This window comes from Stenella coeruleoalba (assembly GCF_951394435.1).
Source record: "Stenella coeruleoalba genome assembly, chromosome: 16".
Taxonomy (NCBI): domain Eukaryota; kingdom Metazoa; phylum Chordata; class Mammalia; order Artiodactyla; family Delphinidae; genus Stenella; species Stenella coeruleoalba.
In genome coordinates, this window is record NC_137162.1 from 2,276,561 (window position 1) to 2,348,321 (window position 71,761).

Sequence of the window (71,761 nt, forward strand, 5' to 3'; positions counted from 1 at the left end):
ACTCCTATCAATGAAGCAAGACCTGGGATTTCCTAAGGGAGGAAACAAAAATGTAGGCACAACCTGATGGACCCCAGACCTGAGAGTCACCGCGGGAGGGTGGTGGCCCTGGCTGTCTCTGGAGGAGACGTGGGTTCCTTGGACCTTGGGCCCAACGGTGAACCAATGCTCTTTGACCTCAGAGTGACATGGAGGGATTACAAATAAGGCACATTTTCCGCAGAACTGCAGCTCCTGCCTTCCGCACTTGTACCTGTGAAATTAGCCCAACATCCTTTTCTGAATAGGCAGGGGCTTGTTTTTGCAAATCTCTCTTCCCTGCCAATGCCCCCCGGAGCCAGAGATATAAACAGGAGTCAAAGTCAGGATGAACAGAACTGCTGAGGCTGGCAGCTCAGCAAAACTCCATCCATCCACAGAATTAGAATAAAATAGTTGGATGCTTGAGAACCAAAACGTGAATTTAGAAACCAACTCCGGGATTGCATTTCTGTGTGTAATTGTCGTGTTCAGATCGTGGCACAGGAAACAGGACAAGACTTGTGCGTCGTGAGAGATTCAGTGGTTTGTTGGAATCTTAGGAAGATCACGGCATATTCTCGCAGAGGAGAATCTGTACGCCAGAGAATAGGAACACAGCGAAACCCCTGCTCTCTCTGAACCCGGAATGAATTGAGACACCGCCGGGCATGTGCCTCAGCTAATCTAGATGAAACTGATTTCATTATTTCTCATTCTGCAAACTGAGACGAAGGCTGGGCAGAAAATACACAGCCTTTTGCTTTTCAGTTCAGCCTTTTCGCTCTTTAAAGAACTCCAGGCTCACCTGTCCTTTCCTCCTGTCCCCTGATAATTAATAAGAAATGATCCTTTCTTCGGAGGCTGACAGAGAAGGCTTTGAAATCTAATGGGAAAAGTCGAGGAACATTTGTAAACTGGGTTTTGGAGAATGAATGGCTTCTCGTGCATTTGTTAGGGGCGGAATGAGGCCGAGGAACCAAGAGCCTTTGGAGGGAGGGATGAGCACGGGTGAGCCACAGGTGGCTGCCCGCCTCCTCCTGGCTCCAGCGGTGCAGTCGCTTTGATGGTGGCCCCGCCGGGATTGTCCAGGGAGACTTTGCTGCCTGACTGGCGTCCCCTCCTGTACCCACATCCCTCCCGAAGGCAGGCTTCAGGCAGGGATCAAATCCCCAGGAAGAGAGGCATCTTCTTGGGCCAAGGAATGTCCTTTTTTTTTTTTTTTTAACATCTTTATTGGAGTATTATTGCTTTACAATGGTGTGTTAGTTTCTGCTTTATAACAAAGTGAATCAGCTATACGTATACATATATCCCCATATCTCTTCCCTCTTGTGTCTCCCTCCCTCCCACCCTCCCTATCCCACCCCTCTAGGTGGTCACAAAGCACCGAGCTGATCTCCCTGTGCTATGCGGCTGCTTCCCACTAGCTATCTATTTTACGTTTGGTAGTGTATATATGTCAGTGCCACTCTCTCACTTCGTCCCAGCTTACCCTTCCCCCTCCCCGTATCCTCAAGTCCATTCTCTAGTAGGTCTGCATCTTTATTCCCGTCTTGCCCCTAGGTTCTTCTGACCACTTTTTTTTCTTTCTTTTTTTTTTTTTTTGATTCCATATGTATGTGTTAGCATACGGTATTTGTTTTTCTCTTTCTGACTTACTTCACTCTGTATGACAGTCTCTAGGTCCATCCACCTCACTACAAATAACTCAGTTTCGTTCCTTTTTGTGGCTGAGTAATATTCCACTGTATGTATGTGCCACATCTTCTTTATCCATTCATCTGTTGATGGACACTTAGGTTGCTTCCATGTCCTGGCTATTGTAAATAGAGCTGCAGTGAACATTGTGGTACGTGACTCTTTTTGAGTTATGGTTTTCCCAGGGTATATGCTCCAAAACATACAAGCAGCTCATGCAGCTCAGTATCAAAAAAACAAACAACCCAAATCCAAACATGTGCAGAAGACCTAAATAGACGTTTCTCCAAAGAAGACATACAGACTGCCAACAAACACACGAAAAGATGCTCAACATCACTAATCTTTAGAGAAATGCAAATCAAAACTACAATGAGGTATCACCTCACACCGGTCAGAATGGCCATCATCAGAAAATCTACAAACAACAAATGCTGGAGAGGGTGTGGAGAAAAGGGAACCCTCTTGCACTGTTGGTGGGAATGTAAATTGATACAGCCACTATGGAGAACAATATGGAGGGTCCTTAAAAAACTACAAATAGAACTACCATACGACCCAGCAATCCCACTAAAGGAATGTCCTTTTATCCCCACTCAGACCTGCAAACATTTGAAGGCAGGAGAGCGAGATCAAGACGGCCAAGGAGGGAGCAGTTAGCAGAAACTAGGTGAGCTGCGGCTGCAGGAGGGGCTGGTGGAGGATGGAGCCTGGGCGGGGGATGGTGGCCAGGCTCCTGGGGAGGGAGGCGAGGGGGAGGGAAGCTGCTGTCCTGCTGCTTCTGCCGTGACTAGTGATCTTTCATCGTGAGTCACTGCTCTGCTTGGATCAAAGTTCTCCAGCAGACGTGTCTGTCCCCACTCTCTCCTCCCCGGCTTCAGTGCCGAGGTCCCTGTTGCCCTAGGCACCGGGGATCGGGGATACGTGCCCCTGCCCGCAGGGGGCCACGGGGAGGAGGGGATGGTGTCCTAGCCAGTCCACGACAGGAGAGGTCCTCTAACTGCAGGGAAGGGCTGAGCGGGAAGGGAGTGGGCACACTGGACAGGAAGTGACCAGCCCGTGTCAGAGGGGCTGTCCCGTGGTAAGCGAGGTGGGCAGGGGGGCGCAGGGGTTGGGGGGCTTCCCTCCACCTTCAGGGCAGTGGAAGCCACTGCAGGACTCCAAGCTGGTGGCAGGTGGCCCAACGAGCAAGTCCACGGGAGTCGCGGGGCAGCATGGAGGATGGGCGGGCGGGGGGGTCAGGTAGGAGGAGGCAGCAGGTGTTCAGACCACAGAGGATGGTCGGGTCTGGGGCTGGGTGTGAACACCAGGCGGCAAGTGGGCGGGGCTCGGGAGGAACTAGGGGTCTCTGGGGAAGGCGTCTCACGTGGGCAGGACCCACCCAGAGTGCCCTGCACCACCTTTCTGCTCACCTGGTCACTGATCAGGCTCTTGGGCCATGGTGGTCTTTCTTCTCTGTCCCACCCCACCCCACGTCAAAAGTAGCATAGAATGCACCCTCATCTCCAGTCACCCCACCACCATGCATTGGTTCAGGTCCACGTGGGCCCAGGGCCCCTGGTCTTTTCCTTACGGGCAGAGACAGGCTGCCGAGAGCTCCCTCCCCCGGGAGCCTCATGCAGGCGGGCAGTGGGCAGTCTCCGTCCTTGCTGCCCTGAGGACACGTCAGGCTGGACCGCAGCGTCAGCCCCTGTCTCCTTTGCAATGTTCCTTAGGGTGAACGTTGCAAACCCCGTGGTACTTGAGGACACGTCGGGCTGGACCGCAGCGTCAGTTAGCCCCTGTCTCCTTTGCAACGTTCCTTAGGGTGAACGTTGCAGACCCCGTGGTGCTCATCTTTATACACAAGAGCCTATTTAGGGATTGCTGTGATACTCCCATTCCACTGATGAGAAAACCTTTTTCGGAAAGAGTGGCCCAGGCCAGGTCACCAGGCCTGAAACAAAGAAGCAAGGACTCGGCATAGTTAACACCAGGCCACCCTTGCGATAAGCAGCTTTACGTGTCTGTAACTATGGTGCCTGATTATGTCACCAAACACGAATCTAAGGGATTCGTGCAGGGATTTTGTAGGCGGTTAACACTGATAACCATTCGACTTTAAGGAAAGGTGATGACCCCTGAGAACGTAGGTGGGCTTCACCGCATCCATGCAGCCTTAACAACAAAAACTGAGGTTTCCTGAAGAAGAAAAAATCTGCCTCAAAAGCGCAGCATCACAGCCTGCCCGAGTCTCCAGCCTGCCCTGCAGGTTTCAGACGCGCCTACCCCCAACATCACACGAGCCATTCCTTTAAAACACCTCCTACTCTGTATATGCCACTGGTTCTGTTTCTCTGGAGAGCGCTGACAAGTCCAGCCTTCTCTGACAAATACACATTCTCCCTGTGTTCTGTACTCAAGGGGGCAAACAGAACTAAAGGAAATGTGGGCGGGTGCTTGCAAAAAGGGTCCCATCAATGTTAAATCTCCCACGACGGTGACCTTTGCCTGTGTATATTTCTAGGATGGACGGTGCCCAGGGCGATGGCATCTCATAACAACTGTATCCCTGGATTCGACAATAGATGCTCACACCCTCTTCCCAGGGGTTCTGAGGCCCACCTGAGGCCAAAAAGGAACCATTCCTGGCCTGGTGTTCTCACACCCAAGGCCAGAATCACACTTAATAACCAGACATTTAACAGTTCACTAGCTTGATCCTATCTCAGGGTCCAGGCTCTGAGCCCAAACCATTGCACTGGGTTGAATTATGTCCCCCCAAAAGATGTGTTTGAGTCCTAATCTCCTGTGCCTGTGAATGTGCCCTTATTTGGAAACAGGGTCTCTGCAGATGTGTTAAGTGAGGTCCCAAGGTGCGGTCACGTGGGCTTCGGGTGGTCCCAGTAGAATGACTGGCCTCCCGTACGAAGAGGAAACTCTGGACACAGACGGAGGCCACGCGATGATGGAGGTGGCGACCGGAGGGCTGTATCTACCGGCCAGCGGTCATCAAGGATTACCGGAAGCCACCAGAAGCTGGGCGAGAAGCCTGGAACAGTCTCCCTCTGAGCCCCAGGAGGAACTAGCCTGCGACACCTTGAGTTTTGAACTTCTGGCCTCTGGAGCTGTGAAAGAACTAATCCAGGTTGTGGTACTTTGTCATGGTGGCCTGAGAAAACTGGTACACCATCCTCGATACACTGTCCTTGACTGCAGACTCGGGGGAAAGAGCTATCTAGATACGTCCACCAAAGATAACATCTTACAGACACCCACCATCCTTCTGTTGGACACTGAAAAGATGCAAGACTTGGTTCAGGGTTGGAAATATCAATACCTTCTTTCTATGAAGAAAACCACAGCTGTGCAGAGACTCTGATTACAAGCGACACCCACCTCCACAGGTGCTGGGATTCCCAAGGACCTCAGAAGTCCTCAGTCCGGTCTGCATCTCTAATGTGAAGTTCGGGATACGGACAGTGAATACGAGAAGAGCCATCAACCCCTCGCCAGGGTGCTCACTCACGGACGTCCCCACACCCGGTCCAGCTGCCCACCCGTCACCAGATCGGTGTAGGACGTTCCAGGCTAAAGAAGGTGGGTTCCTTGCATGTCCCGATTCCTCAGTAAGCTCAGCTCGAGCCCCCCGTGGAGGATAAACACATCAGGCTGCTGCGTCTTATATTCCTGCTGGGCAAAGCCACTTTGAATGCTTGAAGCCTAGAGTCACTGGGCAGAGATTTTCAGTTTGCAAGAGGACCTGGAACTGCATCCGGCAGCACCTGGGGACAGAGGTTGGTGGCCCTCACCCCCTCGCTCTCTTTCTTGCTGTCTCTCTACCTCCAGGCAAGAGAAAGCTGACAGGTGAGTCTTTTTTCTACTGATGGCTGGAATTTGGCATTAACAGTACCAGCGATCTGCAATCAGCCTACAATTGTGTAGCGATATGAAATGGGATGAAGCCGAGGCCAGAACACTGCTGTGTCCAAAGTGAGCTGGGCTGCACTTGAAGATATCTCATCATAGAAGTTTAATGTGCAACTTATTGTCTGGGAAAAAAAAAAACCCTCTGTAGGCCCACTAATGGATGGCCCGAGGTCCCCGAGCCCTGCTTCTGTGGCTTTGAAAGGAATCGACGCCTCCTGGGATGAAGATACTGAATCTCAAAAAGAACAGGTTTGAGTAGGAGAAATAGACATTTCTGAGTCTATTCTAGAAAGATCATCTGGACGGGTTTTTACACACTCAGAGAATGACAGGGTCTTCTAAAAGAGTGGCACAAACAAGATGGTGAAACTAAATACTCGTGAGGTTTGCTTTCCTTTACCCACTCAATCCACTCTGCCCTGTGCCCTGCAGATGCCCTCTGACCCCCAGCTGGATTCCGCCAAAGGGGCGAGGGCATCAGGGGGTGTGAGACGGGGATGAGAGGGGTTCAGGGTGCTGCCACCCCGCTTCCTCCTCCAGCTGGCCGCATCACCCCCCCACCGCGACATCTCACGCTCCCCTCCAGCTCCCAGCCCAGCTCGGGCGGTGCAGCCACGCTGTCCAAGCGCCAGAATCCCACCCTTTCTCTAGCCTCCCTTTTCACAGTATCTCTTCGCTACCCTTCCTCGAGTCCCCTCAGCTAATCGGGGGACCCTCTGCTTCCCTCACGCCTGGCCCCAGTGCCTCTCAGGCATCCCTGGTGACCTTTCTTTTAATGTCGGTGATGTCATGACCTTGTAGACCCTTGAAGAAATCTAGTTGCTGGGAAAGCACCTGCCAGCCGCTACGGTACGTGACACGCTGGTCTTTGTGTCCGCCCTCTGGGGGAGTGGGTTTCTGTTTCTGCTCTAGAATCCACACACCCCGCCAACAAGCACCGCTTTGCTCGCACGGGGCCATGTCTGACATTGTCAAGTTATGGAGACTTCGGAGGAGAAGGAGTGAGGGTCCAAGTTCCCAGCGATGGCCGGAGCCTGGGGCGGGGGGACTAACGACACCACGTGGAACACGCCGTCGGGGAAGGGCTGCCTTGGGAGGGAGTTATGCGGCCAATGGTTTATCTGTCAAAGGTTTCAAAGCAGAATCAACCCTCCTCCCAAAATGAAAAGTATAAATGCGGCGCGTTCCTAAGGACTCACTCACACCTTCAGCAAATGTTCGCTGAATCCTACCCGCACGACGGGCGCGGCTCCGGGTGCTGGATCACGCTGGGCCAAACCGCCTCAGCCCACGGGAAGCCCACCACCCACCACAGCATCGGTAGCAGCCGTGCCGCAGAGAGCTGCTCTGCAGCAGGACCCACCAGAGATGCGCCCTGAGCGCAAGAGCCGGCGTGACTACCAGCCCCGCCCCGCGCCCGTCGCCAGGGGCTCTCAGAGGCCCTTCGAGACGTTTGGGGCCGGGCAGGCCTGGGGATCTGCATTGCACTCTCCAGTGAGTCTGCTGCCATTGTCTGTAAAGTTCGCTTAGAAAGAAGCTGCGTTTCTGTGTCTGCCTGTGCACCAGCCCCAGGAATGGAGGCCCCAGGAGGAGGCTGGCCTGTCCTCACGCTTGCCCACTTCCCTGCGAAGCTTGGCGCAGCGGCCCAGGATGTAGGGGCCTCCTGGACGGTCTTCCTGGACGGTCACACTGAGGGCCTGCTCCAGGCAGAGACCCTGCCACGCAGATCCTGCCACCCTGGGGGTGACACCAGTCTCACCCTGGCTGCTGGACCTCCCTCTGAGGATCCGCTGTTGCTCTCAGAGTTCCCCTTCCTCCGGCCGGTCTGATGGCTTAGCAAGGCCAACTGCCTCCCTTACGGCTCCATTGTGGCAGGTTCTGTGGCCGGGATACTGTCCAGAAGGGAGACACCCCGATGTGTTCCTGTCATCCCCACTCTGGAGCAATTTCTCCCGAGAAGGAACCAAGTCCCCGCCCGGTGCTGGCTCTGAGCCCCGGGGCGTGTCAGCTTCCTGCTCACATATGTTGTGTCCGGGACGCGCCCCACAGAGGCAGCACAGGGAGACCTGCTGGCCGTCGGGACCGCTCACAGCCCATCCCTGCCCCTCTCCCCATGCCCCCCGGGGCCCTCCTTCCTCCCCCGGTGGACCCTTCACTAGCCCTGGGCATCACCCCACATTCCACTGGGGCTCTGACCTGACATTTCCAGGGCTGACCCCGAGTCTGGGTCCAGCTCTGCTTCTGCTCTGTCCAGACAGCGAGTGTGGGGTGGTTCCTAGGAAAACACAACCCTGAGCCCCACGGGCCTGGCCCCAAGTCAGCTGGCACAGAGCCGCCCTTATCGCCCTTTGCAGTGTCATGCAGGCTGGGGACACCTGTCGCCCTCAAGGCTGATGTCTTAGAGAGACCCCCCCACCAACTGCGCGGCAAGAGCGACCTCACAGAACAGGATTTAGGGTCAACCGTTTCTTCGGGCAACCAGCTTCCACAGCTCCTGACTCAAGATCAATTTGCTCTGAGTTGACGGAGCCGAGCATGAGATGTTACCACTCAGGGAAAATGTTCAGAAAAAGAAGATGCCAGTCAGTGCAAATCAGTCCTGCCAAAGCTGCTGCATTCCTGGTTCCTTCCCTGAATTCCGGGTACAGATTCTGCTCCCTGACCGTGGCCAGCTGATGCTGAGACGCAGCTCTGATGTGACAGGCAAGCAGAACAATTGTCCAGCAGACACACACTGGAGGGAGCCCTCAGGGCCCCCATAAAAGCGGGGCTGCGACTTCTGAGTTGGATGGAAAAGTACCAGAGTCCCCCTTTCCTACAGTGAGTCGTGTAGCAGGACAGGTCGTGCTTGGACGTGGTTCCCACTGAGTTAGAAATCCTGTGACAGCTGCTTTACTGTTGGAGCAGAATGTGCCCTATCTGCTTCCAGCCATGCACGCCATTAATCCAGAGGCTGATGAGAACTTGGGAGACGGCCACCAGTGTGGGAACATCAGTACAAAGCCATGTATGTAGCCTCCTGTAGGCGAGTGGAGGTCAAAGCCAGTTACCAGTAAACCCTCTGGCCTTGCTCTTGTCTCTGTCGACTTAAAAAAAAATGTACAACGTGAGAGTTGCGAGTAACTTTTATCTGGGGCAAAATGAGGACTCTAGCCCGGGAGACAGCATTTCAGAGAGCTCTGAGGAACTGCTCCCAAGAGGTTGGGGGGAGGTCAGTAGAGATGTGATTTTGGTGAAGGGGAAGTGCACGCAATCAGGCACATACTTTTTGCAGAGGTTTCCGCTCGTCCCGAGGAGCAGACGTCACCAGGAAGGATTTTAGTGCCTCTCTAGATACAAGGAGATGCAAGAATTGGGCTCACAAAATCTGCTCCTGAAAATAGCTGAGCCATCTGACGGCCTGTGCTGCAAGTTTCTCCCAGAGCACAAAGCACCTCATTCCTGATCTCCGCCCTGAGCTCCTTTCAGGGAGTGCTGAAGGTCAGCAGGTGCAGCGGCTCACGATTTGATCCTTGTAGAGGCAGATGGCAAGTGAAAATTTGTAGATGACATCACCCAGTGTACTGAGATGACTAGTGTCCCCCATTTCACGTCCACCGAACCCCCAGATGGTGACATTTGGAAATAGAGCCTTTGCAGATGTAATTAGTTAAGATGGGGTCGTACTGGATTAGCCTGGCCCCTTAAGCCAATGGCTGGTGTGCTTGTAAGAAAAGAAGAGACACACACACAGGGAAAGGCCATGGCACAGATGCAGGAATAGGAGGGGTGCAGCTGTGAGATAAGGAGTGTCCAGGATTCTGGCCATCACAGGAGCTGGAAGAGGCAGGAAGGACCCTCCCCTAGAGCCTCAGAGGGAGAACAGCCCTGCAGACATTGATTTAGGACTCCCGGCCTCCGAAACTATGAGACAGTAACCTTCTGTTGCTTTCAGCCCCTCGGTTTGCAATGCTCTGTTAAGCAGACATGGGAAGCTAGGGCTTCCAGACGCCGCCCATGCGGTGGGGTGCAGCCACGTTAATTACAGGGACATCTGGGGAGGGGGGAGCCTCCCAGGTCACAGCCAGGAAGGAAAATCCCACGATGAGCAGGTGCTTCTGGGCAGAGCCTGGGTGTCCACTCATGCCCTTGGGATGGTAGCTACTGGGGCATCCAGGGGCCAGGGGCCAGATCCCGCCCTGGCTCTGGGCTCTCTCACCAGAGCCGCTCATCTCCTGCCCTGGAGACCTGGGCGGGCTTTGACGTTCCAAGATACATGTCAAGAGCAGGTGCCTTGTGTCTGGGCACTCACTGATAAACTCGCTCTCCGACTGGTGGCCAGATGGCCTTAGGTGGCCACGATGTCAGCGGTTTCCCTTAGGAAGTGCAGAGAACTGCAGATGTGCAAATCCACACTTGCGGTAAGTTTAGGGTCAGATGATTACTTTGCGAAGTGCCCAGCTCTGGGAGTATTCACAGTCCTCGGCCCCTGCCCCACATGCAATTTAAAGACGCACTAAACTCTAAGATGGGGGCTCTGATCTTGCCCCCAGAGAAGGTTTGGATCCATTTTTTCCCAAAAAATCAAACAACCAATTATTCCACAGTGTTTTCCCAGTCTTTCTGGAGCCCCTGCTTTGAGCATCCCTCAGCCACCGTGAGTCAGCCCTTTGAGAGACCAGGCACTGGACACGGGAAGAGAAGGCCCCAGACTGACAGAAAGGACTGTGCAGGTGCCGCTGCTCAGGGCAGGGACTGTTCTGGAAGGCCTGGAGGCTGGTGGCACGCCTGGAAGAGCCCTAAGTTCTCAGTGGGTCCCAGGTAGAAGCAGGTCTCGCCTCTGTCTGCAGTGCCAGGGGCCAGCAGGCTGGGGAACACGAGGGGCATCACAGAGAGCTCTGGAGAGTGGAGGCTGGCAGTGCCCCATGGCCCCTCTGCGGCAAGCCTACCAGGCAGTCCTCAGCCAGAGTGGCTGGGTTTGGCCTGTTGGTGGTGGCCCCAGGATGGAGGGGTCATCAGCGAGAGCTTGTGCAGGGCTGAACAGGGCTGGGGCCGCGAGGGTGTCAGGCCGAGTCCTGGGCAGGGGTCTGACCAGCAGAGACGTGTCCCTATCTGAGCACAGAGCAGCCCAGGCCCATCCCCCTCATGGTGGGGGAGGGGTGTCAGGCCACCGGGCGAGCTGTTGGAGGGCCATGCCCCTAACTTAGGGAGGTTTTGCCCTTGAATAAGGCTTATTTTCATTCACACCAACTCACGCTGAGCCTCGAGCAGAGAACAAGCCGCCCAGAGGCTCCAGTTAGGGGATGTAGGGCCCTCGTCCATCCCCAGCGTCCTTTCCTCCCCCAACGTGGGCTCCCAAAGCCTCAGTGAGCCAGCCCCCCACTGAGGTTTACAATCACTCTGATGGATCCCAAGCTGGAAAGCGTTTGCTCTCCTCCTTTCAGGATTGCGGACGCTGTAATATCAGCCAAAATAGAAAAAAAGAAGGACGGCGTTGCCCGTGTTCCCTCTGCTGCAGTTTCTACCATCACCAAGGAAGGAGCTAGCGCCATTGCAAGAATTATTAAGATGCTAAGAAAATAAGCTGCTAAGAAAATGCATTTAGGTGTAAGAAAATGAAAGGGCCTTGGTTTTCTTTGCCAAAGCAATTATGCAGAGGGAATAAAACGTGATGTTATGACTATAACCTTCCCGCTAAACATTTCTTGCCCAGCCACGGCATAAGGATGGTTCGAATGGAGCAGGAAAGCAAGCCGAGTACAGAGACCAGGCGGCAGCCTGGAATACTTTAAAGGACCACGGGTGTGTGCCTGTCCATTCCTGTATCTTTTCAAGGATGCTCGAGATCACCAGGGAAGAGCTGACGGTCACGACAAAGCCATTTGCTGCAAGGGCAGAACTGCTAGAAAACATGGTTCCACGAAGGCCGAATCACTAAGCTTTGCGGGACCTTATGTCTATTGGCTTCTGGGGAACCGGGTAAAAGCCATGAGCTCACTCGGTGTGTGCTACTTTTTCATTACCCTTTGGAAGCAACACGTGCCCTGCGTGTGGCAGTGGAAGGGCCTCATGTCACAGGAGGCGACTGAATAAGGGAGCAGGCCGCCAGGCAGGAGCCTCTGCCTCCTCTCTTCTCAGCACTTGCTCATTTTGGCAGGAGTCCCTGTTTCTACGATAGGCCTGGGCCAGTGGCCGTGGCTGAATGCGGGCAGGTCTGCGTGGAGCGCACGGGCCAGGCCTCCGGCTCTGGAGCGGAGCCCTCAGAGGTCAGAGCGCCGACCCGCACGTAAAGCAGTTTCCATCCTACACGCTTTATCAATCAGCTCCACAAAACCCATAAGAACAGTTTTTAAATGTATGACTTGACCCCTTGAGCTGTAAATAAACATGAAAACATTTCGCTTCTTACCTACTTAGCACCGGCTCAAGTGATGCTGTGGTTTTTCAGAGATGTCTTCCCACAATTCACCAGCTTTGTTTTTCTTTTTGTCCACGATACGTCTGGAGAGGTAAACGGATCTGAATTCATTCTGCAGTTTCAGCATGGACTCTTTTTATTTCTCCCTTTAAAAAAAACAAAAACCAATGAACTGTGCACCATAAATAAGGAGAAATGAAATACTGTTTTTCGTGATGATAGTGCTTAAACCTATTCCCCCGATGAAACTCTTATGGTAATACACGAGCTCCGTTATAAATACATTTCTTATATTTTATGCAACTGGTTCTAAAGTTACAATATTTACAATGCACAAATACAAATTCCATCATTAATTCACGGGTTAGCTCAGTTACCCAAGAAATGGCGCAAACACAAACAGAAGTAATGGAAAGGCGGAGCCAGATGCCGGCCCCCCGGGGCCCACTGGCGAAGGGAGCGGAGGCCGCGGCGCCGAGTGATGCCTCCATGTAGGTGTGGAGGGGCTGCGCTCTCGGCCTGGCCTGCCCCCCCCCCACACTGGGACTCTGCAGTCAGCACAGAAGGCACCCACCTCCTCGTGCTGCCGCTGTCCCACTGGGAGAAGGGCAGTGAGGCCCCAGCAGCCAGGCCCCTGGGCACAGAGGTGGAGAGAAGGAGGGGGACCGAAAGGGCAAAGGAAGGCGCCGTTAAGTCCCCCGCGAACCCCTAGGTTCTCAGCCCGAGCCATCCTTCTGTAACTGGCAGAAGCTTCCTTATCAGGGTCGTGTGGTCCAGCAGCACCCAGGGCATCACCGGCCTGACTGTCCACATCCACTCCAGGGGCTGAACGTGGAGGCCACGGCCAGACTCTCTGCCAGGCTTGGGAGGTGCCCACAGGGCCACTCCGAGCATTCCTTCTACTCAGAGACCCTCCAACCAGGATAGACCCTGGCCCCTAGCCCCGGAGACTGCAGATGCATCCAGGGGACCAGGGTCCGCAGAACCTCCCACAGACCCGTGGGCTTCGGTGCCAGTGCTTTGCCGAGTGCACTCCTGCCCCCTCTGTGCCGTGGTTCCCTGTGGAAGGCTCCAGGCCTCCACTAGCCACGTGTGGAAAGGAGGGGGGAGTGAGGCAGGAGGGAAGGCCCGGGAGGCAGGAGTGACGATAAAGTGCTTCTAACGGTGCCTGTTAGAACAACAAGGTCGCTGCCGCCCCTCTTGGCAGTCTGGCCCTGCTCCTCTGCTGGGGGCTGGGATAATCTCAGATGGCTTTTCTATTTTTGACTAAGGAAAATGAGTCTCTGAAGACTGGCTTGCCGTTCTGAGATCCTGTTTTGAAGCCTGGGAACCCCCTTTTCTCGGTCTCAGCTTCTCCCGGCGGCCGGGCGTCTGTCACCACCCAGCCCGGCTTCGTGATGCAAATGTGGCCGTTTCTGTGCTGCGTCCCCAGAGTCAGTCGCCTGGGGAGGAGAATACCTGCCTGGTGCTCAGGATGCAGGCCCTTAATTAGACTTAACACTGTCAGCTCCGAAGCCGGGTGAATTCCTGGGACACGTGGGACCCTCTGCACACACACAGTGCACGTGCGCACTGGCGTGTCCGCCTGCTGTAACTGTGGCCAGTGCTTCTCGGGGAGGAATGAGTGAAGTAGAGGAGGATCCCAAAGGCCACCGCCAGGTTCCACACGTGTATGAGGGCCTCGCTCTGCGCCGGACGCTCTGACAGACCCCGTGCGGTGAGGACCCAAGTTCACGGTCACCAGCCTGCAGGCCTCCCTGATTCTGGGGGGAGGTAAAGGGTCAGGACAATAATTAGCTCAAGGACGGCCACGGAGCAGTTCTGCCAGGACAGACAGAGGCCACAAGGCATATTCTAAGTATTTATTTGCAAGTTAAAAATCAACCTATCAAATTATACTGTAATACATCCATCTTCCTACCTTGACAAGTGTACCGCATATGACAGAGCTGAAAAATACGTGTATATCTGTGGTTTGCATATTACTGAAAGGTGGCGAAATAGCAAAGGTGACTGAATTGGTTCCCGTTACGTGTGGCTGACAGCTCTGTTGGTTGCCTGGTGAGGTCGAGTGAATAATAAAACAGGGACATACTAATCCCATAAACAAAATCCATAAAACAGTATTGCTTGCTTTCATTCCTGCAAACTTTCTAGTTATTACGTTACTTCAAGAGTTTTTAGAACTGTGTACTTTTGACAGGAATAGTATAGAACTAAAAATAAAATTCGATGATATTCAGAATGTAAGAAAATCAATTTTATCAAAAATTAAATATGAATTTTCAAAAAAGTAAAACGATTGTACATATTTTAACAATTTTCTCAAAACAGTAAGATATCCAAAATACAAATTGTGATTTGTATTACTGAATAGCAACTATTAAGAAAAAATTATTTAAAACATCTGGATTTTTAAACTTTTCACTTTGACATTTTAGGTCAATCTTGTCAAACAACCTTTATAAACAATAAACTCACCACAAGCCTGGCATTCAGCCTCCAGAGTAGCGTGCCTCAGTTTCCAGGAAGAAGCCTAGGTTCTCACGCCCACAGGCCCCTCCCCACTCTGACAGCCCCCTCGGTTGCCAGCCCACCTCAGAGCAGGGGACAGACACCCGGATGTCCTTCCCATGGGCTCCCGGGGTCCATCCCTCTTACAGGTGGGAGCATCCCTATAGAGAGTGGATGAACTGGGATGACGCTGGGACAGCTCAGAGGGGACGTGTCACCCCCCGTGCACGCAGCACACCTGCCGAGGAGGAACTGAGGGGGCGGGTTGCCAACAGCTGGAGAGTCACGACCTGGGAACAAAGGGAATCAGCGCCCCACGTGCTTCCTCCCTGACCCGACCCTGTGACCTCCGACCCCACCCTGAGATGGGAAGCTTCTGCTTAGGGGGAGGACGGCACGGCAGGTGTTCCCCTCTTCCGGGGGAGTTTCCACAGGCAGCAAGTGGGGTGCTTAAGCTTTAAGCCACTCCATTTCATTTTCCTTCTGGCTGAGTTCCCATTTTCAAAGCAGCAGAAAGCCTTTCGGAGGGTTTACCAGAAATGGCTGGGTTTCCCTCCAGGGGCTGCGCAGGCAGCTTCCCACCAGCGGGTGAGCGGGGAGCAGAGGGCCCTCCAGCCAGGGCAGCTCCACAGGCCTGGTCCCCCCTCCAGTGACCAGGGGCAGGGAGCTCACGTCCCCATTCCCCAGGTTGTCCTGCCAAGGAGGCACCCTGGGGACCAGTGGGAGGGAAAGAAGGTCCCCAGCAGTCCCCAAGTTTGGGGTCCGAGCCTCTTCCCTCAAACTGGCCTGCAGCTGCTCTCTCAAAGGGCGTGAGAGCCTGGCCTCAGCCCTCCGGGCGCCCCTTCTGAGCTCCCGGCTCATTTCAGGCTGTCCCACGTCCCTGCCTGTCTCCAGCCTGGAAGGCCACGGCAGCCCCGAGTTCTCTGCCCCAGCGCCGTCCCCACCTCAGTCCTGAACATGTAAACAGACCCCCTACGGCCGGGCTGGTATCCCCCGACCAGCGCCCCTGGCACTGACACCCCAGCTCCTCTCTACGGCCTGCAAGCTCCCACAGGCTGTGCCCCAAGACCCGGGGGCCCTGCAGCCCAGCCGGGCCCCCCTCCCAGCCTGTTGGGGACTGGCTTGCATGCAAGCTTCCTGGGAACACGCACAGAGGCCGAATGGCTCCGCGGTGTCCGTGGTCCCCCCGCCGGCTCCCGGCAGAGCTGTCCCAGCTCCCTGCTCAGGGAGACTCCCACACACATTTTGAACCAGATCTCCAGGGAGGCCGGAGCCCAGACCCAGCACGCACGTGGCCTTGAACGAGGGCTACCCAGTTCTGGGTTCCTGAGCCCTGTGGGGCAAGTGTACAGGCAGGGTGGGGTGCCGGGGGACCCCCCAGGGGTGACGCTCCGGGACCACACGCCCATTGGTCCCCATGCCCCACAGACTAGACCAGTCGTGCATGTCCGCAGCCCCAGGAATGTGTGTGTCGGGTGCGGTCCACAGCCTGAACCACTCTGGAGGGCGAATCCTACGAGGACACCCGTAAGGCAGTGCCCACGACCCCACGCAGGCCTGGACGGGAGCTCCAGCGCGAAGGAGGCTGGAGAGGCTCAGCCCTGAGTCCTCATCTGTCTGTGCAGCTGTCACGAGCAGAGGGAAGAAGCTTCCAGACCCTGACAGATGAGGCCGAGGTCAGGGCTGAGTCCCCGCAGAGAGGGTGTTCACGGCACAGGAGACAGAGCGGGCCCTACGTCAGCGGCGATGCGGCTGTGAATCGCCCGCTGGGCCTCAGCGTCGTCCGTGAGGATGCAGCACTTCTCTCCCCGTGCTTCCTCCTGAGGCCGACTGCCCGCCCCGGTCAAAGTCCTCACTGTGGGGTGCTGTGAGCCTCTCTGGCAGCACCTCCAGAATCAGTGAGAAGGTCCTTCCCCATGGGCGTCAAGGAGACGATGTGGGCTCCTGCAGTCCTGGCTGGGAAGATTCCTCCGCCAAACGAGCGCATCCGGCTGCACTCGCGGGACCCAGCGGCCTCAAAAGCCCCCCTCGCCTGCAGGAACGGGGTGACTTCTCCTTGCAGCCCCAGGTCCTTCCAGGGAAGCTGCACGTCCTCAGCTGTGGACCGGGGTGGATCCCGCGGGGCAGCCCTGCAGCATTTATGTTGCTACTGTTTCTCCGGAGCATCCTGCACAGGCAGCCCTGCAGCCTCGGCGGGAACCAGCTCCACGAGGGCGGGGCCAGAGCAGACCCAGCTGGCGGGAGAGTAGGAAAGACCCCTGCTTCCGCCTGGGGACCCTGTGCTCTCACCCACCCAGGGGCCCCTCAGCATGAAACCCGCTGAACTTGGCTAGAGCACAGCCCCTTCCACACCCGCCCACGCACGTGGAAGACCCACCCGACACAGCGGTGGGCACTGGTGCATCTGAGAGAGCAGAGACCACTCCCCGGGGGACAGCCCTGGGGAGCAGAGGCTCGACAGTGGGGGCCCCTCGCTCACCACCCAGAGCAGGGCCTTTCCCCTCCCAGCCCAGGGCCCGGCCCCTTTCTCCTGCAGGACCCCACCTGCCCCTTGGGTCCCCATCTCAACTTTGTCCCCCAGGCCCCCGAACACCCTTCCCAGGCGCCCTTTCCGGCCCCTCCAGCCATGTCCCCACCACGCCCCGCCTTATCCTCAGCCCAGCAAAGCGGCCCCTCCATTTACACCCCTTGCAAACCCAGATGAAGACACGAGATGTTCTTTGTTCTCAGCACTCAGAGCCAGGATTTCCACCGCTGTGTCTACGGAATCCCAGCCCCTAAGCAGTGCCCTGGAGGAGCCGCAGGGACGGCAAAGGGAAAAGTCATCTGAAACCACCTCCAGGTCCTGGAACGCCTGTCTCGGGGCTGCACGCACCCCGAGGTGGACGTCAGCTCCATGTCCCTCAGTCACCACATCTCAGAGTCCAGCCCGTGCTCCCTCCAAATCCAATACACCTCGTTCTCCCAGCCCCAGTGCTGCCTCGGACTACAGGCCTCTCCAGGTGGGCAGGAGGGACCAGAGGGGCCTGCAGACAGCTGGGCCACGCAGCCACGAGCAGACCCCCTGTGCATGGCTTCTGCAGAAGGGATGGGGAAGGCAGGCGGTGACACACTTCCCCATCCCCACGCCCCAGGACACGGAACGGGGGCCCGGGTCTCGGCGATGGGCAGCAAGGCAAGCGAGCTGCCCTTCCTGGCTCTGCCTGCCCACCCAGCCCCACAGGCTCCTCTTGGCCGGGCCGGGCCGGCTCTTCCATCAGCCTTCTGCTGTTGTAAGGGATCCGGGGCTGACACACTATCAAGGCCTGCTCATCGCAGTGTAGACACACACTTCACGTCTCCCCCCGCCGCATTTCCAGTGAGTTCACAGGCGAGGAGAAGAAGCCACGGGCGTGGGCCCAGACCACCTGGTGTGAGTCCCAGCGCAGCCACGTGAACAAGCCAGGTGCCTTCTCTGAGCCTCACTGTCCTCATCTGTAAAATGGGGAGATGCTTTCACCTTTCCCGGGCTGTGAAGATGCAGGTACGTGAGGCCATGCCGGGCACACGGTGAGAACTCTGTGCACGCTTGCGAGAAATAAAAAGAAACCCAAACCCACCCACCCACAGCGGCCACGCCCTGAGGGAGCAGATACTTCGGGTGGCAGGCCCTGAGCCAGTGGCGCCGGAGGTCCAGGGCAGCCTTAACTGGCAAGGCCAGCATGGTCAGCAGAACGACGCCCCCAAAGCGTCCCAGAACCTGTGACTATATTGCCTTTACCTGGCAAAGGGAAAGGAAGGAGGCTCTGGAGACAGGTTGCGAATCAGCTGGCCTCACGATGGGAAGATTGTCCGGGACTATCTGGCTTGGGCCAACATAATCACATGGGTCCTCATGGGGAAGAGGAGGCAGAAGAGGGAGAACCAGAGACACGGCAGCACGAGAGGACTCGACCCACCGCTGCCGGCTCTGAATAGGAAGGGAGGGGCCACGCGCGCGGGCTGCAGGCAGCTTCCCCGAGCTGAAACAGCAAGGAGCTGGATTCCCTTCTAGAGCCTCCAGAAGGAAGCCTGCTGATGCTGATTTCAGCCCAGCGCGTCCACTGTGAGCTCCTGACTCCAGAACGGTAAGGTAACGCATGTGTGTGCCGGGAAGCCACAAGCCTGTGGACTGGTGCTTTGTGAAGCTGCCCCAGGGAACTCACACAGCGAGAGCCAGTCCAGCTTCTGCTCACCTCATCCTTGCCATCCCTGCTGAGGAGCCCGCACTCGGCGTCCAGGGCTCGTTTTCTGAATCCCAAACACACAAGTGCTGGTGAGTGGTCTCAGCCCTGATGTTAATTACGAATTTTCCAAGCTTGAAAGAATGCACAAGTCTGCTAAGCTCGCTATAGCTTCTTTCTAAATGACAGCTGTTTTATATAAACGTACCTTTTATGCCTATAAATCTTTCCAAGAGGCTGCATTTCTAGGCGGAGTAATATCTGTTTGTCGAAAATTTAAGACAGCTAAGGGATTACCTTAGTTGTAATCTAAGGGCTGCTTTTTCTTCCTTGCCCGATGGTTTTTCTGTAGAAAGTCAGGGCCACAGTCTCCCTGGTCGCTGCCTCTGTGCAGCACAGATGTCGGCTGTTCCCACGTGCTAAGTAACACTTACCTGCATGACAGTTGCAGGCAATGGTGACCGGCCTCAGGAGCTGTGGCTGAGACTTTGAACCGAGGGTGGACTTCAAATGACCTCGAAAGGCAGCAAGAGTGTACAACCCAAGAATCCGGGTGCACATGCTTCCCGTGTTTGAGGTGAATGTGGTTTGATACTAACATGTAATCTCGGGATTTCCCTGGTGGCGCAATGGTTAAGAATCCGCCTGCCAATGCAGGGGACACGGGTTCGAGCCCTCGTCCGGGAAGATCCCACATGCCGCGGAGCAGCTAAGCCCGTGCACCATGACTGCTGAGCCTGTGCTGTAGAGCCCACGAGCCACAACTACTGAGCCCACACACCACAACAACTGAAGTCCGCGCACCTAGAGCCCGTGCTCCACAATAAGAGAAGACACCGCAGTGAGTAGCCCCCGCTCACTGCAAATAGAGAAAGTCCGTGTGTAGCAACGAAGACCCAACACAACCAAAAATAAATAAATAAATAAAATAACTATCAAAAAATTTAAAAAGATGTAATCTCTCCCCATTTTCTTTAACAAATCTTTTATATTTTGAAGCAGAAAGTTGCAGAGGTAGTAGTAAGAGGTCCCATGAACTGTTTACCCAGTTTCCCCAGTGGTTGCATATTCCGTAATTGCAGCACAATATCAAACCCAGGAATTGGGCATGGACACCAAGGGTGAGGTTCTAAGTCATTGCATCACATGTGTGGACTCACGTAACCTCCACCGCCATCAAGGTCATAAATATCCCACCAACACACGGATCTCCTCACGCTCCCCGCCCATCGTGCCCACATCCCTCCGCACCACTAATCCTTTCTCCTCCTTGTACTTTTGTCACTTGGAGAATGTAACATACATGGAATCACACAGCATGTGACCTTTTGGGGCCGCCTACTTGGGATGTGCCCTTGAGATCCACCAAGTTGATGTGTCCACCGTAGTTCATTCATGTTTATGGTCAAGCGGTATACGGTTTAATCATTTTCCTATTGAGGGGCATTCGACTGTCCCCAGTTTTCTGCTTATCACAAATCAAACTGCTACAAACTATTGAGCACAGGATTTTGTGTGGACATGTTTCTTTATTTTCCTGAGAGAAATGTTTAAGAGTGTGGCTGGGTCGTATGTAAGCATGTGTTTAGCTTTTCAAGAAGGTGCCAAAGTAATTGCCAGGACAGGAGAGGCCCAGTGTCTCCACAACCTCACCAGCATTTGGCCTCATAGCTTTGTCTTAGAAGGCCACCCCTTTCCCGGTCTCAAAAGCAAGCTCTGGTTGGGTCTTCTTTTGGTCTGTACTTATTGGCATTTGGGGGTTTCTGGTTTCTCCCATGTCCAGTCTGGGGTACATGAAGCCAAAAGAAAACCCAGGGAACTCATCTTCATGTCATTCCTTGGGTCTTGAGGGTCTCTAACTTGTCTGTCTTCTTCTGTGTGTTCTGTATGTGATGTTCAAGGATTTTTGCTGCACTCGGTGAGAAGAATCGTAGACACTCAGTCTGTCCAGAAACATGAGTCCCCGTATCCACTCAGAACAGAGAAAACGGCTTCCTAGACAAGCTACGCGTGCAGTGGGCAGCCTGTTGTCATTGATGACCAGGTTAGAAGAAACCCTTTAAGGTCAGTCTGTGTGTCCCTGTCAAGCTGAACACTAATTAGTAATGCAGCCTGATCTGTCATTGCGTCAACCAGCACATAGATGTTTCTCTAAGTTCAATCAGCAAGGTTATGATCGCTATTATACTCAGAGAAAGAATTTCTTGAAAATCAACAGATATTGGAAATGGTAACTGTAGGTATTGATTAGCGAGTATTAACACGTTACACTTAGCAAACTGCACACTTATGCAAGAACTCCAGACTATCTACCTCCTCTCCTGTGGTCGAGCCTTTTTAAAAAAATTTTTTTAATTGAAGTGTAGTTGATTTATAATGTTTTGTTAATTTCAGATGTACAACAAAGCAGTTCAGTTTTACATATATATATATATATATTCTTATTCTTTTCCATCATAGGTTATTACAAGATATTGAATATAGTTCCCTGTGCTACAAAATAGGTCTTTGTTGTTTATTTTATATACAGTATGTGTATCTGCTAATCCCAAACTCCTAATTTATCCCTCCCCAACTTCCCCTTTGGTAACCATGTTTGTTTTCTATGTCCGTGAGTCCATTTCTGTTCTGCAGATAAGTTCATTTATACCATTTCTTTAGATTCCAGGGCCCCTAATGTATGCACTCTCATCAAATTCATTGGTGGATCCATTCACTCATTTAATCACATTTTGTAACATAAGTTTTTCTCATGGAATAATTTTTGATTTTCCAAGATAGTTCAGAGAGCTCCTGCCTACTCCCCACTTAGTTTCCCTTTATGTTAACGTCTCACGTTTAAAGGTTCACTTTTTAACTAAGAAATTCACATGGGTACAGCACAGGTAACAGAACTAAAGGCTCTGTTTGGATTCACCAGTTTTCCTGCCAGCTCCCTTTTTCTGTCCCAGGACCCTCACTGTACTCAGTTGTCACATGACCTCAGCCTCCTCCAGTCTAGGACCAGCTCTCAGTCATTCCCTGTCTTTTAGCTCCAACAGAGACTCTTTGCAGAGACTCTCCTGACGTTTGCCCCTCACCTCGGGTTTGTCTGATGTTCTATCTGATGACGGCGCTGAGGTCGCTGGTTTGGGGGGAGGGTCCTGGAGGTGAGGAGACCTCTGGGCACAGTATAGCAGGGGGTGTGTGACTCACACACCTGGTTTATCCAGGTGACATGAGCCCTGATCTCGAGGGTAAGCTGGGGTCTGAGGGGGTCTCCACCAGGAAGGTACCATTTTCCCTGATTACTTTCTGTTCTTTGGGAACGAAGTCACTAAGTGCAGTCGATGCTCCAGGGGCAGAGAATTCACCCGCCCCCTCCTGGGGGAAGAGGGAGCACGTCCATACATTATCTGAAATTCTTCTGTATGGCAAGTTCGTCCCCTGCATTTATTTACTCATTTATGTCTGTCAGTAGGATGTAAATGAGCACAGGCTCGTGTGTATCCATTTTACTCTGTGCGCCATCATCCAACAGCCCGCGTCCCCACGTCCCACGGGGTCTCCACAGACGCTGCCTGGCCGGGCAAAAGCCCAGCTCCCTGTCTGGCCTCCTCTGACACTGACCTTCTCCTCCTTGATTTACTGTCGGCACAACAGCTGGCTCTCCTTTGGGGGGCTTCTCGAAGTTTCTGCTGCTGAGACACGGGCCTGAGCAGTGGCGAGTCCCTCCGTGGGCTCTGAGACTGACTCAGAACTGCTTCTGGCCAACCCTGTCCCCCGGCCTGGCCCTTCCTCCCTCCCGGCCCGCAGTGCAACTGCAGGAGCTGCTGCCGGAGGGGAAAGGGGGCCGGGCGGCCCACCAGGCCGTGGCTGTGTAGGACGGAGGTCGCCCCGGCTTCCTCGTCTCTGACGTCTGGAATCGGGGGGAGGGCTTGCCCGACATTGTCCTGGTTTGGAGATAGGACAGTGTGTTTTATAAACAATTAAAAACCTGCACCCTGCGGGCAGAATGCAGCCTTTTCATAGTCAAATTGGACGGATGTTAAGATTTCCTCTAACTGTAGATCGAGGGCCTACGTGGGGCTGTTCGGAGAACGCTTGGCTGGAAGGGACTTGACCTTGGAGCTGCCAGTGAGGACGCCCCCTCAGCCCTTGGGTAATGGCTTCGTCAGCAAATAGTTAAAACGGCTGCAGAGACTCACAGCCTAGGATCAGAGCAGGTGAACGAAGACCTGAATGTCTCTTAGGTTGAAGCATTTTGTGTTGGTGTGTGTGTAACATGTATACAAACACTGCTTTTCAAATATGAAGGTGACAAGTCCCAACTGTTAAAGCATTTTAAACTTCAAACACATCAGATGTTGTTTATCTGCTACTCAATGTTTCACTGAGGAGGAAATCTTTCTCCCCCACGAACAAATCAAGGCCAGAAGGACAATCCTGCACAGGTTATATCAGATTAATATAATACAAGGTCAGATTAGATCACTTGGGTTGACTGGACCTTTCTTCAAAGTCGCATTGTCAAAGTGACACTTCAAGGGCAGCAGAGGCACAGGAGGCAGCTGAGAGCCGGTGGGGCTGAGGCTGACTCACGGGGCCACGGCTGCAGACCCTCCTGGGGACCCAGTCAGCACCTCCACCATCTTGCTCTAGGCAAGTGATGGGGCCGGCAGTGCCCTCGGGGTGTCCGGGTGAGGACATGGCTGCCTGTGAGGTCTACAGCCTGCCAGCTTGGCCTGCTCGCGGCTCCTGTTTCCAGCAACCCCACGGAAAATGCAAAAGGTCCCCGCAGAGCCCTGTGGTGTGTGGGAAGCTGGGTAGGCCTGAGGGGCGGGTGTGGTCCGGGCCCCACTGGGGAGGCTGCCAGGGCTCGGGCTGCAGCCCAGAGGCTGGAAAGGGGGTCACTCTCCATGGCCACTGACTTCCGGCTCTTTCTTAATTCCATGGGAGGCTGAGGTCTCAAGGCCTCTTCAACTTGAAAATGTAAATTGGGAAAACGTGTTCACAAAACCCTGCTCTTTTCCTGTTCAAATAGTCTTCTGTTCAAACCCTAAGAGAGTTTTCTAATATAAAGTAAGAAGTACAAGAGAATGAGAAGAAATAGAAATCAAAGCTGCTCTTCCCTGGAGAAACCGAAAACAAGATGACAGGGTGTGTATATTACTGGAAATTAAAGTGGTTCAGAGCGGCCTTTCCCACTCGCCAAGTGCGTGAAGTTCAGGGACGCCACGTTGGTCTAGACGCTCGATGGGCCTCCCTGAGCCTTCCTGCCTCCTTGGGCTGCGGTGATGGAGGCTGTGACAGTGATGAAGCATTACTGCGGAAGTTTTGTAGATCTGAGTCAAAACGGGCCTGACTTCTGCAAGATGATGTGACAGGACGCAAATGAACATTATGCTCACCTTGTTTTACGAGATTCAGGCTTGCCTGTTCCAAGGCTTTCCCGTTCTTTAAGCACAATTCAATTAAGCTACTGCCGTTGAGCTGCTTTCAGAGAGCACAGTAGCACCTAAGCACTCTTGAATACACGAGGTGGCCACACAGCCAGCTCTACGGGGGTCACTGGTGTGGCTGCCAGGCCGGATGTGGTACCGCTGTGCCTCTAATCACTGGCAACGAGAAATAAACCGGGGGTCACTGGTGTGGCTGCCAGGCCGGCTGTGGTGCCGCTGTGCCTCTGGCAATGAGAAACCCGAGCGAGGGAGAGGCTGTCTTCGAGAGGATTATTACAATGGGGTGGGGTGGGCTACCGCCACGGGGAGAGTCTCAGACCTTGAGATCTGCAGGAGTCTCCGAGGTCAGAAAGAAAGAGATTTTCTTCTATAGGGAGGCGTAATCGCGGCTAGAAAGAACTGGGTGTAAGGGGGTGGTGTGATGGAACATTTAATCAGGGAATGTTCCGGGGAGCAAGCATTCCATGTTCCCATACCCAAGTGCTGGTCAAAGTTCAGGGCCTCAAGGAAAGAGAGAAGCCTGTGCTGGGGAGAAAAAATGTTTTCCTCCTCTACCTTCTTAGGTTCTGTACCTGAGGCATGTGAATTAAACCAACAAAAGGTAGATTAACAGGAGAAAAATTACACATGCAATGTGGGAATATTCAGCGAGTAATCCACTAGGGTGGGTAGAACTTGGGGCTCATACACCTAAGTTAGCAGGTTAAAGGGATGGGGGAGAAAAAGCTTTGGGGGGAAGAATAAAAAGATTTCTTTAGGAAAGACAAAGGGGTTTTTAGGAGAATAAATGAGAAGTAAGGACGTTTGTGATAATGTTTGTTTATGCAGGTTCAAGTGGTCCTTCTTCAAGGCCACCACTCTCCCCAGAGAGGGGAACTGTGGTAGGTCTACTCTTGACCTCTCCCCCGGAAGCAGACCCACCCCAAAGAGGGAATTGATGGTAGCCTCTTTTCCCAGAAGTCACTGTCTTTAAGCAAAAAAGGGAAGCTCCGAGCAGGCTTCTTTCTACAACTATTATTCTCAAATGTTTCCAGCTTAAACTAACACGGCTAGCACGGAGGTTCAGGAAGATAAGGGGACACATCAGCAGAAGCAGACTTTGCCCAGGAATTTGGTGGTACCTCATCTACAATGAAATCAGACGCACCTCAGAGCTGGCATGGAGGCTGCCAGCCCGTCTCCCGACAGATCGGCACCCAGCCCGGCTCCGTCTGGGCGGAGGGTGGGAGAGAGGATGCGGAAGGATGCAGACCCTCGCCACCTTTGTTGGACGTGTTTACAGTGGGATTTGCGGGGTGACCCTGTTCTCGGGACGGTTCCAGCATATGCCCCACAAATGCCAGACGTCTGCAGTGCCGCCTCGTGCAGTTGCTGGCTCCTCCGATGGGCGCCTTTTAAGCATACGGGTGATTGTTGGTTTAAGTTCCCAAATATTTGCTGACAACTTCTTAAGGAAAAATAATGAAGGCGTCGAGTTGGAGCCCATCACCCTGGGATCTGGGCACAGTGACTGCGACTTCGTTTTTAACCGAGAAGAGTTCCATCATTCCAGAGGGTCGTCACGGCAACAGTAAACGCCGGTTTATTATTCTGTCAAGTCGCATATGGATCTGGGATTAGGGGTCCCCAGCAGCCCTCCTTCACCTGGCCCAGCAAGGGGCTTCATCTCCTTATGATTTGCCAATGTTTGGCCTTTGATTGTACTTTTTAGCCTAGATATCGGCGGGGGGAGGGGGGAAACATAGAAAAAGATTGGATTATGGGAAAGAACGCAAACAACTTTGTATCCCCACTGAGCACTAAATGTTGATCTGGGAGGTTTCATGGTGGGTCTCAGGAGGGATGACGCTGCCGTGAGGGGTTCTCGTTTTCTCGCCCCAAACTTCAGGAGGCGGGAGGTGGGGCAGCCAAGCCAGGTGGTTCACGGACCCACGAAGTTCTGGATTTTTCACCTCCTGGCCGGTCTCAGTCCCCCTCGTGAGGGGCCCTGGCTTTGGGGACCTTCCTACAGGAAGAGTGAGGAAAGGATGAGTGGCCACGAGGTATCAGGAAGGCAGCAGTGGATGGAAGCCAGGAAGACAGAGGAAGTGAGGCCTCCATCTGGGGTGGGGGACAGAGAGGTGAGGCTGGAACCGGTGCCAGGGCCCCAGCGCCCGCAGCCCCCCTGGACCCCAGGACAGAGAAAGTGGAGACGGAGGGTGGAGTCCAGTCCTGCCGGGGCCCTGTGCAGGGGGCGGCAGGGGAGGTCCCCTAAAGCCCAGAGACGCCAGCCACTCTGCCCAGGGTCAGGAAAACAGCCTCCAAGGACAGCTTTTCGATTAGGGGAGTGCCGGGAAGGCCGGGGAGGCTAGAGGTGACCACTGCCCGTGAGGGCTTCCCCGAGACCCTGGGCTAAGTCCTCCTGGGCTCCCTCTCGGCCTTTCAGAGCCCTCCGTTTTCCAGGTCCGAATCTCTACATCATCAGGTGCCTCGTAGGTCCCCTCTTAGTGATGGGAGGGTCTGTTATTCCCAAAAGGCATCACAGTTTGAAAGACATAGTTATGTGTTTCTCCTTCGTATTCTGAGAGTTCTCTGATGGTGCTCTGCCACGTGGGAACTTGTCTTTCTTGTCTGTCTGCCTGTCCACTCCGGCACTCCCCGCTGACCTGGCCATCTAGCGGAAGGCTGAGAGGACCTGGCCACACTCAGGTGCCAGGATATGGCCACAGTTTCCGCAAGCCTCTTTCTAAAGTCTCCCACATCCTCCTTGTTTTGATGTATTTTTGGATTCATGTCCAATCCCTTTGATCGTTTGGTGTCTGAAGAACAAGAAATTTTAGGACACATTTATGCCTAAATGTAACTATGTGTGGTGACTTAGAAAAGTTTTCCAGAAATTATTAGAGAAACTACCTTTCTTCGATAATTAATTAATAATTTGTGTTCTTCCCTAATTCTGTGCAGACGAGAATACCCAGTAAGGCCCCATTTCTCTCAGTTCCAGAGCAAGAGATACCAGGCTGCATCTTCACTCCCGATGGCCAGTTCTGAGGGTCCTAGAAAGAGCATCACAGGAGCTTTCCTGTGCTGGGCCGATGACCCCCTGCCGCTGTGCTCAGGACACAGCATCAGGCTGCCGCCGGGGAGGCTGGGCTTCCAGCGTCTGAGGAGCCCAGCCCCAAGCTCCCATCCAGTCCCCTTTCCAGGTGGCCATGGCTCGGCCACATCCCTACATCCTGGAGATGACACTGTTCTGGGGAAGGAGCTGTCCCGGGGACCAGCCTGGACCCCTGGCTCTCCTCTCCCTCTCTCTGACCCCTGCCCACCCCTGCCCCTCCCAAATGCTGACACGCACCCCAGGGGCTCCAGTTTGCCATCGACCACTAGATGGCTGGTGGTGAAACATTCGCTGTCTTGCTTTCACCCAGGCAATTTTATGACTTCAAGTTGATTAGGAAGAAGAGAAAAGCTGCCATATGTTTTAGCACCAGAATTTAAGACCGTGGAGAGATCGCACTGGAAGAAGGAAATGGCCTGTCCCATCACCTGCCAGATGTGGGAGGAGTCTCTGAGGAGGGTGACCTGGGCCTCACAGCTGGCCTGGGCTCTCACGCAGCATCTCTCTCACCTGTCCGCCTGGTGGTACCCAGGTGAGGATCGGAAGGCAGGTGTTGGCAGATTAACTAGTAAAATGAGATAATGTGATTTAGACAGGGGTGCTTGGCCCACTGAACACTCTGTGGCTTCTGGTCTGTCTGTCTGCGGGTTTTCAAAACTTCCATGAGGAGCAACTGGGCGCTCATAAGCTATCTGCCGTCAGAGCTCAAATTGCTACGGCGTCAAATGTGACTTGGTGCTTCCCCTCTTTGGGGTGGCAGCAAGTGGCCCTGCGGTCCTCGGTGGGCTGCCGCTGCACGGCGGCCTCTCTGAATGCGGCCCCAGAAGGTGCGGCTCGGGGAAGCAGAGGCGGGCAGAGCTGTGCTGGGGCCCAGGAGGGCTCTGTGGGGTCCCGGCTGCAGCCCACCCTCCTCGGTAAGGGCGCTAGGGCAGGGATCCCATCCACAGACGGGGTGCTCAGGGACCCCGCCCGAAAGACCCTGGGCTCACGATTGTTTTCTTAAGGGTGGGACTCCTTTATGCGGACGTTTTGGACGTTAATGAAATGCCATCCCAAGTGCTCGTCAAGGTCCCGAGTGACTTTCCACACCGCCAAGCTCAGGGCCACCTGTCAGCCCTCCCTTCTCATCAGCCTGCCGCCCTCACATCCAGCCTGTGGTCCCTTGGCCCTCCCTTCTCCCTTCTGCTCTCGGCTCCCAGGTCCTGATCTCTCTCGGACCGTCTCCTGCGTTGCAGCCCCTCATTCCTGTGCCCCGGACCCTCTCCATCCGGCTGGCACTTGGGCTCCGCCCTGGAGCCTCTTGCCTTCTCTTCCCACGTGCACGCACCAGGTGGTCCCACATGTAAGGCGCCACGGCTCTGCAGACCATCTCTGTACTAAGGGCTCGTGCGTGTAGAACAACAGCGCTGCCCTCTCTCACCCCACACCCATGAACCCAGGGCCCCTCAAGCTTTCCACCTGTGTGTCCAACAGACAACTTGAAGTAAACATGCCCAAACAAATATTTAATTTGTCCTCATAGCTCTCCTGCAAAATTCCCGTCTCCGGAAACAGGAGCTCCATTCTCCCGTTCACTCGGGTCAAAAGTCTCCGAGGCCCCTCTCTTCTCCTTATGTCAATCATGCCGTCCAATCTACTAGCATGTTGTAATGGCCCTGCTTTCAAAATGCATCAAGAATCCAACCACTTCATACTGTCTGTCTTATGATGACCTAGCTGAAACCACTTTGATTTCTTGCCTGGACTACGGCACAAACCTTCACGAAGTGAGGGGTATTGTGTGCTTTTATGTTGGTGTTTTGTTCGCTGCTATGCCACCAGGTACCAGAACGATGTCTGCCAATTAGTAGGTACGCAATAAGTACCTTTCTAAAGGTTTCAAATGTTTTACTGAATATCCTTTTTTATATATATTTATTTTTTTATTGGGGTACAGTTGCTTTACGATGTTGTGCGAGGTCCTGCTGCGGAGCGAAGTGACCCAGCCATGTGTACACACGTATCCCCTCCCTTTTGGATTTCCCTACCATCCAGCTCACACAGACGTAGAGAACAAACGTGTGGACACCAGGGGGGAGAGCGGGGGCGGGATGAACCGGGAGATTGGGATTGACACATATACGGCGCTGGGTATGAAACAGATAACTAGTGAGGACCTGCTGCAGAGCACGGGGAACTCTACTCAATAAATGTTTATCAAATAAATGTATAGGTTTCTAGCTGGGTCTTGCTTCTCTCCAAACCGCTCTTCCCAGACCTGTCAACATGATCATTTTCAAAGCCATATTATGTCCCTCTTCCGGCGCGTCCCCATCTCGCTCAGGCTAAAGCAGGTGCGCTGAGCACAGCCACGCGCCTTGCGTGACCGGGTCCCGTGGGCCCCCCATCTTCATCTCTCCTGCTCTCCTCGTGCACACTGCCTCAGCCCCTCTGGCCTCCTGGCTCTTCCTGTGCACGCCAAGCGCGCTCCTGCCTGGGGCCTTTGCACGATGCTGCCCCACGCCCAGGTGCTTCTTCGCAAGACGTCCACGTGGCTCAGCCTGTTTCACTCAGCTGCTGCCCAAGTGTGACCTCATCAGAATAGCCTTCTTTGACCACCTGTGCTGGTCGCCCTGAATCTGCCCCTCTGTATCGCCTTCTCCACCCTTCTCAACCCACGAGGCACAGACTCCGTCCCCCAGGCCCCCTTGCCTTCCAGCTTCTGGTGGGATTCAGCAACGGGAGGACCCACGTGAGTGGGGGAGGAGGGAGGAGAGCGAATACCGGACTCTGTAACCCTGGCCTGTTACCGCTCTCTGGCTCTGGCAGTGAGCGTGTGGCCGCAGCTCCCATTACTCAGACCTTCGTCCGTGGCTACAGCCCTTGGCAGGTTCTGGAAACACAGCTCTTTTCTCTCGCCTACCTCAGGCTTAAAGATGTAAACGGCTTGACGCTGTTCCCACGCCTGGGCCTCCACCATTGCTCTGGCTTTCCTTAATGCCTCACATAGCCCTGTAAGTAATTCCTTCGCTAGGTCTCTCGAGGCTGCCCTCTCTGACCTGCTGGGGCCCTGACTGTTACAGCACCCTACCTGAAATAGCACTCCATCTATATCTGCCTGTTCCTGCTTCATCTTCCCTTTAAACCGTTTGCAGTGCCTATCGTGTTTTTATTACCTTACCCGTGTATGTCTGTCTCCACTAAAACTGTAAGCCACGGGGGAGCAGAGGCTGGTCTCTTATCTTCGTCCATATTTTTAGCACATAGAATGGAGATTCAATATAATTAACAGTCAGTACACATTTCCTGGGATAGTGAGTGTACGAACGAACAAATAGCCCCGTTCCTGTGGGTACCTGTAATCGTAACAGTCAGATTTTAGGTGCTGCTGTAGTTCTCAGGTCATGATTTGCTGGACATGAATGTGCTACAGTGCCTCTAACCCATTCACTCCTTCATCCGTCCGTCCTACAAGGGTTAATCCTGAGTTCCCAGATCCCTTAGAGAAGCATGGAATGGGGCCGTGAGAAGAGTGAAAGCGTGTGGTTACTGAAACACCTTTCCCCATTAGATCAGGGACGTGTCTTTTAGAAGCTGATCCCTGTGCTTCCTGATGCTGTGCTTACAGGAAGTATTATGATTCTGCTTCCACTTCCTATCTGCTAGGTTTTGAACTTAAGTTTATCCAACTCAAAAACTGGGGCCTTTCCCATAAGGCACTGCTGCCTCCTTAGGGAAAATCAGGCTCTCAGCTCCTCGAGACCATAATTCTGGATATTGAAGGGGGTGCCCATCCACAGCCCCCACCTCCCATGTTCTCCTGTCGTGACTGTTCAGTGCAGCCAAGTACAACCACTGAATGGCCACGTTGCTTCACTGTTACACCAGCCTCCAAAGAGTCTCTCCCTCTCCTTCTAGAAACCCTCATTCTGCAAACCTCGCTGGAACTCGGAGGTAACTTGATGAGTGCTTGCTTTTCCAGCTCCCATCCACATTAGAACTGTAGTGCTAATGAAGTCAACTGCCCAGATGGGTCTGCAAACTGCCCAAGCCTCCACAGAAAGGAATCGCGTGTCATTTCGTTGGAGCAATGACTTTTTATGAATAAAATAATTAGAAAAAGATATGTAAGGGGAGTATAATAATCCATTAGCGAAAATTATACCCTTGTATTTTTTTCACTCTAAGTGGGAAATACTGGACGTCACGATGCTGCCCACAGAAATCCCGAATCATCGCGGAAAAGTCGTAGAAAAATGCCGCTGCGGCATCACGATTCATTCTTATCATCAGTTAAGTAACTGGATGCTCAGTTTCCCACCTGTCAAGGAGGGGTCAAGGTTTAGGGTGCAGACTTGGGAGAGTAAAGTTTTAGTCTAAAGTCAGGCACTAAATGGCCACGTGGTCCAAGTTAAGCCACCAGAGGCCTCTCTGAGCTTCAGCAACCTCAACGCTGAAATGGGGTGTTAAGGAGAGAAAGGGCTGTGGGTTACGGACAGTGGTATGTATTCCAGGGATAATGTGCTCAGTGCTGTTTGAGAGTGCACTGCGATGCGCTGTGATTAGGAGACAAGTAAGCTCTGATGTGCGGCTTTGTGTCCCGGGAGATAAAAGGCCATTGGAGGGCTGGTGGTGGCAAGCAGCAGGAAGCATTAGCTACAGATGGGCAGGAGCTGATACCAAGGCAAGGACCAGAGGGCACGTCCTCAGACAACCCTGGGATCTGATGCCCTAAACTCCCTGGGGCCTCTTGGCATGGCAGTAACTTCATTCAAAGGAAGAGAACTGTACTGGGCTGGCTGTGTTCACAGAGGGATGGGCAGGCACGTGTTAAGACCAGGGAAAATCATCCAGGACTGCTGGATGTAAAGAGCGGGGATGGATGCGGGAAGAATGCATCGTTTAAATAGCAACCCCAGGGCCACGCTGGCTTTCCTTTATCAGTGCGCATGCACCCAGTTCCGCACCGCAAGGGGCCCTGGGCTCTGTGATGATCCCACCGGTGGGGACTGACGTCATATCTTTTTCAGTATTCCCATCTGGATCCTGAACTTCCCGTGTCTGCATGGATCTCTTCTCCAGGTCTTGTCCTCCGCGCTGTCTGCCTTCACCCTCGCTCTTAGGGTCCCGTCCTAGAGCTTGGCATTACGGATCAGTACAATACCTCCTAACTTCTAGTTCAAGCATATCTGGCTAGTGCCTTCAGCCCACTGTCGGCGTTACCCGGGTTCCAAGGGTCCCACGTGCCACAGCGTCTTCATCTGTCACCCTCACAGCCACACTCTCCCCCTCACTGGGACTAGACTTCCTGGTTAATTTTACTGTTACTCCGTGCATACTCCCAGCTCTCTCCCGTCTCTCCCTGTCTCTGCTGCACTATTTGGCTAAATTCTAACCCAGGTTAAATTCAGTTCTCTGCCTACTTCAGGACGACTGCCGGTGTGACTGGAGAAAACACACGTCTGTGCTAACTGGATCTGCAAACGCAAGCTGGCTGGCATCGGGGCACCCTGACGCTGCCCAGGGAGCCTCAGTATTCATTCACGGTGCACTACCCTTCTCTGCTCCTATATGCCGCCTTCAAAACCCCTCCTGCCTCTTAAAATATCCAACACCTTCTCTGTCACGTGCACACCCAGCTAACCCTGCTTCCTATTTCACCAAGAAAGTAGAAACAATCAGAACAGAATTTCACCATCTCCCATCACAACCACCCATCCACCTGAGCTTGTGACCCTGGACTTTACCTTCCCTCCAGGTACAAAGCTCAACCCCTTCTCTCTTGTGTGAGGCCCCGCCCCTCTCTCCCCCTCGAGGACCTTGCTAAAGCAATTCTCCCTGCTGCCTCCAGCCCCATCAAATTTCTCCTCCTCACTGGACCTTCCCAATCAGCACGTCAACCTGCCATGACTCCTCCCGTTGCAGGCAAAGAGCAAAACACCTGCTCTCCGTCCCTGTTTCTCCTGCAGCTCCCATTCCAAATCTCTCCTCCCCTTCACAGCACAGCTCCAGAAACGTTTTTTTTTTTTTCCAGGGAGTTTAGGGTATCAGATCCTAGGGGTGTCTGAGGACATGCCCTCTGGTCCTTGCCTTGGTATCAGCTCCTGTTCTCAATGCCTCTGCTTTCTTTTGAACTCAATCCAAGGTTTGGCTGTCATCTCTCTGCGGATGCTACGTACATCCTGATGACGAGGAAGGAAATGACAAGTACCAACAGCAGCAGATGCTCCCCAATCTCAGAAAGTTCTTTGACCCCAAACAAGGGGTCACGCCGGATTCCCTCCTCACCACCAGCTCCACATCCAAGCCATCGGCAGCTCACGTGGGTTCTACCTACCCTGCGATAAACCCCGAACCTCTCTCCTCGCCCCCACCACCGGACCTACCCCCCACACCAAACCACCCTCCTCTCCGCTAACTCAACTGGTCCCCTCATGGCCCCTCTTTCCACACGACCCCAACAGTGATAGTGAAATGGCAGTAATAAAGTGAGCACGAGTCATGTGTTGGAACCTCACCCTGCCTTTCCGTCCTACTTGGAATGAACTCCACACCCCACCACGCCTGTGGGGTCTGTCACGTGACCTCCGCCTGCTTCTGCACCCACACCCCGATCCTGCGCACCCCCAGACCTGACGTCCCCGCCACCACCAGCCTTCTCTCCTTTCCTAAAACAAGTCAGGGCTGTCCACAGCGCTGCTCCTTTGGCTCTGAGCCTTCCTCTGTTTGGAATACTCTTCACTCACATGCCCCCTGCATCCTCCCTTCTCATCACTCAGGACTCGGCTCAAACGTCCCCTCTTCGTGAGGTTTCCTTGACAACCACCCATTGGTACCCACTGCCCATCGCTAGCCATCACATCCATCTCTTGCCTTTTCCTGAGAGCTCTAGTTACCATCAGAAATATCTTATTTTCCCCAATTTGTTTGTTCTTTTTTTTATCCTTACAGGAATGTATGGCCCACAAGGGCAGCTACCGTGCTCTCTGCTTGGATACGACATCCCTCGAACTTAGATCAATACCCAACACGGGGGTCCTCGTGTTGCTGTTGCTGCCAGAGTGGATAATGACGGCTGTTATTTCTTGCCCTTCTTTGAAGTATCGTTTTCCGTGTGTTTCTCACGTATTAACTCTTTTTTTTTTTTTTAATAAATTTATTTATTTATTTTTGGCTGTGTTGGGTCTTCGTTTCTGTGCGCGGGCTTTCTCCAGTTGCGGAGAGCGGGGGCCACTCTTCATCGCGGTGCGCGGGCCTCTCACTGTCGCGGCCTCTCCCGTTGCGGAGCACAGGGTCCAGACACGCAGACTCAGTAGTTGTGGTGCACGGGCCCAGCCGCTCCGTGGCACGTGGGATCCTCCCAGACTGGGGCCCGAACCCACGTCCCCTGCAGCGGCAGGCAGACTCCCAACCACTGCACCACCAGGGAAGCCCTCACGTATTAACTCTTAATTCTCAAGACCATTCTGCAAAGCGACACCTATTATGCCAACGTGATAAGTGAGAAAAGTGAACTGTGGGCAGGGATGTGATATGTCCACAGGACCAGGCAGTGCTGAAAGCTGAGCAGGAGCCCGGATCTTGCTGCCGCCAGGACCCAGGCTGTTTCAATAAACATCACTTGAGAATAAGAACAGGTAGCATCACACATCTGGGCATACTTTCATTTTCTTTTTCTTCCTGAAGCATGGAAAACACAGGACGGTGAAATGGTCCGAGCACCCAAAATGAATGGAACAAAACATACCACGGGAAAATAATTTCAGTTTTTCTCCAAATAGTTATAAGCATAGTTACCAGGTCTTCCACTGTACTGATCAAACAGAAGCAAATATATTTTAATATAAAAAGTGGTATTTTCTCTTTAAAAATTCATGTTTAAAATGCCTTTTAAGCTCCTGTTTAATGCTGTTTGGCATCATGAAGGGGGAGGGCAGTAAATCGATGTCACTCTCTTCCTCGTGACCAAGAACAATAGTTGTTGGAGCACCAGCCACATCCTCAGGTACCGTGTAATTATTTCCCCAGGAATGTTCATGTTGACAGCTGTAAAATTGTCCTGTGTTCTAGCATGCTAATCAAATAACGCCTTGCAGATACCAACGATGGCTCGATGTTTTAATCCAACTTGCAAAGCACTGTATACTTTATTTCATTAAAAACCCACTGTCAAAAAGCACATGAATATCCAAGGAACTCAACACGTACACGAAAGATCAGTGCAGCCTCGTCTTCCTTTTCAGTATTTCGCAGACGTTGCTACATCCTTGATGTGGAAGCAAATATGTCTATCACCCAGGTGAACAGAACAGGTTAAGGCTGATGGAAGCGTCCTCATTTTTCTCTGTGTCTCTATGGCATGTTCAGGGCTGCTTTATGTATGTTGACTGTGCAAGGCTCACCATCAGCTGAAAACAAGGGCCCACCTGGTAATGACCCCCGATTTGAGGCAGGAAGGCAAGGATCTGATGAAGCCCCAAAATGGCTTACTCGACGGATTTTACCAGGAGGCAGCAGACACGTGAGTTTGGCCCCAGGCCCTGAGAAATTATCTGCAAGGCCTCTCCAGACAAATGTTTCTTCCCAGGTGCTAAGTGCAGTGAAACAGGGAGGCTAATGGGAGGACCGACAGGCTCTCCATCCCAAACGGATGGTGCTCTCTTTTCGGTCACCACCCTCACCATCCTTTTCCTGATGAGTTTCTTCCTTCCCCACAGGGACACATTAGGTTCAGTGCAGTAAGGATGACAGCCAGTAGTTTCAAAAAGACAAATCAACACAAACTCCCTTGTAACCAATTTTTCTTCTCCCTATCAGAGGAGATCAAGAAAAACCAGTCATGCGGAAAGAGCGTTACGCTCAGGGTGTTATGATTGCAAGGGTTTAAAGATATTTTCTCGTTATAACTATAAAGGAAATTGCCCTCCTATCTTTCCACTGTTTTGGACACATTTCTATACGAATGCAAAATCTGCTCTGAAGGCACAGGCATCCTTGATTGCTAGGAGCTGGTGATTTCTCTCCTAATTACTAAATTAATGACCTCTGAATAGAGTGGGTTGTTTCCTCGACAGACAAACGCTGCTGTTTCAAACAGGCTGAGGGCTGAGTGCTCTCTGGCACGGGCCATCCTTGCCCTTCCTTCACTCTTTCAGAAGCAAGTGGGTTTTGGGAATTCCCTGGTGGTCCAGTGGCTAGGACTTCGTACTTTCACTGCCAAGGGTCCGGGTTCAATCCCTGGTCGGGGAACTAAGATCCTGCAAGCTGTTCGGCGTGGCCAAAAAAAAAAAAAGAGAAATAACTGGGTTGTGAACCAGGCATATTATTTATTAAGAGTAGGACTTTATTTCACTTATTCAACAGTGGCTTTTTTTTCCTTTCCTAGAGTCAGAATTTGATATTCTTTTCGTTCAATTTTCTTGACATGAGGTGAGTCTTCCCCACCTCACTGAACTATTTAAAGAGTGGAGTAATTTATTACTCCTTTTCCTCAGCTCCAGTCATGTGCTGTGGGAAAGCTTCCAACTTCCTTAGTGCGGTTTCTTCTAGCATGTGGAGCCCCAGCAGTGGGCTTCCCACTGGGGCGCCGTCTCCAGGGGCTGTGTCGACAGATGGGGCTCCGTCCTGGGAAGTCTGGACCCAGGCTGCGTTTCTGGGGCATAGAACTGGGGGAGGGCTTGGGTGACCTACTTCTCCTGAATCCATGTGGAAAGTCGGAGCTGCCCAAGGCAGGAACGCGGCTCCCGGGAGAAGTTGGGACGCAGGTGGTGAGCAGACCACAGAGCCGCGTTTCCACCCCGTGTCCAGCCCCTGTGCAAGGACACCTAGGCAGCAAACGTCCTCCAGAGAAACGTGGTGTGAACTGGGCCAGGTTGTAGGATTAAGAGGCGAGTACACTCTCCTTTTGGCCCCAAGATAAAGTTGGGCCGGTCCCCTGCTCTCCCTGGGATGACCCGGAAGAGGCTGTTATGCCCGGCTCTGCATTTCCATCCATCCACACATACGGGTCGAGAACAGGGGAACCCAAAGTCAGAAGTCCGGGGCCCCAGAGCCCCAGGACAATCTCTGGGGGAAGCAGGGGGCAGCAGACTCTCCCACTCACCATTCCCCAGGATGGATGGCCCAGGAGGACTTTCTTGGCAAGAGGAGCTCACGCTCCCGGCTGCTTCCATGGGAGCTGGGAGGTCTCGTTCCCTGCAGCCTAGATAGGCCAGCGGTCCCAGGGACAGCCCCCCCCACCACCACCACCGAGGCCTCCAACACCTGTGCTTCCTGGAAAGCATCAGCTCCTGGCCGCCTTCCCCAGCTGCCCGGGCCTGTGTCACAAGGCTCCAGGGACCTCTCCATATGCTGGGGACCAGCTCCAGCCTGGCGGGAGCATCTTGGTGGCCGAGAGCCTGGCGGGACGTGGTGACGAGAGGCGAGCCCGGCCCCCACTGCGCCGCTTGCATCCATTACCCTGAATCCAGGAAGGATCTGGGGCAGCATCCTTAGCCCTTTTATAATTTCTTAAGCTTCCCCAGCGGCGCCGTGGTGGGAACAGTTCACAGGTCGCTCTGTCTGCCTCTGTCTTTGAAAAGCACCCGGAGAGTAAAAGGGAAGAAGCCCGAATGACACGTGAGACAGGCAGCCCGCTCTGCCGTCCACCTGAGTCACTTATGGCCACGTGAACCTGCCTTTGCCGACGGAATGGGCCCTGCCGTCCACCCATCTTCCTGGACCTGCGAACGGCTCAGGGACCACAGTTAGCACAGACGCCCCCTCTACCTCTTTTCCTCTGGACTGTGACCTCGGATTACCTTCAGGATCCAAAGAATGACCCCATAGCCCTCAGCACGGGTGCACAGGTAAACGTCAGCACGGCAGAATGCGAGTCACAGGCCCCAGTAAGAGCTGATGGCTGGTTCCCGGGAAGAGCCGGGCACAGACGCTTAGACACCCGGGGAGCCCTCTCCTGCCTCCGCGAAATCCCTGGGCAGGAACTCTTCCAGTGTTTACAGCCCCCAGCGTTTACGACGTGCTGGTAGGTGCTTGGTCACTGAGAGCCGAACAAGCCAAGGTGGAGGGCACTGCTCCTTCCCCGGGATAAGCTCCCCACCACGGCCCCTCGGACTGAGAAGCTACGTCACCTTCACAGAGGCCAACCCCGGGGCCCTGCCGACGCCTCATCTGCTGTGGTTCCTCACAGGGCTCTGCCTGTTCCCTGCAGCCTCTTCTCTGCACCTCGGCTTGGTCCTGGTCACCGGGCTGAAGGCTCACGCCCAGGGGGACAGCCCTGGGGGGCACCTCAGGGCCTTGCCACCAACAGCACTTAGAGACCCACATGGGACTTTTATCAAGTGCCCACTGTGTTCCCGATCTGAGCTACTGTCAGGACGTGGACCCTCCGAAGGTCACTTGGATCTCTCCGAGACACGCACAGCCTCCTAACTGTTGAAGTTCAGGGGCAGAGGGACACTGGAGGGAGAGGACAGGAAAATGGCATCGCCAGGTGCTGGCTCGAGGCCAGCAGAGCTCACGTGCTAACTTACGGGCTCCAGGAGGTTCAGGGTGGTTACGGAAATTACAGGTATCTGAGTCCACTCAGGCTGCTGTGGCAAAACACCACAGACTGGGTCACCCACAAACAACAGAAGTTTATTTCTCACGGTTCTGGAGGCTGGAAGTGCAAGATCAAGGCAGCGGGTGATCAGGGTCCGGTGTCTGATGAGAACCCCTCCCTGGCTGGTAGATGACCGTCTTCTCCCCGTGTCCTCACAGGGCAGGAGGGATGAGGTTGCTCTCCAGGTCTCTGTTGTAAGAGCACCGATCCCCTTCACAAGGGCTCTACACAATGACTTAATTGCCTCCCAAAGCCCTCGTCTCCTCACAGCATCACACGGGGGTTAGGTCTCAACCGATGAGGTTGGGGGCCACAAACCTTCAGACCACACACCCGGGCAGGGGCCGGACCCAGGTGTGCCACCGTGCACATGTCCCCGGCCCTCCCTGACGCAGACCTGACCCCACATGCGCCCTTGCACACGGGGGACCCCAGAGCCCTCGGCGATCACTGTGACTGCACCTGCTTTGGTCCACACTGCTGACCCCGGCCGCTCTGCCTGCACCGGGAACAAAGTGGGCAGCTCCTGTCCTGAAGCTCAGACACAGGCAGGGAGGTCACAGGAGGCAGAATCGGCCACTGACACAACTAACGAGCGACCTTGCTGATTTACCTCCACTTCATGACGGAGGCCCTTGGGTTTCAGATGGTAAACTTCCTCTTCCACAGTCGCACTGTCACTGAGACCCGAACCACCTGGCCTCCCCACCTCCCCACCGAGACCACGAGTGTATTCACAGCACCTGCTCAGAGCGCGCCCTCGGGTTCACAAAGCCGCGCCTCCTCGTGTTCGTACCTGGGCAGCGCTGCAGGTGAAAACTCGAAAAGGTAAAATCATCTCGACTAGAATGTTCTCTTGTTCTCAGGGAGGGCGATGAATCCCTCAGCCAATCGGAGTGGCAAGGCATCCTCATTTCCTGCATTATTTCTGAGGGAAATGTTTGCTCGTGGTTTCTCATCTGCTCTCTTAGAAGAGCATCCTCACCGCTGTGCATCATCTCCATAAGAAAACCGTCCCTGGAAGATGATGCCACCTTCCCTGTTAAACAGTCACTGGAGACAATGGGATCTGGAGAGACACACTTCTGCTAAATTCCCCAGATGTACGTGCCTGCGGGCCCTTTAGAGAACAGCCTCATGAGACAGTGAAGTGGAGCTGAACTCCCCTACCTGCCTGGGAGCTGGTATAAAAATGAGGAATGACAGTCATCCTGTTCCGCTCAACTCCATTCTAATTGAAAATTATTTCTAAAGTCTCTGCCTAACTGGACTTTGTCGCCATCCTTTCGGAGCGCATGGATTTATGCCTCTGCTCTTATGAACAGCTCTACTATTTCCCATAAATATGCACAGGTTTCTGTTTGTACAATAAATATTACAAAGATCTTAAGGAAATTAAAGTGGAGCTTGAAGATGGCTGTCGTCTGATGACATACCACACATGAATCATGTCCTCAGGAACTTCCATCCCCTATCATCACACTTCCTATATAAATATGTTTGCTCCTTGGTTCTAAATGGCAGAGGAGAGACTCGCCTAATGGATTTATGGCTCATCAGCGAGTTTCAGGGAAGGTGGAGGTGGATGGCTTCTCCCCAGTCTGGCTTTGTTTAGAAACAATCGACCACGTTCAACTTTGCAGTCTGTTTGTTTTGGTGAAGTGGTGCACTAGCTACAATTCACTTCATGTTTAAAGAGGAGCGTGTGACCTACACAAGCTGAGGACCTACACTCCTGTGGATTAAGTCATCAGAAAGTATTTGTAGAGGCGTTTTTAAGGTAAAAATGTTGACCTTATTTCTTAAGCATTCACTTTCTCCCTTGGGCATCGGGACATGGTTCTAAAGGTAGAGGTTTGAATAAAATCAGGTTTAGAACATAAATTAAATGGCTTTAACACAGAAGCATAACTACAGGATTACTTTCAAATTAGGCGATAAAATGCCCGGTGCCCTGGGCACGCTGCTCCCCTGGCCTGAGCGGCTCTGGCACTGACCCTGCAGCCAGCGTCGCGGCGCTGGGAGCAGGTGCCCCCGGCTGAGCGCTGGGTCTCACAGGCGGAGCGTCTGGACTGTCAGCCCCACGAGCAGAGCTGTCGCTCCGTCCCAGCATCTGAAAGCATCCTGGTCCCCAGTAGATGCTCAGTAAACATGAGTCAAATCGTGAAAGACAACTAACACTCCTGCGAGGGGCAATATTTGTTCAATCCGACAGGATCACAAGCGAGAGGCGTCCCGTGGCACTCCAAGGCTCTCGGGGTCAGCGTCCGGCTCAGCCTCCAAACCGCGTCCTTGGAGTCGTTTGTCAACAGACCCAAGACAGCCCAGGGGCCCATCTCCGTGTCCCCGGGGTCACTCCAAACTCAGGCGTTCAGCCCCAAGCAGACCCCCCCCCAGGGCAGAGCGCTCAGGAAGTGCAGGGTGAGCGCGGGGTCACGTACTCTGCACCAGGCAGGGCCTGAATCCCCCCAGAGAGTTACCCCAAGACCCCGCTCACGCAGGAGCATCCGCTCTCCCTGCCTCTGTCTACATGTCCTGTCCACCGGGCTGCGGTGGCTGTGACCCCCGAAACCTGGAGGTGCCCACCTGGGGCGCCTCAGGCCAAAGCCCTGGATGGGCTCCCACACACTGAAGTCCCAGCTGACCAATGCGAATGAGGAAAGCCAGTGCCCAGGATGAGGCTCCAGCCACCCTTCGAGTGGTCACTCAGAGGGAAAGGCTGCCAAGACTGCCATTCCGGTGAGAGAGGAAGGGTCTCCTGGTGCGGAGGGAGTACAGCGGGGGAGGATGCTCCAGGCGATGGGACGGGCTGACCAGGGGAGCCGCTGACCTACACTGGGTTTCTTCTGGGCCAACCCTGCTCTCCAGAGAGCTTGCTGGGCTCAGGAGAAACCCCTCAGACGGGCGCACGGTGACCACCCGCTGCACGTTTTCCCACCAGGGGACACGAATCCTTAGCTGCTTGAAAACCATCCATGAACGATGAGCAGTTCTCTTCCCCCCATACACCCCCTCCCCCGCCTGACCCTGGGACCAGGTAAACCTCTGCTATTTTCAACAGCCGGGAGCACAATGGCTGTACTGCGCAAGAGACTTCATTTCAGACATTTTCATTACTTTGAAAGAAGAATTGGTCAGGAAGCAGAGGACCCTTGAGGATCAACATAAAAATGATCTACTACAGTCACCTGGGCGCCAGCCAGCAGCCCCGGTCAACACCGCTGGCCCTTCTCATGGCCCCGCCCACGGCCAGCTCAGCGACGCCTGGAGAGAAGAACGTCCTGTCACTTTCCACCAGGCCACACCCCCTAGGTTTTGCATGAAGACGTCCTCGGCAGAGGGCCGGCAGAGGGGCTGAGAGCTGGCAGCCTGAGGTTGCTGCAGCTGCGGCATCAAGCACAGCCCACCCGGTCCTGCCCCTTGCACCTTCCCCCAACAGAGAGCAGGGCGCCCTCAGCCCCCTGGGGGCAGCGGCTCTGGAACCCTTGGGCTCTGGCTCCTGGAGGGAGAGCAGGGAAGGCCGAGACCAGGTCCACTCCTCTCTGGAGAAGGCTCCCTGGATGGCCCTTCCACAGGGACGGCCAGAGAGCAAGGATGGGTCGAGCCCCCAGGGAGCCTCCTGGGCCTGCTCGGACCCCCAGGGCTGCCTGTGGCTGGGAGAGGCCCTCCGTGCTGTCCCCCCAAAACGTGACCTGCTGCTGGCACTGTGGGTGGCCACCCCGAGCCTGTGGGTCCTGCAGAGTTGCTGTGGGATCGATTCCTTCCACGTGCCCTGGGGGCAACCCAGGTCCTCACTCCCAGAGGACATTACTTGTCTTCTCATCCAGGTCTTTCCCAGATCCCGGCAACAGGGGCCTACTAGTTTCGTTGCTTTTATATAACAAGACTCTGAAGTTCACAGGGGTCAGACAGCTCTGCAGTCACAGTTGCTCATGAACAGAGCCAGGCTTCAAGCTCTTTACTCCAGAGCCCACCCCTCTGATGAGAAGGGGGCATAACCGACATATAACATGGTGTGAGTTTAAGGTGTACAGGTGTTGATTTGATACGTTTATTTGTTGCAAAAGGGTTACCTCCATGGCCTTAGCTAACACCAGCATCACATCACGTAACTACCATTTCTTTCTGTGGTGAGAACATTTACGATCTACCCTCTTAGCAGCTTTCAAGTATGGAATATGGTGTTGATCTCGGTGGCCTCAGCCTGCAGCGGCTTGAAGCAAGGTTTCGGTTCCCGGCCAGAGATTGAGGTCAGGTCGCAGCAGTGAGAGCACCAAATCCTAGCGACTAGACCAGTGGTCAGTGATAAGGCCCCGGCCCTTCGGCTTTGCAGAAAAGGATTCCCACAAAGACGGAAAGTAGTGAAACAAGTGAAGTGTTTATTAGGAGAGAAAAAGAGTACGTGTGGATAGACACACGGGCGGGCTCAGAGAGAGAGTCGCGCCCTCGTGGTAGTTTGAATCACTTTTATGGGGCATTTCTTCTGGGTTTCCTTTGGCCAATTTAAAATTCTAAAAAACTTCTTGCTTTGCCTGGTTCGGAGTCCCCATTTGGCGTATCTCAGCGTTCTCCCGTGTGTGCGTGCGCATCTCTGAGCCAAGATGGGTTCCAGGGCAGAGGCCTACGGGTAGTTAGCGTCATTTACTATGGGCCGGTGCCCCCTCCCTTTTTGACCTCCAAGGAGCTTTCTAGCCCGGAAGGTCTCCTTGACTTCAAGCATGAGAAATACGTGGTGTCTTATCTTCTATCTGGGCGGGGCCCAGCCTCTCCTCTCCATCGTCCTGCTGTTCTCATCTTGGAGAATTGGTCCACAGGGAACGAATATCCAATTGCTTTACCCTGGAGGGGGTCCCATCTACCTCCTGCCTCAGTATCATCACCTATAGTCACCAGGCTGTACGTGAGACCCCCCCAGAACTTGTGAATCTTATAAATGGACGTTTGTACCCTTTGACCGACAGACAGCTCCCCATTTCCCCCGCCCCTAGCCCCTGGTATAACCACCATTCTGCTCTCTGCTTTTATGAGTCTGGCTTTTTCAGTCTTTCTTGTCTGATTTATTTCTAGAAGTGATTCTTGATATAAGCTTGTTCCTAACCCATAGTTCAAGTTAGCCAGCGAGCCCTTTTTGGGAAGGAGAAAATCTTTTTCCTTCTACCCTCCAAGCTTCTCTGGCCAAGGCCCTGCAAACCAGACTGACAAAAGGCAGGTCAACCAGGGAAAACAAACAGAAGCCTATTAACATGGGCATCACTAATACGCAGGCCAGCACTCAGGGGAGAGTAACTTAAAGGGTGGTGGGAACTCAGGCTTATACAGCATCTTAACAGAGAAGGATACATTGCAGAGAAGGAGCAGGACAAAGGGGAAGGCTTGAAGCTTCTGGAAGCAGGCAGCAAACCCCAGGAAGGCAGACGTGTGGGGAGACTGAGGGCACAGAGGGCTGGGTGGTGGCGTGTGTTTGTGTGGAGGCTGTCGGTACTGCGGTGACAAGCTTGGTCTCCCCTCCCTCCGCAAGGGCGTTTACATTCCGCCTTCGGGGCAGTGGGATGGGGGGGGGGGCAGGGCGGAGAGCTCCTCACGCGTCTGCTGTTGTTCAGTTGCCCTGAGCTCCAAACACGTCAGCACATTCGGGGTGGCGTGTTCTGAAGCCCTTTACCCTCTAGAAAGAAGGGATTCGGGTCCCTGGAACACAGGTCTGGAGCAGCCCAGGTGCTCACTCTTTATCTCTCTTAAGTGAGAAGCCAGTACAGGCTAAGAAGGACCTGTGATGGGCATTTAAAATTCTAAATAAAAATACGGCTGCCTTTCAAAAACTCCCTGGGTCCCACCTTGCTACCCAGAGGTGGAATCTCGGTTGTGAGAGTGTCTTTGTGGGGTGTTTGACTTTTCCTAGCAGCTATGATACAAATGTAGCTAGACTCTGTGTTTCAAGAGAAAATCATTTAAAAGTAAAAGTCTCATTTAAAAAAAAAAGGGGAATATGATCAATAGGGGAAAAAGAAGAAACAACCATATTGTGAAATGAGTTACCCTGAGAACAAAGTTTTCAAGTGTCTATTTAAAGCCTCGCATGTAGTTTCAACGGTTATTTAATTGGAAAAAAAAGTTCAAAGGCCTTTCCGGTGATGGCTACTGCTGCAGCTGCCGTGGGTGACCCCGCTTTGGAGCTGGCTCTGCAGGGGACGATAGCAGCTGGCGATCGATCGCATTGGTGCTCCGAAGCAGCAGGCAGTAACACCCCTCCGATTGTGCCTCCCGCTTAAAGAACAGTTTGCACCTTAAAGAAGGCTTTTCTTTCCACACATTAGGAAGATGCCAACAGCCCGTGCAGCTCCCTGCCCGAGGTTCAGTTCCACACCGAGCTTCCTGCGAAGTCGCTGCAAACACTTTCAGCTCCAGAGCAAAGCAACAGCCATGTGGGCAGAGCTTACTGCAGCAGCAGAGGATAAAGCAACCAAGGAGAGTGGGATTTGTTGAGATATAAAACAAGAGGTCTCTGTTGGGCTGTAGTTAATGTCAGTTTCTAGTCTATGTTTATTCTAATTCCTAATGTCAACAGATGGACAAAAACTAAGCACACATGTATGGTCATCTTCAAAAGGAAAAACAAAACACCTTCATCTGCACTAATGGTCAGGATGGGGTGTCGCTGCCCTGAGCAAAGCTCCCAGGTTTCAGAACCAGAGAAGGAGCAGTAGCATGAGTACCCTGTGGGCTCCCGGTCCTGCCAGCACTAAGGGCTTTCACCTCGACAGCTGAGGTTGGACACGCTGTGTGCCAGGGACTCTGCCCCATCCTCTCCCTAAGCCTCAGGTGGCACTTACAGGAATCGTCCCCTTTTAGGAAGGAAAGACAGAGTCAGAGAGAGTGTCTGTAACTGACCTGAGCGCCGCCATTGCCACTGGAATTTCAATCCACACGGATCGGACTGGGAGGTCCTCCTCAGTCTCTGTGTCCTGTGTCTGTCCCGGCACATGGATACGGACTTTTCAGGGCAGCAGTGCTATCCTGTATCACACTGAATGGTGGTACGTGATACTGTGCACTTGTCAAAACCCGCAGATCTGCACAGCACCAGGAGGGAACCCCGATGTGAACGATGGGCTTTCGTGAACCACAGCCTGTCAATCTCAGTTATCAGTGCAACAAACATGTCATACTAACGCAAGATGTTAATAGCAGGTGAGAGGGCAGGGGGCGGGGTGCACGTGGAACTCTATGTACTATCTGCTCGTTTATTCTGTAATTCTAAAACTGTACTAAAAATAAAGTCTTACTTATAAAAACATAAATTAAAGCAAATAAGTTTTCAGGCGCTGCTCCTGTCACCAGCCTGGACCCGGGGTTGGGGATAGAGCCGCACGCGGAGGGAGCTGCCCGCATTTCCCGGTACCCCTTGTGGACTTGCAGGCACTTTGGAATTATTGTCCCTTTCAGTTTCCCTGGGGCCCTGGGTGGATGGATCAGCTGGAAAGTTAAACAGAAACGCCTGTGCAGGGCCAGGTTGCAGCTGCACTGAGTGGAGACACACGCTCTTTCTGAAATGAACTTGAGTGCGGATACTTCACTTCCTAACAGGTCTGACCCTAATGGCAAGTCAGGTGCTCTCTGAGCAGAAATCGTTTCTTAGGAGCACTAACTGTCTTCTCCAGAAGAGAGAGGCACAAACTCCTAGTGCTTTTCAGCACCACCTTGCCTGCTACAAATAGCCTCCATTATCCCATTAGAAGGCATCCCCGCCGCCCCGATTGCCATCACGGTGTGGATAGAGCCTGTGTGTAACCTCGGGACAAACAACAGAAGACAGTGACATTGTAGTGAAGAGCAGAAGCTCAGGTCAGGCGAGGTGGGGCTGGTGAAATGGAGCAGGACCCTAGGGTCCTTCCCGCCCACGTCCTCCGCCTGCCTTCTGACTGTAGGAAAATTTAGCCAAAGAATAAGTTTAATCAGAGAAGTGAGAAGACGCAGAAGCTAAGGAAAGCACTCAAACACAAAGTAATAACAGTTTAGTCATTAAGCAAAGTCAAGGACCTTTAGTTCCTCCTCAAGGGCTATAGATCATATTCTGAGCCGTATCCCGTGAGCTGTCTTGTAGATACTGAAACCCTCGCCGGGTGGAAGAAGTTAACTCCATGATGACCAGGCTGTAGTCATGACATAAGCTGCCACAGTTCCGAGAACTGGCCTCAAAGAAATGGAAACAAACCACCCAGGAACTGAAGATTAACTGCACCTAAAACAATCAAGAGGACGCTGGTCAGACCACCGATGACCAGTTTCAAGATGACTGTCAGAGCTGACTGTGCCGTTTCTGCATGGAGCCCCTCCCTCTGCCTATAAGCCCCTGAAACTCCCCTTTAAAACCTCTTGCCCACAGACTGCCGGCTGTGGTAAGAGGAGTCGGCCTTTGGACAAGACTCCACCCTCCCCACCAGCTGCCGGCCTCCAGAATAAAGCAAACTTTCCTTTCCACCAACTCTGCCTCTCGAGTATTGGCTTTTGAGCGGCGAGCAGCCGGACCCCACTTTTGGTAACACTGGCTCTGCCGTTCAGGGGCTCTGCGTCTCGATGCGAACGGGGTAACAAGGATCACAGGACACAATGAGGTGATGGGTGCCGCCGGCTCCGAGTGTCTACAGAGCAGTAAGCAGTCAGTCTATAAACATCGCCACATCAGAAGCTGCGACACTGACAGGAAGAAAAGGAACGGAGCCTTTTGTTTTGACGTTGTTTTTAAATATTCACAGTTAGCGAGACGGAAACCACAACCAACCATGACCTAAATAGCAAGCAACTGGAAGCAGATAAGAAAGTTGTGAAAGTGTCAAAAATTAATAAGGCAACTCACACAGGAGGGTAAGGGGACGGGGCGGGGAGGCAGCAACCGGGGTGCGCAGCAGAGCAGGACACACCCCGAGCGCCCGGGTGGCTTCCGTCTGCATTTTCTCTATCTTGAGAAAAAACGTGATGCTTTTCTGCATTGCTGTAAACAAAACAAAACAAAACAGAACAAATGCCTGATACATTGCAGTCCCTGTAGCAGATTACGATACTTCCCTGGATGGGAGGTTGAAGGGAATCCCAACCTCGCGGGACAGCTCGTGTCCACTTTACTTCCATCTCATTCCCCTTCACAGCCAAGTGGAGACCTGGGCCCCTGGAGGCTCTGGGGTCCTGTGACTTTGCCTCAAGGCGATGGCACTAGGAGGACGCTCTGGACCACACACCCTCTTCAGGGAGCCAGCCCGGCTTCCTCCATTTCCAAGTGCCCACCAGTCCTCTTCCTCCCATCACGGGGCCGTCTGGGGAGTGTCCTGGCTCCTCTGAACCAGGACTGTCCCTGCCCGTATGAGTGCCCGCGCCGGTGTGGTCGGATCAGAACAGCCACCCGAGGTGTCCAAGTCCAGAGAGGCTTGCACAGCCGTCGGGCATCCCCTATCAGAGCAGGAGACGCGCAGGAGCTCACCTGAAAACCACTGTGACTCTCTTGTCCCCGCCTCGTGTCCCCAGACGCAGCCTCCTGCCAGATCAAAGCGGACGATCCACAGACCCTCCGGAAACTCCCGGGGACCTTTGTCTGCCTCTGCCCTCTGCCAGCTGTGCACACACCTGCTTGCAGCTGTGATGAAATAACAGCCGCTCTTTCTGTCCACTCAACTCTCAGCAGGACCACTGGAAGGACGGGGTCCTGGGGGACGCAGAGTAGATTGTAGGGTCGAGGCAGGGGGTGGGGAGGTGACCCCGTTGCCTGGACACACATTTGAGAGCAAAGGGTAAGGGGTTTTGAGGTTTGAACTGGACCCCGGGGGCTGATTAACCTCGACCAGGAAGGAACGGGGAAACACAGAGAGATCGTGCGTGGTCTCCAAAACCCTCTGGGCAAATTTATCTTCAAAGTCCATTTCTTTTCCCCAAGAGGTGAATTTTGTTAATACTTCTTCAAAACCGGATTAATACGAGAAAGTTATAATGGAGAAGCCCGCAGGGAGAGAAAACCCCAAGGCAAGAACCTGTGAGCGCTTAAAACTGCTGGTCTCCAGGGATGTAAAAGGACAACTGAGAACGGATGATGCTAAGTGTGCTGCTTTACAAGAGACGTGCATCGCTTAAAAATCAGTAGGTATTTCACGGGAGCCTTTATCCTACTGGAGAAGCTGATTCACGACATCTGCAGAGTCAGCAGCAATCGCGCCAGTCCGCGCCTGCACTTCAGAGGCAGGAAGGGGGACTTCGCCGACCCATCCCTGGGACTCCAGCCAGCGGCGTCCACAGTGAGGGGCTTCTGCCTAGAAAGGGCTTTCCCTCCAGCCCTGATTGTGCACGGATGTTCTGTCTTTGACCTCAAAGGCTTCTCCCTTTGGGGTAAACACACAAGCCAGAAGGCCTACACTCTGAATCTGAAATCAGGTTTTCCAGAATCTGGTTATGAGCAAGGTCTAGGTCAGGACAGCGTTCACGTTCCGAGTTTAGACCAGGATTCCGACCGGGCAGCCTGGAAATCCACACGCATGGAAGGCTTCCTGAGTGTCCACGTGGGCTGCCCTGAGGTCCCACAGCCTGGCACCCGGCAGACACCCTAGGCCACCATAGGTCGTGTCACGCATCCAGCAATATGCTCTGCCCTGAAGAGGACGCCCAGCACACAAGTGAGCTGCCGTCCCCGTGAGTTTAGTTCGCAGGAAGGCAGGTGAGGACCCTCTCAAACAACAGAGGACACAGTGCAGTGAGCAGCGGGTTTTGCGTCTGAACAAGCTGACGGCCCTAATGGCCCACTTGGGGCCCGACTTGGTGACGTCCCCAGGTCCCCCTGCAGGGAGGGCTTGCTGCCTGGGGCTGGAGAAGGGTCAGGAGAGGACCTCCAGGCCTCCGAGCCCCCAGGTCTGCCTCGATGCTGGGAGCCCCCTCGACTGGGTCATGTCCTTAGCAGTTGCCACACCAGTGACAAACTGCAGAAGGGGTGTAATGGCCAAGCCATTCGTGTCCAACAGGGGACAACTCTGCTGGGGCCCCTGGGTCCACTGAGCCCTCCCGGTAAGCGTCCTGCCGGGGACCCAGCCTCAGAGCCGGCTTCCCCAGAGCCCCGCCCTCCCTCTTCCCCCTTCTCCTGTCTGCCTGCGGCCTCGCGGCTCTCTTGTTTCTCTGCCTTGTTGTAAAGCTTTGAGCTTCACTCCAGTCACCCCCGGGGGCTGTCTTCCTGCCCTCCCCCCATCCACGCCCCCATCCCACCTCCAGGAGCCCTGCCTCCCCAGGGGCCTGTGTCCCGTCCTACTTCTCCTCATTCTCCCTGGACCTCGAAGACCACCATTTACACAAGATGTCCCAACCCTGCCGTGGCTTCCGTGCGGGGGCTCTTGGTCTCTGCCCTTCTGCTGACCTGCGTCCCCGGCAGCCTCTGCGCTGTCGTGGGCCATGGCCTCTGCACTCAGCCCTGTTCTGCAGGAAGCCCTCCCGGGCTTCACTCGTCACATCTAAGCAAGACGCTCCCCGGGGTCCTTCCAGCCCCAACCTCTCTCCTGAGTCATCAGACACTATGACGTGGTCTCTCCAGTGGCCTCAGTCCCCTCAGGCAGCAAAGAACCTGCCGTGATGAACCATTTGCTCCTTCAACAAGGGCACCTGCCACGTGCCAACCGAGGCATCCACGTGGAGGACGTTTGTACTGAAACAAGCAAGTCTCTGGAATTCTATGCTCAGAAACACAACACAAACCGGAAAACCTGCAACCTCGATAAATTAATCTCTGCTGGTGACATTTCAGACACCACGATCCTTGAGAGATGGAGAGACTCTTGGATGGGAAACACCCCACTCGCATCACCTCAGCTGCCAGGAACACTGCCTGACCTGGACGTTTGTTTGCCATGAAAACAAAGTCCCAGACATCGTGACCCTAAAGGCCGTATATGTATGGTCTGGAAGGCTCCCTAAAATTGGCAGAGCCCCTACTGTGAGCCTCTCCTACGAGAGTCAAGATGCAGCCCCTCGGAAGCCTCTGAGCCTCTGAACAGTGCGCAGCAGCTGCTCCATCTCGTGTGAGCACGAGGGGTTATGAGATGCCAGTGAAAAGCCTCCTCGGGAATCATCTGGAGCTGGCGATGTGACACCAGCCTGGTGACACTCACAGTGACGCACACAGGGACTCAGGAAAGCACAGGGTTCCCCTCCACTGAGCCAGGTCACCGGGTCAGCAGGGACAATCGTATCTGCATTGTATTCAGAGCCCATGATGATCTGGGGACTCTGAAAAATCCAGTCGTTGATAAATGGCCATGATTATATCTATCGATGTCTTCCAGGAAGCTTTATCGGACATGAGAGTTTTAAAGTGTGAAACTGCACAAAGAATCAGTTTCCACCAGGAGTGGGAGGTTTGAGTCTACAAGCCAGGTAGGAATATATTCAATACTTCTCTAGGAACAAAGGCTTCTCTGTAAAGGAAAGTAGGGCTGCTTCTGCTGAGTGGTCCTCATCGGAATCCATTAAGTGTTACCGAAACTTAGGATGTCCCCTCCAGCAGCACCTCATTAGTCTGATGAACGTCAAGTGCTAATCTAGAAGTAATGGGATCTAATTTTATGAATTGTTTTCATACATATTAGAAAACATCTCAAGAGAGACACTGTATTCCTCACCTCTGTAGGTGATGAACGCATGCAAATGCCCCGGCCCAGCTCTTGAATAATTCATCATCATCTTATTTACATAGGAAAACGATACTTGATTTGTTCGGCAGATTTTAAGCCACCGTTTCTGTCGGTGAACTGAACGCCTAGCGTGCAGGCAAAGGCCCAGGGCCGTGGGAGGTCCTCTGTGCAGGACACGGCAGAAGTCTTCGCTCTGTAATGATAGCTCGCATAGCTGCTTTCAGAAGAGACACATTCCCCCTTTCTGTGCCTCTTGCTGTTGCCTTGAGAAACCAAAGAAGAGAACAGGTAGGTGACGGGCACCGGGGACAGACCTGGGAGGATAGTGGCCGGCGCCTGGAGGTTTAGGGAGGACGCAGGGGGCCCAAATGCTCTGACACAGTGACCGGTGCCCTCTGGGCCTGGAGGACCTGAGGATACCCAGCAGGAAGCCACTTTGCAAGCCGTCATCACCGGTTTCCTTTCTTCCTGTGAACTCTTTAGACCAAGGCGGGGTCTGTCCCCTTGGAGGCTCTGGAGCTCTTCTGCGTCATCAAAGCTGCCGGATGCTGGCAACCGGCCCCCCAGCACTCGCCCCCTGAGCCCCTAGAGTGCGGGACCCCAGAAGGAAGGCCCGGAGGCTTCAGCATGCTGGGGGAACCCAGGTGACAGAGACTTTGTAGCTACCTTCCCAGAGAACGCCCTGACCTGTACATCCCCGCTGACACTGCCACCACCTTGCCCATCGTCTGCCCTTCGTGCCACAGTCACGACACCGTCTTCCTCGGGCCGAAGGGGCAGTTTGCTGGGCAGGCACGTGGTTGCCTGTGGTGGCCCAGATTCCCGAGGTCTTTTGAGAGCCCTGTCTCATTTTCCCCTTTGCATTCCTTCTTCCGCAGAACTCAGATCTCCCCTGTAATTCCTCTTTCTGTTCCCGACTCCTTCAAGCAATACGGGCGTGGGGGGCATCCCCCCTCAGTGGAGCTGAGGACGCAAGCCGCAGCAGATGCCTCCTCCCACTGGGTCTCACTCACGGATGGTGGGTGAGCAGGGTGGCTGATGGGCGAGTCCTCGGGACCCCCTGCCCCACCCCCTGGTCCATTCTGTGCATTGCTCCACCTCCAGGTGACGAGTCAGGTGCCCTTCATCCCCTAGACCTGTTCTCAGTCCCGGGATGGAGGGGCCCCACTCACCTCCACCACCCCCGGCCGCACCAGCCTACCATCCTGTCCCTGTCCATGGGAGCCGGCTGGACGCTCTGCCCCTGTTTGACCCCTGCTCCCTGCTCTCCCCGCCCCCCAACCTGGGACACGTCCCACTTTCACGGGAATCCTCATCTCAGAGTCTCTTTCCGGGGAACCCAAACCGAGACAAGCGTATGCCAATGCCCGCTCTGTCCCCAGTCCCAGACCACAGGCCCCTGGCCAGAAGCAGCCCCTCCGTAGGTCCCGGTGGGGCTCCATCACAGAGGGCAGAGCACGCACCGGGAGCCTTGCTTTCCGCACCTGTGAAATAGGACAGTAACAGCGCGGACGTGACGAGACGGCGTTGTCACGAGGATCAGAGAGTTGATGTTTGCAAAGTGCCGAGGGCGGTGTTCGCGCTGGGGTGGCACTCTCCAAAGTCACTAAAGTCATTAAGTCACTAAAGATTGACATGCACGTGGGAACCTCTTCTCTCCCCCAGCCTCCCATTTTGACTCATCTGTGGATGAGAGGGTGGATTTCGCTGGGATCCCCGTGCTGCCTCCGCTGTCTGTGAGCCTGGCGTCCACGGGAGATGCAGGTGGCTGCCAGGACCTGGTCCCGCAAACCCGGCAGGACCTTGGGAGCTGGCGCGTTGGGTTGCCACTTCTTTCAGAACCCAGCCAAGTCCTCGGGTCTCATCTAAGCACAGGGTGCGGGAGGGATCTGCAAACACAGGGAGACCGAAGGGCTGCGTCTGAAAGCCTCCCAGCCGCTCCAGCACGAGCGCTCAGGGAGCAGACACCACATCATCAGAAACGAAGAAACAGGTGGAAATTCGCCTTGCCACGGGGAGACCGCCCGGCCACGCCTCCACAGCCGTGTCCAGGCTATGGCACTCATCACACCGGCCCCAGCAAGGCTGGGGCTTGGAAATGGCCAAGCCGTGACACCCCCATGCTAGAGCTGATAGCTCTACGGTCGAGAAGAATGAGGGCCTCTGGTCTGAGGTATCTGCCTGGAATGTGGTGTGAAACCTCATCCCACTTACAGCAGGAACACGATGGCGGTGGCCAGAGAACATACGCGTTCCTTGACAGAACAATCGGGAAACAGCTAGACAGCTGATTGGTTCATCAATTAACCCATCTCACATCTTCCAGACAAGACTGGACACCACATGAGATTTAATAAAATATATTATCGTTTTGGAGTTGGTTTGCAGGGCTGTGGGAATCCAGCCTGGGGCTTCCGTCTCACTAAACCTACTTCATCTCGAATGTTCTCCTTCAGGTTGATCTGAGAAGTATTTTTGTCTGCATTTGGCTCCCACGGTTGGAATTTTATATCTTTTTAGATTCACAGAATATGAATAACATGGATGAGGCTGTCAGTCTCACCTCTTATCCCTTTCACAGCCTTTTACCAAGATGGCTGTGTGGAATCACCACTGGACTGCATTTTTATTTCTAGTCCTTATAAGTACCAAGAAAATACTTAGACTTCACAAGCCAAAAAAAAAAAAAGTCTTTACTAGGAGTCACTGTCTTCTAATAGCTCCTAAAAAACTAAATCTGTGAGGCATCAACAAAGCATAATGTTACTTTCAACACATTGACCTGAAATCTTTCTGGGATCAGGAAAATCCCAGGTGTGAGTACAGGGATTTCTCGAGGCTCATTAACTCTCTTTCCTGAGCAATGTCATACAGATGGGGGGGTAGTTCTAGAATAATATACCCTTTCTTACAAAGAAATTAATGACAGAATTAAATTGCATGAAGAGAAGAGCAACCCATTAGCATTGCTGGGCCCAAAGATCGCCTCTATTTTTCTCTTAATATGACCTTAATAGATCTTTAATCAACACTTCTTTGAAGAGTGAAAGATAGAATTTCTGGAAGATCCTGATGTGGGCAGTAGCTAATATCTTAATTTAGACTCAGTCAATCCAACACCTGTTTGGAGAAAAGGATGGATGTGAATCATCGCCAGTTAATTCAAGAACGTGAAAAGCTCGAATCATGCCCTTTCCAACTCCATTCAAGGTCCACGTGGGACCAATGCTTGCTAAGCGTGGAGGGCTGTCCTCAGGTGCCCACGGAGCTGCTTCAGAAGAGGACTCACAGACGTACCTCCCAACCTAGCTAAGTGTCAGGCAAGGGGAGTCCTGCGGGTCTGAGCCTGGTGTGGGCACAGCTCTCTGCAGCTGTGGTTCCCCACCTGGACTGTCAGATACGGTGCCCTCTTCCACCTGCGAGAAGTCATTCCTTCCAATAGCCCTTTACAGAAAACCTCGCCTCCACCTATTGAGATAAAATCTGTGTGTCTTCATTCACACAGCAAATATACAAGAAGTATATGCCAGTGGGGCGTTTGCACACCATCTCCTGGAGGAAAATAATGATGTATTTGTTGCGTTTGCCAATTTTTGTTGTGTAAATATTCCCAACATGATCTATTCAATCTACCAACCCAACATCACTAGCCACAGAGTTGGGGAGAGACGTACGAAATCAGCTCCTTTGAGCTGGTGCGAACCTGCTCCAGCACAGCCCTGAAAGCACCTGTTCTTTTGTGGATGTGATGTGAGATGACGATGCTACAAAGATTCATGGCACCGGGCTGCTGCCCTTGCGGAGCTCACGATATAGACAGGGGCACGGCACATGTGTGAGAAGCTTCCTTCTAGCGAATGACATCATCTAAGTTTATCAGCGAGAGGAATTCTCCGAGAATGTTACGGAAGGCGTGTCTAGGGATCTGTGGGTGACCACGGCTTTGACGTTGGTTCATGACACAAATGAATGAAATACAAAATCAGAAAGAAGAAAAGAAACCACAGAACAGACAATGCTAGTCTATATGCCAGTAGAATACTCCTGAGATTTTTTGCAAATATTTTTAAAGAATTCAATTAATAGATTTATAATTTAAGTGGAAAACAAAAGTTGCAAAATAGCTGAGGTACATCGAGGAAAGAAAAGAAAGGAGACTCTAACCAAAATTAAGATAGAAATCCACATCCAGTAATGGTAGACATGGTCATTGACACCAACCCTTCCACTGAGAAGAACTGTAAAAGCTGGATATCGCAAGGGGCCAGTGGGACGTTCTGGGGCACGTGGCAGAGGTGGTCATAGATAAGGACTGACCCTCAGGACAGCCTTGGGCTAGCTATTATCTTTTTCTTGGGAAGATCCAAAGAGAGCTTCCTACTAAGTTGTTCTGATCATCTCAGGCAAAAGACGAAGCAGAACTCTTTGGTCTTAATACCCTAAGAGTCACCTTCTCTGAACTACTCACACATAGAATGAAAGCCCATTTGGAGGGTGGTGGGACTAGGATAGATATTTTTCTGACAAAGAATGCGCCGGATGAAACAACAGAGACAGGAAAATAGAAAAGGAAGAATGTCTTGCAAAGACTTACACCACCACTTGACTCAATGAAAATCAGTGTAAAGCCTCCAGGTGACTGGTAAATATTCCTTGTGCATCTTCTGAGGCATAAAGTCTTTTGCTTCCCAAGCGTTGCCTCTGTAAAGACTTAAATGACTGTGCCCTCCTATAGCTCAAGATATCGCTTCTGTCGCTCACAAGGGAAACCCGTCTGACAGCATCTCTTATCTGTCAAACAGACGAAGCCAGGGCCTTTCCTGGCTGCTCTGATAATGGGCATTAGAAGGAAGGGGTGGTTGCCTGCACCGCAGAATGATTTGTGCAGATTGCCAGGTTTTAATGAGCAAAGGAAAGTGTTGCCCATCTCAACAGCGTGGGAGCTAAATCACTGGTGAGACTTCCCTGGGAAAGCCATTTGTTCTATAATTATGTAAGACCCATATACATGGCACAGGAAGGCAGAGGGTTTACTATTTTAAATTAAATTTTATTAGTGCTAGGAACTTCCACAAGCCCGGCTAACAGTCTACACCACCTTATCTCCATTCTGAGTGGGTATTTCACCGCAAAGAAGCCCTCCTCCGAAGGAGAAGTGTGGTTTTGCTCGGCTTTGCTTTTCTCATAGAAAATGAAAATGCTATTACACAGAAGTGGAGAAGGGCAGCCGTTGATCCAGCTCTGCGTCAGAGGAGGGAAGCTCCCTTTCACGCTCTTCAAGCCCCTGCACAGTCGTGAGCCCGGTGCCCGCTCCTCCAGCCAGCGAGCTGGTCCAGGAAGTTGTGCCGGTTTCCAGGTTACCCTGGGAGATAGGGCGGAGCACGGCCAAGGGCACAGCCTCGGGCTCAGGGTCACACAGGGTGGTTACACGTCCTGACGTTCCTTACGACATAAGTTATGTTCGTTTAACTAACATTAAAGCTTAAAGTTATCGACTAAAGAGTTAACTACCTTCTCCACGTCTATTTTGCAGTCTTCAGGAAACCCGAGCTCCCAGGGAAGAAAGGAGCAGCGTGACTTTTTCTTGGTCAGGTGCTACGCGCAACAAGTGTCCTCTTCCTCCCGCACAGCCCTGACGTGACCCTGGATGGGTCATGACCTAGGGGTCATGACCTAGGGGTCACCTAGGGGTCATGACCCTAGCACAGAGGTCAGGCGTGGGGGGTGGGTATCTGTGGAGCACTCCAGTGCCTGGGATCCAGCTAAGGAAACTCTGGGCTTCTGAACAGAGAGCATTTAGTAGAGGGAATTGGTGCCTACATGATGGCACAACTAAAAGATGATGAGGCGAAGCAGAAAAGAGCCCTGCAGGTGCCACTCACATCCCAGGGGCTGAACGGCCACGGCAGAGCCCAGAATCCAGGGCCTTCGAGTGGGAACCAGCCCCTGGGGTGGGGAGTCCTGGTGGCAGCTGGGAACATGGCAAGTGGGATGTCTAGTAAGGGCTGGGCAAAGTGGGGGGGTGCCCCAGATACTCCCCTTTGCCATCCTCCAATTTCCCACAAGTGCTTCCATGACCTAAGCCACCGGGAAGCAGGAGGCAAGGGACCCTGGGCAGTGTGACTCCCATCACTTTTGCCATTTTCTCTGCATTACAAGTGGGTCACCAGATCCAGCCCAAACTCAAGGGGAGGGGCTTACACAGGGAAGTGAATCCCCAGAGGCAGGCACCACGGGACTCAGCCCAGAGGCTGTCTACCACACCCTGAATAGCCATACAACATTGTGACGAGATGCTCGCCCTTGAGAGGCACACGGGAACAGAGGCGCACTGAGAGAGGACCAGGCTATGCGCTTGCCCATCACACACACTGAGCCACACACTTACTGCCTGGATGTTTTACACGGTTCAGTCTCTTGGGCGAATATGTGTATACTTTTGCTTAAGATGTATAGTTGAATATGTTTAAATTAAATATGCACATGACATGACTATGACATGACACTGATTTATTTAGATATATATCTGTTGCTATTAGGAAATAGTTCTAGAAGATTCGAGGTGGTGGTGGGGGAGGGAGATGGAGAAAGGATGGGTGTAGAGAAGCCAGTTCTGAGAAAATGGTCCAGGTGAGGAATATGAAACATTTGGCATAGGGAACAGATTGTGTTCCCAAAGGGGAGGGGGGGTGGGGGAGGGATGGAGTGGAGTTTGGGATTAGCAGGTGCAAACAATTATATATAGGATGGATAGACAACAAGGTCCTACTGTAGAGCACAGCGAACTATATTCAGTATCCTGTGGTAAACCATACTGAAAAAGAATATAAAAAAAGAATGTGTACATATATATATATATATATACACACACACACACACACACACACACATACATATATAACTGAATCACTTTGCTGTACAGCAGAAATTAACACAACATTGTAAATCAACTATACTTCAATTTAAAAAAATTAAAAAAAAAACATCTTTGGATAGAAGAAGTGGATGGCGGCAAGTAATTAAAAGGTGTTTCAGATTTCAAAAGGTCAGCGTTGATGATGGACCAGTTAGATCCTGAGACAAGAAGACTAGGGGTTCTGATTTCTCCCGTTTGCTCAGATATTAAATCTAGACGATGTTAATAAACCAAAGCTGGTCTGGGGTTAAGGAGGATGCAACACAGGTGAGAAGGATGGGGGCGGTGGTCCCCTCCATACGTGGTCCCTGCAGCCCCTTCTGGGGAGAGGAGCTCAGGGGATGCGAGCAAACCTACGGCGCTGGGCGGACAGGAGGAGCCGACGGCTGGGCCACCCCCTGCCTAGGGCCCTGGAAAACTAGTCACCTGGTGAAATTAAGGGCCAAATCATCTCCTTTTAATACAAGACTCTCTGTGAAGAGGGGGTTTTATCTACCTATGTTTTTTATTATGTTATGCTTTGAAGTGAGGTATTTCAAGGTTTTGGAGCAAGAATTGGGGAATGGAGAGTGAGGGGAGATGGCTGGGGGGGTGGTCCCCTCCTCCATCATCCCTGTGCGCCCTCATCACTATTCCTGGCCTGCCTGTCCCTCTGCTGCCTGGGCCGCTCCGCAGGGCCTGCCTCCACCTACCCAGAGACCCCCTCCCCAGCCCGCTGCCCACCTTGCACAGGAGGGCACCCAAAGGTGCTCATCTGTATCAGGATGCAGCACAGTTGATGATCGCCCTCCTTCATGTGACGTTCACGCTGCCGGCGCTCCGCTTTGTAACAAGAATCATTTCTCCCTGGAGAAGAATTCTCTGATCTGATTAAGTATATGGGATGGTGACAGTATCCATAATTAAGAGTAGTTAGACGCAAATTTGAGGAAATGTGTTTGAAAAACCTCTGGATTATGATCTCCACTAATCACTGACTTAGATTGAACGTGACGGTTTGAAGGCCCGGTTAGCTTCCTCTGCGACAGCCGCAGAATTCTCTTTGTACATTAGACAGTCAGTCGTGATGGGTTCTGAACAGGTTCATGGAAGCCGTTCCCGGTGGGCCTGTTTTGAAAGTGGCCCCATTTTATACCTGTGTGCAGTATTCATTGGCTGTCACCCCCGATGTGATTTTTTTTTTTAACGTCTTTATTGGAGTATAACTGCTTTACAATGGCGTGTCAGTTTCTGCTTTATAACAAAGTGAATCAGCTATACATATACTATGTCCTCATATCCCCTCCCTCTTGCGTCTCCCTCCCACCCTCCGTATCCCACCCCCCTAGGTGGTCACAAAGCACCGAGCTGATCTCTCTGTGCTATGTGGCTGCTTCCCACCAGCTATCTATTTTATGTTTGGTAGCGTATATATGTCCACGCCACTCTCTCACTTTGTCCCAGCTTACCCTTCCCCCTCCCCATATCCTCAAGTCCATTCTCTAGTAGGTCTATGTCTTTATTCCCGTCTTACCCCTAGGCCAGTTCCCCAATCACTCAGAAGCGCCCTGGCCTCGCGTTTCAGTCCCAAGGCCTCACCGGGGACAGTTTCTGACCTCAGAGCTCAGCACAGCCCAGCACCCGCTGGAATCCGTAAGTGGCCGTCGTCTGAGAGCCCTTTCCTCTACGAAGCAATTTTTAAACTTGAACTATTAGCATGTTTATTTATACCTAGGCAGCTTCCAAAAATAGCGTTGGAAACACTGATGCTGTAACATGACAACACATTTAAACGAAGAGAGCAGCCCGTGGGTGGGGCTGCTGGGGGCAGTGGGAGGCCAGATGGGGAAGCCGGGGCCACGTCCCGATGCTGCAGCCCGTCCAGCGCTGACCCCCAAGCTTCCCGACAGCCCAGGGCCTGAGGAAGCCGAGCAGAGGGCACCCAGAGGTCACCCCGAGGGCACCTTTCCCGCAGGGAGCTTGGAGGGGAGCTTTCCTGCCAGCTCACCATGGTGGCCTCACGGTGTAGAACTGTTCTACAACAAGACTGTTTTGAATCCCTGAATTCAGAAAAAAATGAAATCGTGAAATAACGTGATAAGTCTGGCGGCGGGGGGTGGTGGTGTCTGGGCTGCTATCTAATAATGTCCTGACATCAGTGAGGTGTAGGTCATTTCGATCCCCTCTGCAGCTTTCCCAGAGGTTCTAACCGCCAGAGCACCGCGACTTCTCCCTCTCTCCTTCCTGTTGGGTCTCCCCCCAGATCAATTTCCACGAGCTCCACACAAGCCAGTGAACTACGTGGTCCCCCAGCAGGAGTTTCCGTGGCAGATGAAGAAGACGCGTTTCCTGTGACACTCACTCCATCACGAGAGGATCTTCTGCCGCCCGCTGAATCTGGGTAGGATCTCTCACTTCCATAGCATGGAAGGGACAAGCCCAGGCCTTAAGAAATCAGAGGATGCTACTTGCTGTCTCTTGGGAGGCTCCCTCAGGGGAAAACCAGCTTCCCTGTTACACGCCTGCCTATCCTTGGAGGAAGCCTTTATCAGCCTAGGAGAGGCTGAGTGCAGAGAGAGTGATGCCAGCCAGCCCAGCCCCGGGCCATCTTGGACATTCCAACTCCAGCCTCACCACGTGAAGAAGCAAAGCTACCGAATCAGGAGCCCAGAGGAGCAGACCCAGCCAGCTCCAGCCCCGCAAGTCCCTCAAGGGAGATGCCAGCCGCAGTCTCTCCAAATTCTAGAACCACAGAACTGTAAGCGTCATAAAAGGTCTGTCACTTCGCACCATTAAATTGTGTTGGTTTGTTTTTTATACCAATAGCTGACCAGAAAAACTGCACATTGGAGGTTACATTCCTCCCCGCTGCCTCGCAAAAAAAAAGTTGTTCTATCCCTACCTGGAGATCTTCCATCCAGCTGTCACTCTTAGAGCTCCTGGGGCCACCCACACTCCATGCTCTTGCATGATTCAGCATTCATAAGGGGGAAAAAACATGTATGGAGAGAGATGGGGAGAGGAGAGGAGAGACAGAGAGAAACGTAGGGACACAGAGACCAAAAGAGTCAGAGAGAGATGAGGTAGAGATACTGGGTGAAGAAAGGGATAAGCCAAGCTTCGGGGCCTTAGTGATGTGGACAGAGGTGCCCTGTCTCAGACAAGCCCACCAGGCCATTATGACGTCTAATCACCCGGGGGAGAGCTGAGCTAACATAATACCTAACATAATGCTGCCTAGAGCCACAAGAACAAAGCCTGCTGGGCTCAGATCAGCATCTGTTTTTTGTCTTTTTTAAAAAAAGCATTTGTTTTCCTGCCACCACCATGGCTGGCAGCATCCCTCGCATTCAGAAGAGGGTTCCTACCGCACAGGCGGAGGCATCTCAGAGCCCAAACCCCTCATCTGAACGTTGAAGAACAAGTAGAGCGTGCGGGGGGGGGGAGGGGGGCGGGGGGGGAGAAGCAACGGGGACCCTCCCGGCCACCGGCTCTGCAGCTGGTGCCACAGGTGAGAGCCTTCTGGATGGAAATAAAAATTTTATTTTTATTGGTAGATCTATCGCCAATAATTTTACATTCATTCTTGTCACACCAAGTAAACCTGCAAAATGTGTTCAAGAGCTGCTACCGCCTGATATGTGGTGGCACAAGCCACGTGATGTGTTCTTAAGCTCGGGGCCTCGGAGCTCTGAAGAAATGCAGTCATGACGGCCTTCGCAAACCGTGTCCATTCCCGGGACGGTGCCTGAGACGCAGAGCCAAGGACTGACAGGGGTTTTGCTTCAGAGCAGAGTACATTCATCTTGGAAATCCTGTGGCTACGTGTCAGTTGGCCGTGGAGAATTTCCATGGAAAGTTGCACGAAATCAAGCATATTAAGAGAGGTGGTAAGGCTGAGATGCAATTGTTAATGGAGAAGAATGTCCCCGTGTCACCCTGATGTGAAAAGCTGCAGCTGGGGGATGACCTCGTGGGGCACCTACGCTGTCGTTCTCAAATCACGTGGGAGCATCCGCCCTCCGCCTCACCCTTCAAGTCTGGAGTCAAGAGAAAGAAGCAAAAGAAGCGATGAGGGTCCACGGAAAGCCCCGCCAGGCCCCACGGCAGAGACCCCAGTTTATGAAAACGGATTCATCAGTGTCACGGGCGTTGCTGACATCAAGCTTGCTGTCCATTTCCTCCCACGTGACAGTGACCTTGCCATCTTAGGGGGGGACAAAGTGATCCCCGGACCCATCAGACCCACTAACCCTTGTCCGGGTCACGCCGCCACAGGCAGGAAAGGACTGGAACCCGGGTCTCTGCAGCTGCGGCGGAAGCCAAGCACTGTCCCCGTCCGGAAGATGCTGCTGCTTCTGTCTCCCCAGGGTCAGGCTCTGCTGCCTCACTTCCCACACTGCTTGTTCCGGCCAGACTAATGCCTCGTAATCCCCACCACCAGAGCCCACCCCCGGTTCTCCGGCCATCCTGTAAGACTTTGTTCCCTGACTGTGTTGTGTCCACCCAGCCCCTCGGCTGAAATCCACGCTTCTGACGCGTTTCAGGCCTACTGGCCCTGGTCCCTTTCCTGTGGCCACCGGCCCAGCACGCAGGGCTCCTGCCTCCCCGCAAATGGTTGTATCTCCTCCGTGGCTCCTCGGGGAGCCAGGGCCACGTTCTCAGTGGCCCCCTGCCCCTCGCAGGCTGTGCATGTGGAGGAGATAGGGAGTTAGTGAACCCACAAAGCACAGCCTGAGTGGCCATGTGGTTTCGTCAGTAGGCGTCTGGAACCTTCCCTGGGTGTTCCACCCCTGTCCAGCTGTGCTCCACCGGAGGCCCGATCAGGGCCTGGTAGTCACTTGGGTTCTTGAAGCAAGTAGCCTCCAGACACAGAGTGGGCCTCTGCGGAAGGGCTGGGGGGCAGGGCTTGGCTGGGATGGGGGCAAAAGCCAGGTCAGGTGACCATCCGTTCAGTTGGGAGAAGTCTGGGAGCAGCTGGCCGGCTCAGGCCTGGGAGACCCTGGGACCACCTGCTCGCTGCAGGTCACACCCCAGCGGGATGGATGTGGTGACTCTGGTGCCGTGCCAGGCCTCCTGGGAAGGGTCTGGACCCCAACAGGTGAGTCACTGTGCCCAGCCCCCAGCCCCTGTGTCCTGGGAATGGCCCACAAAGCAGGTCTCCAAGGCCTGGGTCTCTCTAGAAGCTCCCTGAGGTAGTGGCCAGAGCAGAGAGAGACGGGTATGGGAAAGGTCTCCTTGGTGAGCGCTTCCTAATATTTGGCTGGTTTGAGGTGGGATTCCTTACTGGAAAGGGCACTCGGTGACCAGTTCTGACCTTGCAGCTCTATAAACCGGAGAGCACATCACTGCCCCTCTAAGCCCCATTAGCTTCACCTCCAGAGGAAGCACCAGACTATCTGCTCTGCAGGCAGGGCTGCTTGGAGAAGCCAGGAAACTAACATATACTACCATGTTTTCTCTTCATTATAAAATGTGCTTATCACCACCCTTGGTTTGTCCTTAGCGACTGACGGTGAGAAATAGATACTGGGTGTGGAGAAGAAGGTTGATTAGACATTCAAGAATAGGGGACACCCACCTAGGATATTAAGATCATCACGTCAAGAGAATCCACATTTGTAACCTTTCTCCTCTATTTCTGCAAAGATTCCTACCCCTCTGCCCCTGTTTTTGCTCCCACAGTGGGTGTGACGTGTGCCTGGATGGCCAGACCACACAGGTGCAGAGAACTGCTCTTCTGAGAGGGTGTGAGCGCCTGCCCCAGGGGGATGAACTGAAGGACCCTTTCTCCTTCCACATTCTCTTGAACTGGAAGTGATGGTAGAAATTAGGTCGCATTCATCTCAATTTTAGCCAAACGCCAGTAGCTTCATCTCTGCTGTCCTGTCTCTATTTCTCCACCCGCCATTCACCCCTAACTGGCTCCCATCAGCCTCGGGCCTGCATCGCTCCATCCAAGCCGCCATCCTTAAAATCACCAGTGACGGTGACCTTTGGCGAGTGTCCTCTGTACTCAGAGCAGACCTCTGTCTGTGGAGACTCTTCCTCAGCCCACCTTCCAGCACACTCTAGGCTGCTCTGTCTGCACCTGCAGACTCCTTCCTCTACCAGGCCATCAAATACAAAAGACTCTCAAGGTTCTTTCTCTCCATTTATACCCTTTCTCTAGGAATTCTCATCTGTGTCCAGTAGAATCATAGACTTACATCTCAGCCCAGACTTCTTGTCTGGGCTACAAACCATATACACCAAACAACTTAGTGGGCACGTCTCCGTGCAGGGCTCACAGATGTTCACACTCCACAGAGCCAGAAAGTTAACTCCCAATCTTCTCCTCCAACCCTGGTCCTCCCCAGCATCCCTTTCCTTAGGAACTAGAACCACCATGCAGTTAGCTGGACAAACCGGGACTCCAACATTCATCCAAACTCCCGTCTCTCCTTTATCCGCCCATGCAAAGGTCCTCCTGCACCATGCCCTGGAGATCTCACCTCCTCAGCCTCTGTTCCAAACGTTGTCCATCATTGGTCCTGTCCAAGCTGCCACCATATCTGCCCCTGTGACCCCTGACCTCTCCATGTGATAAGCCTCGTCCCCTCCTGTACCTCCCAACCCGACAAAGCGATCTTTTACAAAAAGGCAAAACTGATCGTGTTGCCTCCCTGCCAAAATCCTTCCCGTTTTGTAGGCCTTAAAGACGACCTCCCATCATTCTCAGGGTGAATATACCACAATTCCTTGCTCAGCCATAAGACCCTGCACACGTTCCTCCCTCTCCGAGGACAGCTTCACGGCAGGAAGAGCACAGCCCTTAGCACAGCTGTTTGGGTGATGATTTGATCGCCGGCCACCTTCACCCGCAGGCTGTATTCTTCACAAGGTCTGTCTTGCTCACATTTTATCTCTGTGCCTAGCATGATGCCTCGTCCAAACAAATCCTTATGAACAAATGAGCTAATCTTTATTTTAAATGTTTCACCCCTAACCAAAGCACACTGACCCTGAAAACCAGAACCAGGTCCCCCCCAGACACCCCAAGGATGGCACTGGAGAGGCAGCTGGGGCGACGTCTCTGTGTAAAGCTACTGCTCTCTGCTTCATCTTTGCCGGAGTGATGGGGAATCATCTCTGGCTGGACCACAACTCACCGCCTCCACCAGGACAACTCTGGAGGAGCCAGCCTCCACCCCCCCTCCACTGCCAGTCCCCACGGCTCCAGTTCAGACCATGAAATGTGCCCGTCCTCACGGGCAGCATAAATTATGCGTACATTATGCTCCTCTGGACCCGAGAATGGATTTAGATGTCTTGTTACTGCCCGGTGCGCACTCATGCTTTCTTTCTCTTTATTTCCATTTAAGTATGGCTGGATGGTTTGCCTCCCCTCGAATCGGAAATGTGCTTTTCTGCTGAAATGTGTTTATGAGAAGGAGAGAAAACAGTTTGACTGTAAATTGTGGCTCAGCCTAAGTATTGGTTGGTTAAATCAAGTCCATAATTGCTTTCACAGGAGCCGCTGACTCAAAAAACAAGCCAATGCCATTTTCTTGAAAGTGATTTGGAGTCTAGGGGTGTGACAGGGGAAGGGAGTGAGCGGGGAAAGGGTGGATTTAATGGGGCACGAGTAGGTAGGAGACAGGGCAGCATCTGTGGGGACCAGGAATACAGTCATCGTAGCCGAGAGACAGTGTCTGGACACAGCAACCCACCATGCTTTGAGCCCAGGGACGCGGAGGTTTTACCACGAGGGGTCCGGAGGGAGAGCCGAGGCTTCTTCCGCTCATCTTCATAAATGCCCAGATTTACATAGAGAAATGGCTCGTCCAACAGCCAAGGCTCCCTCTGGGGGCAGGAATTATAATGAGAACCAGCAGAGGCTGAGCTGCTGGTGCTGTGGGCATCTCTCCTTTCACGTCTGCTCCACAGCAGGGAGTGAGAGGGGGAGAAAGGGGGGAGAGATCAGGTAGAGGTGGAGCGGGGTGGACAGGAAGCAGAAGGAGGTGGCAGAACCCTGGCTATGGACCACAGATCCCCCCTGCATCCATCCCCTCCTGCCGGGGCACGCGTACAGCAAAGCCAGTTCAGAGGCAGGAAGACCGTCTCCAAATTGTCCTCTGACCTGTATTTCTTTCGTGCTTTCTGGCTAATGAAATATGAGACAAACCTCAAACCGCAGAAGCAGATGCCTGTGCTCCAGTCCTCCTGATGGACATGCATAGCCACATATTAGAGACCTGGCACTTTTGATGAGTGATGACACGGCGTTTTGCCTCTCATCTGAAAACCTTATTTGCCCAGAAAAGTGCATTCGAGCTTGCCCTGGTTCCTCTGCACTGGCTCCCTGGGGGTACAAGGGTAACGGTTGGAGCCCAGCCGCTGGGCATCCCAAACCTATTAAGGGTGTTTACCACCTGATGACAAGAAAACAGCCCCAAGGTCAAGAAGCCATCGTCAGAGAGGCTCATCGGCTCTCTTTCAAAGGAAAAAAGGATGTGAAGTCATTAATGCTGAGGATATGAGACTCTTCCGATGCCAGCCTAATGTGACGCTTTGACAGATATTTGTTTCCATGAAAAGTAATGAATTTCACAAGAGAAACAGATTGGAAAGTGATTAAACGGACACAGTGCTTCAGAGCGTGGCTCCCGAGACCACATTCCCTGAATAATGATGTTCTCTGCTGTGATGTGCTGTCTGGGCAGGAGCCTCCTCCAGATACATCAGGCCGATCACGGTGGGGACGTCTCTCCTGCCAGTGCCCCCGGAGAGGGGTAATGAACGACTTCCGCAATAGCTGGGATAGAACCAAGAAAAAGAGTGTGCTTGGGATTTCTCCGAGCAGGAGAATTTTCCAATTTCTTCTTTATTGAACTGCGACTGCCGTATTGACCCCTGACGCTATCAAAGTCATCAGTAATCCACTACCCTCCATCGAACACCTTCTAGAGTTTTCAGAGCTCTCGTCTTTTATGCTTCTTTAAGTGATAAAAGCAGAGACAGAGTCTGCTCTGGACTGGAAGTTTCTCTTGGTTCAAATAGGACATTTTTCTAGGGTCTGTTCACCTGGGCCTCTATTGATAAGGTGTTCTAGTCTGTAGAAGGTTGATCTAAAGGTTAGGGCACAGTCTTTAAAAACTGAAAACCTCAGCAGGACCATTTCCAGATCCATCCAGGTTTCCAGCTCCTGGCATCTTCCCAGAGCAATAGCAGTTGCTGTTCAACAATTCTTCTTTTTTTTTTTTTTTTTAAGAGGAGTTTAGTAATTTATTTATTTATTTTTGCTGTGTTGGGTCTTCGTTTCTGTGCGAGGGCTTTCTCTAGTTGTGGCAAGCGGGGGCCACTCTTCATCGCGGTGCGCGGGCCTCTCACTATCGCGGCCTCTCTTGTTGGGGAGCACAGGCTCCAGACGCGCAGGCTCAGCAGTCGTGGCTCACGGGCCTAGTTGCTCCACAGCATATGGGATCCTCCCAGACCAGGGCTCGAACCCGTGTCCCCTGCATTAGCAGGCAGATTCTCAACCACTGCGCCACCAGGGAAGCCCAACAATTCTTCTCTTGAACTTCAGCAACTTAGCCGCTCTTGGTGTCAGCAAGGTTCCAAACTGTGAGGTTCGATGCACACTTCCTTCATGAAGTACCAGTGACAGCCAGGCCCACAGGCCAGGGCCATGGCTCCCAGACTGACACCATGGTACTTCCAATGGGTCTGAGCTGGGCCCCCCGCTGGATCCTGTTAGAGTCTGGTTAACAACTTGATCACAGATTCTGCCTAATGACCACAACAGGCCACACAGTGTATGATGGACCGTCTCAGGGACACAGAGAGAAGGGTTGGGGGACTTGGTTTACGGCCAGGGATGTGGCCACACCAGCCCACCACTCACAGATGCTGGCGGAGCCCAAGTTGGGGCTTGGAGGCTTTGGGTCTGGGCTGCTTGGCACCGGGCTGTGCTTGGAGAATCAACCGTAGACGAGGTCTTGGTATTAAGGCGATCTATAATACCTTTATTTCTTGGTTTAAAGGCAGAAGTCCCATTCATGTACTTAACTAAAGCAACTACTATAGATCAAATTTTCACATTGGTAGGATGTCTCTAAAAATCTGCCCTGGGTTTTAGGAGTTAACCTGCACTGTCATTAGAACTATATTTGAGAAAGAATGTCCCAACTCTGTTGATCAGGGCTCTCCACCCTGGGGTCCAAAGGCAGACAACCTCCTATCCGACCCACTGGGTGGGGGCCTCCTAGTTTTCAGTGCTGGTCAGTACAACCCCCTCGGGATCTCCAGGAGACTCCCCAAAATGAAGACATTGATGAGTTATCAAGAGAAACAGGCATCCATCTTTTAAAAGATCCAACTTTTTAAAATGTATTAAAACTGAGATGCATATGGTTTATATATACATAAATGTGTCCGCAATTTATGCCAAGGAAGCCAGGGGAAATGTCAACTATAAATTGGGAATGTTTGGCCTTCGGTAAACAAAATATACAGTAGTGGATACGATCATAAAATTAGACTCAAGTCCTTACTGGCCATCGTAAAGCACGGATGTAACACTAACATCAGTGACTGATTTTACAAAACGGCAAAAACACTCTGGGTGAAACTGGTCCTTTCTCCCCAAGGCTGTGTAGGTTGTAAACCCCTCACTGCGTGGGAGGGAGGGGGCCACCCGGGAGGCAGTGACTATCCAGGGCCTTGGGTCATTCTCTAACATCTAAAAGCCAGGTCCAGGGTGTGATTTGCACACTTGCACCTGCCCAATAGTTACAGGGCCTCCAAGTTTAAAAAAAAATTAAAAATTGCTCATGCACCACATGTGCGCCTGATACTTTGCTGGAATATTCCTTGGCTCCACAGAGTAACGTCCAGCAATGAATGAATGGATGCATTTTGCTGCCCTTATTAACAAAGATGAATGGAATGATGACACCAGGATTAGGGGACATGGGCAAACTTGATAAGAGGAATAAAAGCTTGAGCAAAATATTTCTGGTGAGCAAATTGAAAGAAAATTTTTATTTTGCGGTACGCAGGCCTCTCACTGCTGCGGCCTCTCCTGTTGCGGAGCACAGGCTCCGGACGCGCAGGCTCAGCGGCCATGGCTCACGGGCCCAGCAGCTCCGCGGCATGTGGGATCCTCCCGGACCGGGGCACGAACCCGCGTCACCTGCATCGGCAGGCGGACTCTCAACCACTGCGCCACCAGGGAAGCCCGAAAGAAAATATTTTAAATGGCTATGCCCTTTGGCCTAGCAATTTTGCATCTAAGAATCTGTAACAAGTAAATAATTAGAAATACATTTGATAACTTGAATTCAAGGGTTTTCAATAAAGTACATTTTATAGCAATGAAAAATATAAAAAGATACCTGAATATCAAGCAATAGGGGATTTCTTAAGTAAATTTTGGTATGTCTACATAATAGAATTCTATAAACCATCAAAATCCTATTATATGAGAACAGTACTTGACACATGAAAAATTCACAATGCATTGAATCTGTAAATTACTTTTTTGGGGAATTCCTATCATTACAACATTGAGTCTTCCTATCCACACATGTGGTATATTTCTCCATTCACTTAGGTCTTCCTTAATAACTTTTAAAATAAATTTTTATTACTTTTTCTTATACATTACTTTAGATTTACTCCTTGATTCTTTTCAGATATACTTTATAAGTGTTGGTTGCTGGTGTTAGAAATGCAATTTAATTCAGTATAATGATAAAATAGCCACAGTGGCTTTCTTTTGGTGACGATTTTCCTGGTATATCTTTTGTCCAATCTACAGAAGGACACATAAAATCACACCCTTTTTATATAAAAAAGATAACAATAAATAAAATTATAGTCACAAAAGTAGACTAAAAATCTTACCCCAAAGCGTTGATAGCCTGGGCAGCAAGACCACAGGAAATTCTATGTATTTATTTACTGATTTTAGTGCTTGTGACTTTTTTTATTTTTCAAGTTTTCTGCTCTGAATAGTTTTTTAATTTGAATAAACATAACAAACATTTTTATTAAAAAATGAATAGTTTTTTCTCTATTGGTCTCCTCTGTATCTCCTCTCCTCTAATAAACTATTAGAGCACAGAGCTGTGTTTTATTTTGCAGATTCCAGACACTGGTTCCATCTGCACATTAGAGGATATATTTCTAGAACTGAGGAATTGTCTACTCTTTTTTTGCAATTCCTCAGTTACAGCCCGGTAAACCCTGCCTCGTTCAAGCCCTCTCCCTGCAGCCGAGCAGGACGCTATGGGGGCTTCCCAGGGCAGTCCCTTCCCCCATACCCCCTGCTGTAGCTACCTAAATAATGGTATCTAATGAACATTCCGGAGTTGTTTTACAGATATGAAAACCCCCCACCAAATGGAAGAAATCAACTACTTGATGACCATGAGCATGTAGCCCCCAGACCTACTGGCGCCTAAGGACTGATGATGTGAACCCCTGAGACACCGCCCTATTACCTCACTAGCAGCCAATCAGAGAACTGTGCATGAACCAATCACATACCCTGCCAACCCCCTCCCTCACCTGGCCTTTAAAAATGCTTTGCTGAAACCCTTCAGAGAGCTCGGGGTTTTGTGGGGCAGGAGCCAATGGTCTCCTCGCACGGCCCTGCAATGAACCTTTCTCTGCTCCAAACTCCAGAGCTTCGGTGTGTTTGGCCTCACTGTGCGTCGGGCACACGCACATGCACTAACATCCCCGCAACCTCCACGAAACAGCCCCTATGGCTGGGGTGTCGTATATCCACAGATATTGAATCTGGACCCCAGAGAAGACAGTCGTTGTCTGTGGACAATGGAGGGGACCGATCCACCTTGTAAAGTGAAGTGAGGGATTCAGACCCAGGACAACAGCCACCCTTTAGCAGGCATGCGTCACACTCGTGGGAGACAGAACAGCTGATCCCAGTGTGGGTGTCTACCAAGAGGCCAGGAATGAATGGAAGAGCTTCTCAGCTCAGGACCTTCAGAGACGCTCCCAGCATCATCTTTCAACATGGCAAACGCATGAGATGGTGAAGGGAGATGGGGTCACGTGTGGCCCAGGAGACCACAGATGCCCTGAGCTGCCCATCGGAAAACCAGGTCTCCTTCTAAGGGAGGAACAGGTAGAGAAGCAGGAGAGAAACATGGCACTAACTGCTCCCTCCAAGGAAGTGATACACAAATTCACTCATAAAAAGGTGCAACACCAAGGGGTCAACCTCAGAAGCCCGGCTTTCCTTCTCCTGATCCATTGGCTTTACTCCCTAGTGGATGGTCAACTGGGCAGTGGCTATTTCTGGGGAGAAGGTATATTAGTCAGCTCAGGCACCAGAACAAAATATCA